A 72,089-nucleotide genomic window follows, 5' to 3' on the forward strand; every position below is an offset into this window, starting at 1 on the left:
CACATTTGATCCCCAAAGCCTGGTTTGTTTGAGAAGTGTGATAGGTTTGTTTCGTGCCTGGGCACGGTTTTTTTTTGGGTTAGGGCACACTCATGTCATACCAGTGGCAGCTTGTGACTGCTCTTCCGAGGATGCGCTAATTCAAAATAAGTGCTCGGATTGTCACGTGTGTGGTTCCCTTTTTCAAAATATGTGTCCTGCGTGTGGAGAGATCCTGTGTCCATCAAGTGTTTTGTCAAAATAAGTGCCACTGAAGAAGTATCAAAACCGTTTATGATAAAAGAGACGCTCATGTTCCCAAAAAACACACTAGACACTTCCTTAACAGTAAACTCTGATTACGCATGAGATTATGCGAGTATCTGGCAAACGCGAGCGCCTCTTTTATCATAAACGGTTTGACGTGTCTGCAGCAGGTACTTATTTTGGCATGACACGTGATGCACACACAATCTCTCAAAGCACAGAAAACATATTTTGAAATGACGAACCACACATATGACAAGCTACATACATGTTGTGACGAACCTCAAATCGTGCGCTTCAAAAAAAAGTCACCAGCCACCACTGTATCATACCTAACCAAACCGTGCCCCAGCACATTTGTCCCCCCTTCCTACTCCCCCAAAGACATGCACTCAGACTGTACTTGGACCGATCCAAGTCTGGACGGTAAGTAAAGCACTCTCTTAACACTGGAACCCATTGTGATGTGTTTTTTATTCCGAATTGTTTGGTGCGCGATGACACACAGCCCTAGTCTGGCTCTGCCCTCCTACGTGTTTCCGCTTAATTTTCATTTCGCTTCAGCAGTACGTCTGGGACTGCTCTGTAGAGTTTCGTTTTCTCCTGCAAAAATCTGCAGGACCAATCAGCGAACAAATGGGGGTGGCTAAGAACGATGACGTTGAGGTCGTGCGTCAGTTTGAGTTGTAGTTCAGTAATGGCAGCGGAGAAAGACGTGAGAAAAGCTATTCGGTCCGTTGTTGCAAAACTGCCGAATATACAGAAGTTAAAGCCGGAGCAAGAACCAGGTTTGCTAAGTTTTGTTTGTCTGATCACTTGGACGTGTTGTTTCCGGCCAGTTTCTTTGCATGATATACGTCACAACCACATGTTAGCGATTGGCTTTGGCAGATCCTGACTGACTCTGGGCAGATCCAATAGTTTTAAACTTCAACGGAGGACCCTCCTTAACGGAAGTAACGCTTTGCAATGGAGCGTGGCCAGACTCTCTGTACAAATGAAATGAATGTACGAGAGTCTGGTTGGACCAGGCTAACACAGTCCTCTCACATGACATCATATTGCTTAGTTGGTTGTCGCATCTGCAACATTCACGTAAACCTGCTGCTCACATCAGAAGGTTGATGAAGATGAAGGTGAGTGGATGCGAAATTGATGTCTCTCTTTTTGAACCGCGCTCTGGCGCAATTTGCAATCACACTATGCGTTCTACACCTGGGATCAAGTGATCCATGTCCAAGCCCATGATCCACACCCAAACCCACTTCTGCAAGTGGGTTTGTTTAATCGTGACCGGGCACAATACGGAGTGATCACACTAGTTAAACGAACCATGTTTTGGGGGTCAAATGCATCTGAGTACGATTTGGTTTGGATATTGTGAGTGTGCCCTTAGATATAATATGAGTGCACCCTAACGCCAGATAACAGTGGAGCGGCTGCAGATCAGCTCCGCTGCATTACGGCTCCGCACTCCGCCGTCCCCCAATACCCACCAGTTCCTTATTTGTTGCAGAGCGGTTGCGTGCTGAAGTGACGAGGACCCATGAGGTCTCACAAATTCACATGATGATCCCGCAATATCTAGTTTTGTCTCCACCCATTATGACGTTAAATTATGACGTTAAATCACAACACGAGATCTTGCGAATTCAGGTATGATCACGCGATAAAGTCATGGCGGATGACCGGAGCTGTGACGGATTCGGAACGCAGTCAGTGGAAATACACACATAGACTTGAATGGAAACCAATTGACTCCGCCGCCGTTCTATTTTGAACAATGATCAAAATAAAGTGAAAATTTAAAACACTAGTTAGACAATTTTGATAAATATTGAATTATTTGTATATTTTTATATCTTTGCAGCTCACTAAGTTTTGGAAGAAAGACAATTTTTCATTTTTCCCAGCCTGAATTTGACCCACTCCATTACACCTTGCAACTTCAACTTTTAATAATTTTTGCAATTTCTAATTATAGAGAGGTAAACAACGATTTATTTTCGTTGAGCCCCCCTTTCATCCTCCCCCATCATTCTCCTGTTATGGCTTTGTTCCACTCAAATATTTATTCATTAGCACAAAAAGAATTTGAACAAAGTGCACGTAAAAAGGATCACAGCAAGATGTTGCTGTATGGCCGTTTTCTGTAAACACAAAGATCTCGCTTCCACCCGTTTCATCCAAGTGTTGTGCAAGGGCCTGTTAGCCGGCTTCCCTCTTTTGTCTGTGACCCTGAAGAATTGTCATACATTGTCCGAAGAGTTACAAACCTCAACTTTTCCCATCTGGCATTGAAAATGATTATCATGTGAAGAGAGCCGAGCATTCAGTGTTTGTGGTCATTAATCAGGCGTCAGTCCACTTGTCCATTCCCATGCAGTCTCAAAAGAGGGTTGCACGATTACGCCCCTTTTCAACAACCAGTCAGAATCCAAAATGGCATTAGGACTTATTCGGAGCAGAAAAGTGAAAGTTTTGGGGTCATACAGTATACTTTCCTTGTTTGCACGACACTCACGGGAACATCAAGAGTTATGTCAATCGAAGTCTCTTTAAGTCATTATGCCGTGACCTTCACAGGTCACTGATGCATCTTCATATTCAAGACCAGCAGCTGCTTATGACTCCTCAGTTTGGTTCACACAGGCCAAATGTCAACATATAACAGCCATAAAGAATAAATAGCTAGTAACTCTTTGTGACAACTACATTTCGAATGGTCTTAATTTGCATTTGTTGTTGTCTCCGCCGTGGCTTTTGTGCTCTTTTAGAAGAATTCATATTGTGCATGCATATTTATATTTTCTGCACTGGTGGACTCATTGAAGTGATCCACTCTTAAACTCATCACCGCTCTTGATCCATGAAGATCTTTCAAATGGAGATGTCACTAAGGCCAGCTGAACGTGACCCAAAATGGGAGCTGCGGAAAGTTAAGCCTACCCACATTGTTTTTGCAAGAGATAGTGGCCACAAAATATAAATACCATTGGATAGGGAAAACCAAGTGGCATTCATAAACAAATTATGCTCTCATAGGTTCACATAGGTGTCCGCTATGTTATATTGGGATGTACTTTTTGCATTTGTTTTAAACAGTACCACGTATTAAGGATTTCACTTATTGATGTCACATTAATAACCTTACTTTATGTAGAAAGACTCTAGCTGGGCTTTCAATCAGGGTGGCATTTGCCAGTCACTGTCACCACAACGTTGCCCTGAGATGTCCACCAAGAACAATCCGAAACAATTATAAGTACACAAACATCAATCCCCACACAATTTACTGCCGTCTCTCTTTTTATAGAGAAACTCCTCTGCTATTATTCGTCTACGTGTTCAGTTCGCCCCCTCTCTAATTCTTTTTTACGCCGGACTCGGAGATGTGTGCTCGGCTCGTACCGGCTGAATGCTAGCTTTAGAGGCATCTGTCGCTTATAGTCCTCACAACATCTGCTGCTATTGCTCCTCTTTCCCAGCATGCCGTGGGATATGGTTTCTCCCAAAGGTGGCCTTTGTATGCACCATTGTGAATTCGATCTTTGTCTTCCACGGGCAGTTCCCACGATGTTGAGGAAGTTATTGCCATGCCTACAGACCTGTTACCACACAACAACTGTCAGAAGTGATCGTCTCATCACAGAGGACCAGTGCGGTATTTGGAAACATCGTGCATAATGTTGCTATTTGTAGGGGGGGATCGGAAGCTGCGATGAGCAAGATTTGGGATGCTGAAAAATAATGTTTGAGTGCACTTGAATTGGACCATGATGCTTGGGAGACACGTGATCAATTTTGTTTTATATCTAACAAGCAATTGAGATCATGAATATCCATCCATGATGAGACTTCCAGAAGTCTCTTATAAGAAAGAGGGACATGGGGGGGCAAAAAGACACTTCGACCTTTATCTCCTAACAATGTCCACAATGCTCAAAGCAAAGCACACCATGGGATTGGTTGTGAAGACACAGCAGATGTTAATAATAAACTTTGCTCACTTTGTCTTTCTTACTTTTGCTCTTTTAGATGTCCTAAATATTTTTTTTATGTTGTTATCATAATCCTGAAGCTGCCTCATTCGACAAATGTATAAGCATTCGGCTGTAGCAAGCATAAGTCCTTCTGTGTGCTTAAAAAAAACAAATAAGCCACACTCTCTACATCAATGACTTTATTTTGGAAAAGGGTTCACATCAGTCAAGAGGTCTTTAGGTCCCTCATCGAGATGGAGAGTGATTGATGATCTGCAGGGCCTGAGGTGCACTGTCTTCTCCTGGCTGGGTGGTCTCTTCTGGCAATGTCAAGGGGCACTTTTGGGACAGAATGGAGAAGGTCACGAGGTGTTCTCTAAACCTACCTGTGTAACATTTAAAACAAACATCAGACTTTGAAAATAAATCATTGTGTGGCCTATGAAAACATAACTGACTTATTTTCGTCTCCATAAATGCTTGACACGTGAAATAGGTCTGCTGATGGTTTAAGTATATATCACAGGTCCATTTGGTGAAGCGCTGTGTCAATGGATAAGTCAGATGTTATGGTCAGGGACCTCCCTATATGTCCACAATGGGACAGCCACATGTTTGAAGTGAACCCATTCCTTGAGATTTGACTTCTACCTTATGTAAGGAATTTTACAGCTTGAATTTTCATGAAGGTTATAATGAACACTGCTTTCATTTACTAATTGTCCAACAATCCCACCACAAATTTAGGTTTATATGGTGGTATGCACTCTTAAAAATAAAGGTTCTTTTAAGAACCTTTGACTAAATGGTTCTCTGAAGAACCAAAAATGGTTCCTCTATGACATTGGTGTGAATAACCTTTTAGGGAACATGTACACCAAGGCGTTTACGGTCGCTGGTGTATGTTTTCAATGGTTTCCAATGAAAGCGCCACCCTCTTCAAAAATGCCACCAGCTGGCGTTTTTTCAGCGCTCCCCACTTTTTCACTTTGGGTGAAACGCTCAGCTGCAATGTCACTTCTCATTTGGCTGTCCAATCACAGTGGAGGAGGGGCGGGACAAATATCAACAACCAACCAGCGCATCGTTCGATGACTGATAAACAAAGCAGAAGTAACGTAGCAACAAAAGCACTAAAAAAACTCTGGCAAGCGCCTACAGTTGGTGTCCCTCTGGCGTTTTCAGTGTTGGAGCCATAACTATATGTTAAGGATTTGTTTTATGTTAGGAGTCATTATATTTTGGATAAATGTATATTTCTGTGTTTTATTTCATATCACGTGACTTTTAAGTGTTTCGTAGGCGGAGCTAATAGGAAGTCGAATTACGAAGAAGATTAGTTGGTGCTTTTGACTGTGAAAAGTGGAATCGAATCATTTGGAACTGAAATAAGTATTTGTTTTTTGAATAAGTTTGTTTTTCATATTTTGTGTTTTGACTACAAGAAAAGTAAACACTAAAAAGCAATGATTCACGTGTCAAATCCTTTGTGCATCAACAATGTGGAAATTGTGAATAAAGAATTATATTATTTGGATCGCCATTACACCCCCTTAAGCACCTTTTTCCATTTGATTTAATGCATATCATTTAGCATTATTACCATCATTTTGAAGTGAAATGTGATTTATTTATGTATAAGTGCGTGCTCACAAAAGCAATACAAATTGTGAATTGCTTAAATAGTCGCATGCAGTTTCCACATGTCAGTTTTACGACATTCAATGTACCAACAGAGGCCTGTACACCCTCTGACTTCTTTTTGTTTGCGTTCAATTGTCCTGGATGAAACAGTTTTGTTCCCTAAAACTTCCCTTGCAGGACTGTGAATCGCTTCTCGGCCCGAGCAAATGAGATCTGAGGGCCCAGGTTGCAAAAGTTGAAAGGGGGCGGCTCTGCATTGTGAGCACTGACAGGTGACCACTACGCCCGAACAAAGGGTGGGTCATTGCTGCGGAGAAATCCCTTTTCTGATGCCCGTGTTCCACTTTCGCCACAATCTGTCAAAATTTAACTCGCCATTGAAGGGACTGGCAGCAGAAAATAGCTTTATAGGGACCTCGCCAAGCAGAAGTAAGATCGGGCACACAAGCCGATTGCGGAGCATGTCATGCACCGGTATCGCTCATCCTTTCCCAGAACCAAAAAGAAAGGCTGCAAAAGACAGAAAGAGGCACTATAATCTGTGACGAGAGCAGCCTGTGAAGTGAAAACAGTTAAACAACCCAACTCAGCGAAAATTCTTCTCTTGTCATGTAAATATTCTTCACCATGAAACGTCTTATCCTGTCACGGTAGCCCCTTCTGATAAAAGACATATTAACCTTAACAGACTGAAACTTATGTATATGTAAACAGAAAGTGGAAGCACGAAACTAAAAATGGTTGCAAAAAAATGGTGACAGGTAATTTGTCCATCCTCACTGAAAGCCAAGTCACGATTTGAATAATAAATATAGCTAGGAAGGTTTGGCAGACAATCACAAGTTTGGCATTAAACGTAATCTTCATATTCAAATATAGGGTGAGATAGAAAAGTAGTTCAAACAAGGAAAACACCACCGTTTTTCAATATTTTACTATGTTTTTACCTCAACTTAGATGAATTAATATGTGCACTTTTAATCTTTGTACAGCGCTTCTTGAATGTGTTAGCATTTATCCTAGCCCCATTCATTCCTATGGCTCCAAACAAAAGTTTTATTTTGTGCCCCCATACTTACTTACTCTTGTAATTACTCATGTAACATGGAAGTGTTTGGTGGCTTCTAAATTCATCCCTGTTTGGATCCTAAGGAATGAATGGGGCTATAGGCTAAATGCTAACATATTCATGACACGCTGTGCAAAGATTAAAAGTGCACGCATTGAAAAAACATAGGTATGTATTAATTTGTGGTAATTAAGTTGAGGTAAGAACATAGTAAAATATTGAAAAATTGTGGTGTTTTCCTTTAAATGGCGCTAATATCTGGATGAATGTTAAGCCTTCAGAGTTTTCAGAGGAAATTATTTTGATTCTAACCCCTATCGTTCCTGAGATAAATGGAAAAAATGTAAATGGCCTTATTAGCGCCACCTAATGTCTGATGGATGTGTGTGAGTGCCTGAGTACACTTTTAAAAATACATGTTTGTCAAAGTAATGTGTCTGAAGAACCCCTATTGTTATCTTATATGGATGTTCAGAATTGTTTTGTTGCTGAGCTCAACAGTGTGTTTTTTTTTCAGAATGTACCAAATTGATTTGTTGTGTTTTTAAAACCTTAATATGGTCTGTATCACTTGCACGGAGATCTCCCTGAACCACATGATGTGAGTTCAGAGCCACAGTGTCCAAATGTAAATGCCACACTTAAAATCAACTCCAGACCTTAACATCTTTTATTTATGAGGAATTATACATTTTATTTTTAAAAATCATATGAATTATTGTTCATGTTCCATAAAGATATTTTGTAAATTTCCCACTGTAAATGTGTAAACAATTATTTTATCATTAGTAATATGTGCTGCTAAGGACCTAATTTGGACAACTTTAAAGGTGATTTTCACAATATTTGGATTTTTTTGCACTCTCAGATTCCAGATTTTCAAATAGTTGCATTAAATATTGTCCTATGGGTACTTGTTGTCATACTTTTAACTCCAGTGAAGATTTCATTTCACTATTTACACAGACTTTTTTATCACTTTTACACTTTTGCAATAGACTATAACAAAAATAACTAAACCATTAGTCTTTATAATGGTAACTACTATCTCTTCTTAAAAAGCGGCACAATTATTCATGCACACGTGACCCTGGATCACAAAACATAAGGGAATCATAATTGAGATATCATATGAAAGCTGAATAAATAAGAAAAACAACTTGGTTTTGCAAGTCAATTCAACTATTTTAAGTTTTAACCTGCGACAAGTTTACCTAACTTATAAAAACAAGTTTAAATGATTTAACTTATATTTTGAGTTACTTTAACTTAACAAATTATGTTGATTTTATAAAAATGTTGCATTTTTTACAGTGTATATTTAATGCTAATGCTAATCTTTAGCAAGCCAGAGGATTTGTATGCAATGCATAGCCTACGCCAGCATTTATTTAGAAATTTTAACATGTCTTATAATGTTATAAAGAACGGCAAATCTAAGTGTATATTATATAATATATATATTATATAATATTGTATAATATTTACACCCCAAGTGTGATGAAACCGACACTATTTAAAGCATTCTGTGCTTTATAATCACCTAAAACAAACCTATAATGGTTTTACATGAGAGAAAACTGTAGCATGTGCATTTTGCCATTTAATCCAAACCGAATGCATTGTTAAGTGGAAAAGTGGAAAAAGATCTAATGAAAGATATTTGCCACCGGCTACACTGAGCAGTGCCACAGGCTGGTCAATGAAGAAACAAAAGAGGTGCTTTAGGCCTGTCTCCTGATATTTTCCAACTCAGCGAAATCCTATTGTGCGAGTGAAAAGTTACGTTAAAAGCTTAGCATGGTATGTGAATGCATCTATCCAACAGTTGGGTCATAGCAGCAAATACTTTTCAAACTATCCTCCCTGAACTCACAACCAAAGATGGATCTGCTTAACAGAGCTCAGGTGATCATGAGCTCACTGCTAACTTTTGCGGTTTTAAAGGACAAGGTTGAATTATAAATTACTTCCTATAAAATAACCATTTAATAAAAAGTAGCGTGTAAAAATGTTGGCTAAGGCTAATGTTCCTATAGCATAAAAGGTTTAAAAAATACAGTGTAGACCAGTTTAGTATTTAAATGAGGTGACTTTGTTTAACTTATAAATTAATGTCTGTTTGGCTTGTTCTGAATATAGAAACAATGTACTGTTAGATGTTTTCCCATGTTTTAATCAAATTAAGATGCTATGGGAGTGTTCCTCTTTGCTCTATTTAAGTCGGTTAATGAGCTTGGCTACAGCCTAAACATCATATGTTTCACCGCCAAACACAAACTTTCACCAAACCATTAACAAAAAGTGGTTTCTTGTCAAATATACCCCCAAATATCCTGCCATCAAAGTGAAGGCTGTAATTTGCAATGACCGGGTGTGTATTTGTCTCACTTAGTGAGGTACGAAAAGGAAAAAAATATTCGTTTCCCATAAAAGTTTGGAGATTGGAACAAATTGAATGGAATTATTATAATATATGGAATTATTTTCCATATTTTTTTTTCAAGTTGGCTACATGACATTACACACATACACACAAATACGCACAGCTGCAGCTAGCTGTTAGAGAACTAATAATAACTAATATATGACCAATTTGATAATATTTCATACAGGATTTATTTGGAAAAAATAGTAAGGTGATTTTCTTCATGGACAACAATCATAAAACCATTCCTGTACGTTTTGACAGCATGTTTAAATACATTTACATTTGAAACCAGTCACATCGACCCGAAGTGCCTTATTTACAATAGACAAATTTGCAAAATGAAAAAAAAAAGATATTAAATTACATCAAACTTCACACACACAAAAACGAAACCACAAACACTTTGATCACAAATAAGTTTTAAATAAAAGAAATACGACTTATTAAAATACAACCAGTTACAAACATATATTTGATGGCAGTGTTTTTCCTCTTCTGACCGACATAATGGATCAGAAAATTTCCAGACACACACTGCAGTCAGTGCATATGCATACACAGTATTCGATTCAATTGTGTGTTAAATACATTACAAAATACAACCCATCATAGTGCAATGAGGTAAAACTGTCCCTACAGGAAGTGCAGCAAGTCCATTTGGCACATTCCTGGGAAACAAACTTTGAGAGTCCGAGCCAGTATGGCCCAACGTCCTTTCCTGCAGTCACTGTGTTTACTTCAGTTGAGAACCAGCTCATTCTGAATATCACCTTCAACGTAAGTTTCACAGCAGCAGTCACATGAAGGAAACTTTCCCTCTGGTTTCAGCAGCATTACTGGAGTAAAACCTCCTGAAGAACGAGATGAGCTACAGCTCTGTTGGTGCGTTACACCTGCGAAACAAGAAAAATTGGCACACGTTTAGATTTCGGAAATCCAGACAAACATGTTTTGACTGCAAGCACTGGAGAAAAAAGATTGTGACTCACCTCGGTTGCAATAATACATTCATCCTTCTCCTCTGATAAAACAAAGACTGACTGGTACTTTGTGTCTTTGCATAAAGATTCTGTACATTTCGATGAATCGCTGAATGACGAATCACTGAAAAGATACGAAGAAAGCGTTAGTACGGCACAAAAACATACCAACATCTTTATTAAGGTCTACTACATCTAACGATTTTTACCTTTTTAAACGTTTTCTGTGTTTCTCCTCTGAATCCGAATCTAGAGCCTCACATCTTGTTGTTTCGCTCTTCTCCAAATCCTCCTTTACCAATTCCTCCTGCTTTAACTCGTGAACAAGATTGTAATCCACTAGCGAGTAACGGGATTTGAATCCATTCTTTTCTCCACCGACGGCATCGCTCTGAAAGTCCACTTTCTTGTTGATGTTCTTCAATTGCGTCGTCCCAATGACGCTTACGCAGGTCAAGTCTTTCTCTCGACTGCGGTTGTTGGTCAGGTTGTTCATGGTCTCGATTTCATTATGGCTGTCGACTGTCTGCCTCCTCTGCTGCAGTTTAAGGCGAATGTAGACGACCAAGACGGCGCCTCCGATCAGGACCAAAAGCACTAAAATAATCCCAGCACAAACCGCTGTCCATGGAAAGGCAACGTCGTCCTCTTCGTAAGAGTACCTTTTTCCGGCTTCTTCTGCGAAGGGGTGTCCCTCTGGCAGCAGGAACTGACAGTTACCTCCTCCGTACCCCGGGACGCAAGCGCAAATATAACGGTTGTCCCTCTCGTGGCAAGTGGCTCCATTGTGGCACGGGTTATGGACGCACTTGTTGACCGGAGAGGTGCAGTTTTTGCCAGTGTATCCAGGTGGGCAGGTGCAGGTATAGTCATTAAGCCCGTCATGGCATGTGCCACCGTTCTGACAGGGATAGGCGGCACACTCATCGATATTGTCTTCGCAGTGAGTCCCAGTGAAACCTTCAGGACACTGACAAAGATAGGAATCCACAAGATCTAGACACTGGGCACCTGGAAAGGAATTCGGTATTAGATAACTGATTCAAATATCCCTTAATTTGCGTTGTATGTCTTCTTGTAAGCATTCAACGTACCATTCGAGCATGGGTTGGAGCTGCAATGATCGATCTTCTTTTCGCAGTTGAAACCGGCGTAGCTCGTCGGACACTGGCAGAAGTACCCTCCATCAGGGTTGTCAGCGCAGCGCCCGCCGTTGAAGCAGGGGCCGTCGGCACAAGTCATGGCGCTCAATTCGCAGTTTCTTCCATAGAAACCAGGGGGACACGTACAGCTGTAGGTGTTTTCAAGATCCTGTCAAATCAAAGCAACGATTGAGATGAGATTCATACTGGACACATTTTATCGTTCATACTAAATTAAACAGAGAATGTTTCCATATTAGTTAATACTTACAGTGCAGCTTCCTCCATTTCTGCAAGGGTTTCCAGAGCATTCGTTGACTTCAATCTCACAGCTGGCCCCAGTGAAACCAGGTCTGCATGAGCAGGTGTAGCTTCCCTGGCCGGTGTTGGTGCAAGTGGCTCCATTCTGACACGGTTTGTGATGTGTGCAGTAATTAAGATCTGTAAAATAAAATAAAAAAATCAATTTAACCACTGATAATTTCATAAATTTAGTACGACAAAAGTCTTCTTTGACAAAGACTCACCTTGGTTACAGAAGAGGCCTCCCCATCCTTCCTGGCAGTTGCATTGCCAAGGCTGTTGGCAGGTACCATGCAGACAGCCAGGATAACGGATGCAGTCATCGCAATACTTTCCACTAAAACCCACTCTGCATCTAAAAAACAATCGCAATGGACCAGTTAGTATTCTGTCAAACTCTACATTAAGGATTAAAACTTCAAAGTAACATGAATCTCTCCAATACACTTACTTGCATTCGCCAGGTTTTTCACAAAATCCGTGGTCTTCATCACATCCCGGAAGACAGATTGCTATAAAGAGAAATATTTGTTTGTTAATGCCAATTCCCACTACTGAACAAACAAAGCTGGTCACCCTTACTTAGTGGGTTACCCAAAAAATCTCTCTTCACTACCATTGGAAGGACACTCTGGTTAACACAGTTGCACTCATACAAAAGACCCCCAAACAAAAGCTCCTTTTTTCCCTAACTGTGGGTCAGAAGTCCCCTTTTTCACTCTGTTCATCCAACCCCCTCTCTATAACGTCCCAGAGTCGGGGTAGATAAGGGTGGACAGCTGGTGTACATGGTGCCAGTGCAGGACAGCTGCTCTATTGTCCACCTTCACTCTGCAGCTGCCCCCTTCCAACAATACCTCGCAGCTCTGAACCAATCAGGAGCGAGCGCTCTGCCAAGTAACCAATCAGGCGACGCATTTAATCTATGGCACGCGTGCCATTATTTGGCCAACGTCCCTCTCATTTGAATCACACAAACGCCTGTTGCAACCATAGTGATGAAATGTGTTGTTGTTGTTTTTCTTGAGAATACCGAGACACGTTTACTCGAAACTCTACACATACACAAAAATGTAATGATAAACATCGCGCGTACTTACGTTCAGTGCAGTAATGTCCTTTCCATCCGGAATTGCAGATGATTTCACCGCGCTCTCCGCAGGTAAAGTGGCCGAAGGTGTCGTCGCGCGGGCGGCAGAAGACCGAGCAGCCCTCGCCATAGTAGTGCTCGTCACAGACGAATCTATACGAGTACTTCAGCTCGGTCCTACCACCAACCTGAAGATCCTGAGACCATTCTTCACCCACGGTTAGATGCCTCTGGGTGGTCATACGACTGATCAGACGCTCCGGATTTTCTGAAAAATTATGAGAATTTAGCGCTGTGTTTTATATTGTATAAGCAGAGAGTTTCTTTTTTTCATGGAGCTTGGCTTACCTGTTGACAGGTCGTCGTTTGAATCCGTGTGCAAAGCTTCGATAATGAGGGAAAATGTGCCCTGAAATAAAAATAGCACGTGTTAAAACCACTTGAACTTAAAGAGCGGTATTCATTGCGCGAGGTGTTCAGGTTCCGCTCTGTATAACGGAAGATGTGAATAGCTTAAGGTGTGATCGCACTTGAGATTCAAGCTTCATTTCTCCAATTTCACACTTACTTATTGCAGTCAAATGAAAGGTTTCGGAATTTCACACTGAGCTGACAATGATATTCCAACCCAGGGGATGTGACTTTTCCCACCCCACCAAGACCGTTAACACGCGTAATTACCCAAATCCAGAGCACTGCTATAATTTTTTGAATCATTTTGTTTTGTCTATGCTTTAAAACCATTTTTCCAGATTACAAAAAGAAAGAAAGAAACTAGGTACTCACCGGCCACGTAAATCCAAATGAGAACGGAATGGGGTTGGTGAATGAACTGTCAGGAAAGTTTTCAGGAACTTGAAAGGAGTTTGATCCGAGCACCGGGGTGACTGCACCACCGTATGTACACGGAGGATCTGGAGACACATTGGTCTGGTAATGTTTAAGGCAAATCCTAAAAAAGGTTTTGCATTCACATTGCTGAATCCCTGCATCGGACGCAGATCCTTTACAGCAGTTTGCGTTGCCTGACACCCCCTTTTTGTTGAGAAACTCCTGAAGTTTTAATTCGAAAACCCCAGAACAAAAACACTGAAATGAAATAAAAACGGAATTAATCACTTATTTTTGCCATTATAGGACTATGCTGACTTATTTTGCATTATAATACTACTATTGTATTAATGCGTAAAATACGCATAATGTAAAAACAAATAATAAATCACATATTGACTTACCTGGCTTATCATGACGCAAAGGAAAGCAGCTATTATAAGTCGTCCCATGGTGGAGAGGATTTGTACTGTGTTGTTTAGCTTCCACGGGCCAGGCAATTGTATGAGACCGTGTCTCAATAAATCATTGAGACTCGGACTTCTCCGCTCAGTGGGAGCGCGCTGGCTGATGCTCTCTAGTGTTCACTTTATCTGCTCGTGCAAGCCCATCAAAGTCCTCCTTCAAAATGTTCAAGCAATTAAATTCCAAATACGAAATAATAAACAGGAACCCAACAGGAGTGATCAGCAAATCCCCAGAAGACGATTACTCCAAATTGTCAAATGTTTGCAGTCCACTTGCTGTTAGGTAAAAATGCAAAAAAAAGCCATACACGGGGTTATCTGAGCATGTATTGCTTATTCTCCGTTTATACACTTGGCGTTGAGATGATCCCAAACTACTGTTCCAAACTTTCCTCTGGTACTCTTGTTTCCATGTGAAAGATTGACTGACTGTGTGTGTGTTTAATGTCCCAGTCCTCTTGCAGCCGGTTATATACAGACTGCGCCTGCTAGGGTAATGAGATGCAAATGAGCTACTCCCCAATCTGGCTCGGGTTGTCACAAAGGGGACACTTTTCAAACCACACCATCCCCAACCCCCCAAGAAAAAAATCGGCAAATGGTCACTGAGCTGTAAAATGTGCAACTCTTGAGAGTGAGAGAGTGCAATAGAGAGAAAAAACTAATTTACATACAGGAAAATAAGAAACTTTAAGAATCATGTACATCCCACTATGACATAAAACCTCAAATTACATCACACATTGCGCACGCCGCATTTCTGATGATAGAGACAAATGTAAAGTTTATGGCACGGCAATTTAGTTAGATTGTTTTGCAGTATTGACAAGATATCCGTTAATCATTAAAATATATGGGTTTGAATAGTTTTTATTTATTTACTTACATTTTAAAAATGTGACATACCAGAGAAAGTTTTATAGAAGAACATACGCAGCATTCCTGCGCGTACCATAATTAGGTCACGTATAGTGAACATTTATAATATTTGAAAAGCTAAAAAAGTTTTTTTGCTTATCCGTCTAGTCACTTTTTCTGCAAAGTTTTAGTTGAAAGTTTGAATAAGTTCGGAATTATCTCTGAGTTGGATTGTAAAAGCTGAACTGGTGTGTGTCGTTCGCGTGGCTGTCATTAAGGCACTTTGTTATTGTGTGGAGGGGAGAATAAGTTTTTTTTCTCTGTGCTCTCAGCTGTATGGTAATTCAGACAGCACCTGCTCCCCTCACAATGTAGCAGGGAGAAAGAGCTCCCCTCTCTACACGTCATCTGCGACAAAAGTACCTACCAGCTTCTGTTGTTTTGGCGTTTTATCAATTATTTTGCGTTTAATTTGACGAGGAAGTTGTGTTATGCTCTTTCCGATGTATTCTTTTAATCATTCATATTGTTAAATGAATCGGGCTCGCGGTTTTGCGCCCTGTCTCCATATGCACGCTCACACGCATGAGATGAGCATTTGTTTGTGTATGTGTATGCATGAGGGTGGTCTTCATTAGCGCGTTCATTAAATCCAGAGGAATGCAGCAATATGAATGCTCAGATTTAATAACAAGCATCTGTGCCACTGACACAGTTACGCGCGGATTCAGATCGTGCTGTATAAATTCATTTTAGTAGGCTATATTCTTTGCAACATTATTAAACCTCAATTTATTGAACTACTTGGTAAATGCACTCTTTATTCAAAAAATTTCCTGATCAAAAGAAAAGACTATAGATGTTATCAGGCGACAGGTGTCATTGCAGCACACTCTGGGAATCGCTCTGCCTATCCACCATGATAGTTATTGAACTGTTGACCATAAATAAGAGTGGAAGCATGTCAGGGAGCTATCATCACACGTCCCCCCAACAATTCTTTATACTGACGTCGCACACATTTCCCGATTATCGCAGCAAAGCGTAACTGAAAAGCCTCAGATTTATGCCCACTTCGCTTATTCTTTGCAGGCATAATTTATGCCACGCGATTCTGTCCTGGTGAAATCAAGCAGAAAGCTCCTTTCTCGCATTCCTCCTCCTTTCTGAAGGTGGACTATGGGGAGACTGTTTAACTTAAGTGTTTCTATAGGGGGCTGTTGTACTTTAACTCCTGCCCACCAGTAGCTGCGACGAACAAAGCCGGGACTCGAGGTCTGACTCTTCATCTTTTCTTTGCGCTTTAATTTTCATTGATTGTGAATACAAGGGGAGCCCTCGGGGATTCTCTCTGAAGACGCGGACAGCCCCCCAAGCCAACCATCTGCTCGCAACCAAATGGCGTTTTTTCACATCACAACTGCATGTCTCCACTGCTTCTCCCGGCAGTGCGCGCACGCAGGCTTCCTCCAAATTACTGGAAGCATGCTAAAGAACGCTACTGGAACATATGGTTAGGGAAGCTGCGTAATAAGTGGCCGTGGGAACAGCTTCAGTGCACATATTTACAATAAAGATTACAGTAACGGCCCATGTGAGTGTCTTGAGAGCAAGTTACGGGAAAAAATCAGGATCTTGGAATTGAAATATTACGAAGTTTTATTGCGGAAATTTTTCTAAATGAGAATGCACATTCCGATACAGAACTTAGAACATATTTGCCACTATATTATGCATAGTATTATAATAATTTTATCTATTTATTTATTTTTACTGAGAGGAAGTAGGTCCCTCAACATGACGCAGCAAAGACTTGCACTGATTAAAATAACAAAGAAAGTGTCGCGTGCATGGCTCGGGTAGCGCACTCGTTAAAAAAGCAACAACACACGCAAGAGCAAAAATGAGACGCAACTGCGCATCTAGGAAATGTAGCCTACGTTTTAAAAATGATGCTATACACATACAAACATGCCAATTGTGTATGTGCTGAGTAAAAGTAAAGAAAATTTTATTTTATCAGTGTTTGTATGTGCGCGTGCGTGTGCGCGAGAATGAGAGAGCAGGAGGGGTGAATTCTTCAACAGGCTTGAGGACTGTCGCGTGCCATCGTCCTTTAGGGAACATCTGCCCCTTTCCCTAGGGTGCTTTTGTTTATGTGAGAAACTCTGGTTCAAAGAAGCAGAAAAATCAATAGTTCACCGTAACAGAAAACCCTGCTTTTACACACTAAACTCGGAATTCCTACATCTACCAAATGTGACAACACATCTGTTTAACAAATCTAATTTTTATTAAAAGTAAGGAAAAATATAAAAACACCCATATTAGTTAAACTAACGGAATTATTTGGTTTATTCTACAACTAATGTAAACATGATGCACCACAATGACTTCAATATTATTTTTAGACATTTCTGGAAATTAAAATTAGCTATTTTCCCCTTATTCTTCATTTTGCACATGGTTTATTGGTTTATTAGTCAGTCATTTTTATATTCAAACTAATTTATACGCGTTATTAAAAATGTTTAAATTAATATATTATTTAAAAAATATTTGATTAAAGTATTTCTGCTGTATACGGACTAGATAGGCAACAGTGCAATATAAATGTTTATTTTTCTTTTAAAACAAAGAATTTTGTTACCGATAAGTAATCAATGAATCATAAAACGCACATAAATCGTATAACAGTGCTTAACCTGTGACATTTTGTGTTCAGAACTGTGATTGTAAAGAAGAACGCCGATTGGCTGTTGAGCGTGTCGCTCCCGGAAGCGGAAGTGAAGGAAACAATGTAAACACAAAGCAGCTTCGGCTGCTGTGCTGCAAGTATGTAGCACAAGTCAGTGGTTAACGCTGACTAATTCTAGTATTTATGTTAAATTGTGCATCTCATCCTATCAAATAGTGAGTCGGTTTTCGTTTCCTTGAAAGCATTACGGTTTTTATTTAAGACATTAACAGATACAAATATCTTTCATTCCTTGTCTGTTAGCAATAAATACGCACTAGTGTGACAATTCCCACACACGTGGTCACAATAAATCAAAACATTAATTTATGTCAACTCATTTTCTAATTTTAAGTAAAGTAAACTAAACGATTCTTACGAGTTAGGTGTTAATATAGCATGTGTTCTTCATTATTATAGCTTTAAATGAATACATGATACACTGTTTATTTCCAACCAATTGCCTCTTTGTTTACTAACTATTTATGTATTTATATGTTTCAGCTCGGTGGCATTTATGTAAATGCACACAACCTCTAAACCTGAACATGGGTGTAAAGGGCTTACAGTACTTTATGGAGACATGCTGTCCAGATACTTGTGTGCCAGTAGATCTGAAACAGATGGCACTGGATCACGCCAAAGCCTATCCTGACAGTAATGCTACAGTTGTAGTGGATGGCATGGCCTGTTTAAGATACTGGTATCGCTGTCAAGCTTGGGTCCACGGCGGTCAGTGGCAGGAGTACATGCATATCCTGCAGGAATTTGTCAGTGCATTTACAGCAGCTGGTATACGGTTAGTGTTTTTCTTTGATGGAACGGTCGAGGAACAGAAACGGGCCGAGTGGGTGAAGAGGCGTTTGAGAGTCAACCGAGATATAGCGAAAATATTTCAGCACATTAAGTGTCACAAACAGCAGCCGAACAGCAGAGACCTTTTCTGCCTTCCTTCAGGACTTGCAACCTTCTCTCGATTTGCCCTTAAAACCCTTGGCCAAGAAACGTGGTGCTCAGTCCGTGAAGGAGATTATGAGATTGCTGACTATGCCCTCTCTCATAACTGCATGGGAATCCTTGGTCAAGATACAGATTTTGTTATCTACAACACAGTCCCGTACTTGTCTATCAGTAAACTCAATTTAGGTGATATGACAACAGTGGTGCTCTCCAGAGAGAGGTTATGCCAGATTTTGAAGCTTCATATGACCGACCTTCCACTCGTGGCCTGTATGTTGGGTAATGACATAGTGTCCGAGCAGCACATGCAGCGTCTCCGCAACATCGCTTTAGCATCGTATCGAAAGAAGCACAGGGAAGTTCAGGGAGACAAGATCTATGCTGTTGCGGACTTCATTAATGCTCATCGTCCCAATAGTGAGGGAACGTTTGGTGTTTCCTCTCTGCCATTACATGATGCTGAGGAAGAGACTTTAATAAAAGGAATACACATGTATCTGCTTCCAGGGCAAAAATCCCCTTGGTTAGACTGCAGTCCCCAATCTCCCGAGACAGTGTGCTTGATGGAGAAGTACATACCACTTGATATATTAAAGGTGAGTAGTGATATTGAAGTGCTGTCCATAAATTCAAAGACAAATAATATATATATATATATATATATATATATATATATTCAGGGTTTCCCGCAGAAAATTTGTTAGTTAAGGTGGTAGGGTTGTGCAGGTGGTTGGGCCAGGGGCGTGGCAATCAAAGGGGCGGGGCGTATGATAAAAATATTTTTATTTAAAACAGTCAAAGCTCAATTTTGAAGAAACTATGACAAATGAACACATACTAGATTATTAATTAATTAAATGTTTTATCAACAGGCTAGTTATCCTTCAGACAGTGACGGACCATGTCTTTCTCTCATTTCGGCCATGTGGCGTTTGGTGGAATTATTTTTTTTTGGACGACCTAGTTAAGGTGGTAGGGTATCCCAGCTTAGGTGGGCCACCCGAACTGAAAAGTGCTGCGGGAAACCCTGTATATTATATGAAAATGTAAAATGAATGAATAATAAAGCAAATTTAACTAAGTTTGAGAGAAGCATGGTAATGTAATCCAACCAGTCAAGATGAAGAGCTCTCTCTCTCTCTCTCTCTCTCTCTCTCTCTCTCTCTCTCTCTCTCTCTCTCTCTCTCTCTCTCTCCTCTGTCCCATGACAGTTTTTGCAACATCCCTTTTTCACCCCATCACCTCTTGACTGGTACCTTTCCCAGTTAAGAAACGGGAGATCTCTGGATTTAAGTTTGATCTATGAGCCCATAATAAATATCCTTTATTATTATATATGATTATTAATGCAAACTCGTGAATGAAATTTTCAATAGTTGGTGCTATTTCCAATCAAAAAGTGACCATACTAACTTTTTATTATTAAGTAAGTTTGAGGCAGTCTGATTGTATGTTGTCATTAACAAAAAAGGGACATATTAAAATTAATGCAAAACTTTAAAATTCATGAGGATTTTTTAATTAAACTTTTTAAAATTAAACTTTTTTTCAGTTTTCAATAATCATATTATTTGCATTGAAAATGTATTAAAGGGCACCTATGGTCTGATTCACGGAATTAAAGGTACAAGCCCAAAGTAAACGATGATGTGAGTTATCGTCTCCAGCATTTTTTTCTTGGACTACAACAAAAACCCACTTCTGACTCGCATTGTAAGTTAACTTCTGTTAGCATTACATTGTGACCGAATCTTTCAAACATAGTAAGGAGCGTCACATTTCCGGCTGACGTCAGAGGAATTCAGGCCAATCACAACGTACAGATTACAGTGTTTCCCATATATTCATTTATCTGTGGCGGGCCGCCACAGAATCAACACTGGCCGCCACAAATAGATTTTTCATGATTCCCATTTACATTTTAATTTTACTATTTAAAACGGCTTAATTCATTGCAGCGAGCACTCAGCGCGCCTCCATCCTCCCTCTCTCGTTGTGTGCAGCGCAACAGCGCGCGCCCCCGGCCCCCTCCCCTCTCTTTGCTGAGCCTGCACGCCTCTCTCACATAACAGTGAAAAGTATTTAACTCCGTGTTCCTCCGTGTACTTTCTCTTTTTCGCGTAAACGTCAACAGTCACGGATGTTATTGACAGAGAAGTCGGTGGCTGATTAAGTTCATCATGAGAGTGACTTAACAAAAGGTTAGCATAGTGTTTCCCACATATACCCGTTCTGATGTGAGTCTGTGTCCGAGCTCTCTCCCTACCTATTATGCGGCATGCCCATGCACGTGTTCTTTAGTAACAACAACTGTGTATTCTCTCATATTTCTGAATTTGAAACAAATTGTCTGCGCTATAAAATAAAATACCACTCGTATTTCTAATAAAAAAGAGCTCATAACACAACAACACTGATGAGAAGAGCAATATCAGTACAGCCTCAATGTAAACGTATGATGATTTTTTCAGATAAGGTCGCGTTTTTAGCAGCAGTTTCAGAAAGAGCTGATTGGATTAAACAAAGAGTTACTGAGTCGTGGGTCGTTACTGGGTCCTGTTCAGTCACTATTTTATAGACAACAGAACAGAAACTATGTAAAAATAGCATCTTAGTTGTGTTAAAATGCAATATAATGTGACGGATCAAAGAGTAAAACACGACGCAATGACGTCACATATAATATGCTAATCAGCCTGTGACGTCATCGGCGCCACAGTATCTCAAAATCCTGTGGGAAACACTGGATTAGCTGACCAATCAGGAACACATCTTTTCAGATCGATGAGTTTTGCACACGAAAAAGTGCGTTTCAGGAAAAAAGTGAAATCTGGAGCTACAAAAATGTACTGTATGTGGAAAATAATGTGTTTTTTTAACCATAAACCATGCAAACACAGTGTATTACTAAATATACACAAAATTTTAGCAATGAAATAGGTGCACTTTAATACAAAATAAGGATTTTTTTTAGTGGTCCTATTAAAAAAAACACCAAAACATTATTTGACATTGTTTTAACACTTACTATAGTTTTTCACGTTGTAGGCCGTTAAAGAGAAACATACCCAGGCCGAGTGTTTCATGATTTATAATTTCATATATGATGGGGTTGTGGAGTGCAGCAACACATTGGAAGATGAGGATGAAGCTGGGTTACCACCACAGGCTGTCTTATATCTGCCTGTGCGAGAGCGTATCTATGGCCTGTTTCTGCCGGTGCAGCCAGGTAAACTTTACTTTTAACATTGAAACATTTTTTTGTGTTGCTTGTCTGTTACTGTTAAATTTTTTATGATTTCTAGACCTAAAAAAAGAGAATGAATGCAATCTTTAGAAACTTCTACAGTAACTATAAAAGTTTAAATCTTTTTAATGTACCTGTAAAAACGTTTTGTGATCTCTATGAAAAATATATATATTTTTAACTTCACAAACAAATTCAAAACTGATTATTTGTTAGTAATGGAAACAATATACCTTACAATTAAATTCGTCAGATGCATTGTCCCATTGCTTTTGTTTCAGTTATTGTGGGGTTGAACAATTTCACATTAGTTATTATTTGCACAAAAACATTGAGTTTAGGTCTCGAAATATACATGGGGAAAGTTTTTACCTGAATTTTTAAGTTTACTGTTTTAAATGTTGGCTAGTGAGGAGTTAACTTATAAAACAAGTCGAAATTGCTTAAATTAATTTGATACGATAAAACATGAAAATCTAAAATCTAATATACATTGTAGGTTGTCCTTTGAGTGTCTTGTTTACAGAAAATAACTCTTCATTGCCTTTTAGTATTCTGAGAATTGCCCCACTTCTGTCCAGTATTTGCGGTGTGGGCAAATATGTGCTGAACATGCCACTGAAAAGTAGGGGCAGACAAACATATCAGATTTCAAACAGTGGGTAGTGTAATTTTGGAAAGACTTACATCTGTCAATCATTATTATAATTATTATTGCATAACATTTAAGTTCATTGCACATTTCTTTTTCGGTTGCTCTATTTTTTGTTTGTTTATCTGTTTATATTTCTTTTTCTACTGCTTGTTTCCTATCTCTGTTATAGATTGTTTCAGTAGCACAGTATCAGTCAATGAATGGTTTGTCTTTCCTGGGAATCCACTTAAGGAGGCAATTAAAGTCAGTCCAAAACCCCTCAACTATAAAGGTACAGAATTAAGTTCAAGGACATTTCAGGTGCTGCTAAGCATTTTTTTTTTTTTTACCTAATTCTGTTCTGTTAATCCTACTATAATCTTAAAAGATCTTTGCTTTGTTAGTAGTGTAAATAATCTCTTTGTTTGCCCTTTTTTATTTCCTTGTACCAGGAAAAGCTTTTTTGTTAAAGTCCACTTGGTTTGATCAGTCCTTTTACTAAACACCCTCTCATTGTATTACTATAAATTGGTAATATTGGTATTTAAAAAAACTCTTGTATTATTATTATTTTTTAATTTAGTACAATGAACTTGCTCAAAATCTAAAAATAATAGTTTACTATATAATTGGTTGTTTGTGAGAAATTTTATTAAACGATTTTTAAGAATCACACATTTATTGGTGACTAGTTGTAGTAACTACGATATTTCAAGCAAGATTTAGTTTTGCATCTTTATTTACCCCCCTTATAAAATGTGTGGTATCCATCAACAGAAGATCCCCCCGATCTAATGGCTCTGTGGTTCAGGACAGACCCAGAGGTTAAAGAAGTCCGAATATCAACACTGTTTGGTGTCTTTGACCTGCACGACTTCACCGAAGAGCTTCACCAGTTTGACAGTCCATTGCTTGCTGTGATTTGTCTTGTAACCTACATCACCATTCAGGTGTGTTTAGCATTTCATCACTAATGGCACAGCAGTCTGAGGTTTTCACTTAAATGTAAACAAATGCTTTATAGCCACCACATATGTTCTGTTAACCTTTATTTATTAATGATGTTGACTCATTGCATGTCAAAAGAGTTCACCTGTGTCTCTTAAACACTGTTTATTGTGTGTAGTCCTTATCAGACAGTTGGTGCGTCTCCAACCACAACTCAGCTATACCATTGCATTGTGCATGAGCGTGTGTTGATGTCTTTGTAAAGGATTGATGCTTGTTTTGTATACTCAAGTGTGATTTTCACGCTGTGCTTTTAAAATAAAAACACTGTTTGCTCTTGGATCCAGGCGAGACACCTTTCTCTGGAAGACATAGATGCTTATCTGAGCCAAGCTGTTTGTGTCAGATACAAATCCTTCACAGAAATGCAACAGATCAGGGTGAGTCATAACACTTTCTCTGTCTTTTCAAATGCATGCGTTTACCCTTTCACCCATTTTTAAGTACAAATTAGAAACAGCAGTGCTCATGAATGTTTGTAACGTAATAAAAAATAAGTAATAACCAAGTTTAATTATTTAATCCAAATTGGATTTGTGACATCAGCGATGTTTTATTTACACATTTTTGAAGATGCAACAAATCGAGGCCTTTTTTCATTTGAGAAATGCATCGGATTCTTTCTGTATTCAAAATAAGAGAGAAAACAGGGAAAGAGACTGAAGGGATATTTTTTGGTTGCTTTGCGACATTCCTCCCAAAAACTACTCTAATTGTGGTCTGAACCTGAGAGCGATGCTCTGGTGACGGGCTCCGCGTCGTCCCCGCCGACGACCACAGGGCTATTTCAGCTCCCACCCTAATTTAAGCCTCCCATGTGTGCTATTTCAGACATGGCCGCCAAGGGCGGTCTGTGGTTACGCAGTCCTCGGATTGAGAGCCCTCCCCGCGACACAGATAATGGATGATAGAGGGACAAATTAGAGCCTCATGGGAGATATCAAGCAAGCCACCTCCTAATTTACGGGTCCTCGTGCGTCCACAACTGGTGTGAATTCCTCTCGTCTGTTCGGGCTCTGAGTTTGTTGTATTTCAATACAGATGCTTATCTGCACCCTGTTGTCAAGCTGTTGACAATACAAATGAACTATTAAGTTGTATTTGTATCTGTTCAGATTGTATGTTTATTTACATTCATTAAAAAGGTTCACAGGGAAAGATTTATCATCACCTGTCACTCCGTACCTAAACTTTGTAAGCTTTTCACAAAATATGTCAGAGATGCCTGCTCTGTCCAAGTCGACAAGTGAAAAACTTCAAACTAACAGCGTGGAACTATACTAAGCATAAAAAAAACCATTTACAACCAAAAAATTACATTTAAGAAAAGAGCTGTATGTGGCAAATTCAAATAACATTTATACCCTGCAATGGCTGTTTATTATGATCTTGTCTGCAGTCTTTATTACATACGTCCCAGTTTGTTTACATTTTGGCTCCGTGAGGTGATACCGCTCAGTTTATGCTGCCCACAGTATGCGGGGCGTTGAATGAGAGCGTGGAGGGATTGTGTGTTTAGAGGGAGCGCGCGCAGCAACAGGTGTCGGATTGCTGGCTGATCCGGAGACGTGTGTGTGCTCAGGGCGCGGCGGCGACAGCCTGCCGCTGGCCAGATGAAAGTGTGTAAAGCTCTCCTGCCTCCCATGTGCCACAGGGTGGCAGGAGCACCTGTTACACGTGCCATTGTTGCCTCCCATCGGGAGTTACACTGTCACATCTGCCTGAAATGTGAAAAGGGCTGGGGGGAAGTGTATTAGAGCCAGACAGATGGCAGAAGAGTCTCCAGGGGCTGCCTGATACCCCCCTCTAATCTCTTTCCCCCTGTGCTGCTTTGTCATAGTAAGGGAATGTAAATGCTAGCTGAGGATGCCACAACACAGCATCTGTAACCGCTAAGGATGAGAATATGTTATTTAATAGTCATTTTAGAAACATCATCATTTTGCCATTCTGGATCTGATTTCATTTTGGAATTGGAATGTCGTTCACCTACACTTCTCTCACCCCTAGCGAGTTTTTTTTTTTTGATGAAATACTTGACTGATTTGATAATTATTAGTCACACTTTTAAAAAGAAAGGTGCTTGAAGAATTTTGGCTAAATGGTTTCATAAATAACATTTAGTTTGCACAAAAGGTTTTTGTAATGAAAAGGTTGTTTAGATTATAAACTTAGTGCTGGGAAAAGATTAATCACGATTAATCACATTCAAAATAAAAGTGATTTTTTTGCATAATATATGTGTGTGTACTGAGTGTAATTATTATGTATATTCAACCACACACACATACATGCATATTCAGATTTTTTTATATATTTCAGATTTTTTAATTTATATATATTTTTTAATTTATAGAATATATAAAAATATACATAAATATATATATATACACATGTAAATGTTTCTTAAATACATATATGAATGTATGTGTATTTATATATACATAATAATTACACACAGCACGCACTTATATATTATGCAAAAAATCACTTTTATTATGAATGCGATTAATCGCGATTAATCTTTTCCTAGCACTAAAAATATTTCAAATAAAAAAATAAATTATTCTTTCAAGGACATTTGACTGAATGGCAATGGTTTGCAATAACTGAAAGATTTTAATACTTCAAAAAGTTAAGTATAGTCAAAGTTTTAGGTCGATGTTGATCGCAGACAGACTTGCGTTACAAACAAAGTTATGATTTCTTTCCCATTTTTTTCTTGTTTTTTATTATATTTCATTAGAATTAGAATTTAAATGGATTTTACAAACTTAAAACATTACTGCATTGCGTACCGTATATCGCAAGTTATCGCACGTTTGTGTTTTCCTTTTATATTGTTCAGCTATACATTCAACAATTTTTTTTTCAATCAGCACAAAATTGAGAAAAGTCTTAAAGATTCTGACTGGACTTGTTTATGAGATTGAGATTGATTTGTGTGGCTTACTGGCATTGACGATAGTGTGATTCTCACAAAATCCGGTGTCCATTCTCACGAAATCCATGTCCAGCATCAGAATAAAATTTTTTTAAAGACAATTTTTTTTGGACATATAAGATTAAGGTCTGAACTTACTATAACCATTATTTTTAGAGGATTTAAAACATATTGCCTATAAAATTACATAAATTGTTTAGATTGCCATTAAAAAACAGATCATAACATGATATTACATTAAATATTAAACTATTTTTTTTTATGTTAGTTCCTGGAGGGCTTAAACAATGATTGAAAATTGTTGCAGAGGATGAGAAAATTTTTCTTGGACACATTTATATTCCTTATTATTGTCTTTACGTTTACCAATGATCACCAAATACCACATGTTTCTTTACAGTAAATGTTTATAGTATAACATGCACTGAAGCTTTTTATTTTTTAGATTTTTTAATTATAAATATTTCCATGTCAAAGAACCCAAATCCAGTCATGGTTGCGGTAATACAATTTTTCCCCTTAAATGTGGAAAAAACAACAAAATTGGTTTGTATGATGTCATTTGAAATTATGTGCAAAATAGTACATGAAGAGATGTTTGTAACTGTATGCTTCTTATTTTAATACTCTTACTTTGCATTTACTTTTTTTATCAAAATGTTTTATGACACCACATAAGTCTAATTTCGCGAGAATCACCCGATAGGGTTAGTGTGCACTCTGCGAGGATTACAACAAATAAAGACAGGTTGTGCTTTCTTTCTCTACATAAGTTAGTCTAAAAATTATTTAGTTCCTAAATTAAACAAAATTGTTATAAAAACGAACCTGTTCTTTTTTCCCAACCATGATAAAACTAAGGGTTCACATACAGCCCCCCATGTTTATTTGGAAAATCTAAAAATGAAAGTTCATCCAAACTTTAAGCACCACACAATATTCGGACAAGTCCTATCATGTCATGAATGAATGTTTACAGTAGTAACATTCAGCAGATGTGTATTAAGGTACGGCACAGGTGCAGAAGCCGATCGCAAGGCCATGGATTGCCATTAGCATTGAGCTGCGTGTCCTCAGGGGTCCAGGAGTCCTTCTGGCATCTGGCAGGAGCAGCTTTCATTGTTCACTGTTGAAATGCTTCAGAGCAGCTGCTGTTCTGGTTTGTTGTCCCGCTCTATACCTTTACAGCAGCAGGGTGGCATCAGCATTGTCCTGAGCTCTATTGACTTCAACGCCGAGCAATTAGCGGCTTTAAAGGTGCTTAGCATTTTACGTGTCGTCTTAACCGTTATATCAAAGCCAACACTCGTTTCAAAACCTAATGCGTGAAAGTGAAATGAAAAATTTCAATGAGGAAGTCGTCTGCGCAAACAGCGCAATATTTCAAACGGCGGCCCAGGTTTCAATCTGGCGCGGTCAGCGGGCTGCTGCTGTCACCTCGGCTTTATCTCCAGCCTCCCTTTTGTTTGCTTTAGTCTAAGCTGTGTTTGAGAGCAGAGCAGGTGGCAGGCCAATTTTACGTTTTGATGTCACAGAAGCTAATCAGTCCCTCTCTTATCTCATGTGGGTGGGGGTGGGGGACCAGGTGACCAGCGGACAGTTAGGTGGGGGCGTGGGGGGATAAACATCCCATTATCCGAACCGCCACTTCAGGTGAGCTCTACAGGGTCACACCCGGCCTCCCACCCAACCTGGGTGAAAACACAATGGGTATTAAAAGCGTTATGACTTTGAAACAAGTTGACAGTAAAATTATAGTGATTTAAAGATAAATAAAAAAACTTGAATTTTTTTAAACTTGAAAAACAGAATTGCCATGATTTGGAGAAGACACAGATGGAAACTACTCACCTTTTTAGATAGATTTATTTGTACTGAAGCTAATTTGCTTATTTAATTATTCTTTTCAATTAAATTGGAAACTTTTAAAGTTTTCAGAAGTGTTCATCTCTGAAAAATTATCAATTTAAAAAACTTTTGAAAGAAATGGTCAAAAAAAGTATCCTAGCTTACACTGCTTCAACTTAAGCTACATTTAAACAAAAAAGATTAGTAAAGTAAAATAAAATAAAAAACTTTTGTTTAAATATAGCTTAAATACATTTATTGCAACCACTTACCTTAAAAAAAATTGTAAATTGAATGAATATTTTTTTTCAGTGCAAATACATATCTGTAGCTAATGGTACATATTATCACCATTTTAAGCGTGATGGATTGAAGTTTTGTTTAATACGTAGGTGCTAAACCGTCTGTCTATACTATCAAACTGTCTTTACAATTTAGTATTAGTGCGTGCCATCATTTATGTCAATAAAATGCGTCTTTATGTGCTGTATTTTAAAGGGTTAGATTACCCCAAAATTACAAATTTTTCATAAATCACTTACCGCTGGGTCATTTGATTTGTCTTCAGAATACATTTTAAGATATTTTGATGAAAACCAGGAGGCTTGTGACTGTCCCATAGACTGCAATTTAATTTTCCCAGAAAAGAATGAAAGACAAGACCAAAAAGTAGTTGCAAGTATTGCGCTGGCAAATTAATTTGTGAATTTATATGGACTGTTTTAAGTAGTGTTTACAATGTTTGCATAATGGCTTGAATAAAAAGAATAAAAAAACGTTGTCAACTGCGTCAACAGGTGACATCAGTAGCATGCGCCGTAGTCTGCTCATGAACGTGCACTGAAAGACCTAGAAGGAGAACAAATTCTTGTTGAATAAAATCGTTAGTTTGGTGTTCTCGTCGCTTCATAATATTATTATTGAACTACTGATGAAACATGGACCTTTTTGGTGATGTCTTTCATTCTTTTCTGGGCTTGATTGAAAAAAAAAAATGAAACTGCAGGACAGTCACAAGCCTCCCGGTTTTCATAAAAAAAAAACTAAAAATGTGTTCTGACGACAATTGAAGGGGCTAAGTGATTTATGATAAAATTATAACTTTTGGTGAACTAACCCTTTAATATACATATTATAAATAGAAAATAGTTTAATGTGAATAATGGCATTTAATTTGGCTATTTAAGACCTTAAGTATAGCACGTCATACAGTATGAGCTACTTTTATATGGCTCTATTTCATTGGGAAGCTTGGTGGCATCCATAGTTTTTTACAGAGCACCCAGGACTTTCTGATGAAGTGAAAGAAAGTTTTTTATGGTTTTAAAATGAAGTGAGTGTTATAATATAAACCCTTCACATGCTCAGTCTATCTGTTATCAATGTTTTTTTTGTTGTTCTTTCCTACATTGTCATGCCCAAGTTTTTAGTTTTTTTTTATATGAGTTTGAGCTGTTACTTGAATTTTGGGAATATCATGACCTGGTAATGTATGATGGTTATCTTGAAAGGTGTCATAAATTGTTATGCTTTCTTCTTTATTTCTTAAATCATGCTGTATTGTATCTCCCAATGCAGATTCCTGTTGTGGACCCCAGAGCGGTCCAGCTGGGTTCTCTCTTTGTGCGTGGTCTGACCTACCTCATCGCAGCAAACAGCGCTTGCGGTTTCCCTTTTCCAATGGCCGAGCTCATGCCATGGAGAACCTTTGATGGCTTGCTCTTCCATTCTAAATATCTGCAGGCTCACTCCGGCTGTCCAAATGAGAAACTTCTAGAAGACCAAGTAAGGAAAGACGAATGTTTCAGGTTTTGTTACGATGTAGATGATCCAAACACGATGGTCAAATGTGATTTCAGTACTTCTGTTTTAACTGAACTTTATATAAACATGCTTCACGTTATCTGTGTTAATGAAGCCACATGTAGTTTACAATCCCTGTTTTACAACCTTAACCCCCTCCACTAATATGGTGGTTACATCCGTCTTTAAATGTCAGGACCAGAAAACGTTATGCGCCCTGAATTTGAAGCTTTTAAAAGAAAAGAGTATTAACACGCTAAATTAAAATCAGGTCATTGTTCGGCCCACACATATTTTGTTTACTAGATTTCGTTTTACTTTTGTTTACTAGCCCTTCGATTACTGGAAAACGTTTACAGAATCTCTTTGGTTTTTGTTTGCTGTGATGTTTTGGCAGATTTCAAGGACCACAACGTCTAAATACATTTTCTTTTAATCCATGCATATAAACATGGATTCGCTATAATAAATGCGCAAACAGGAACTAGTTCTCAAGGTCTCTGTTCAGACAGTGTAAATAAGCCTTGATTTTTTATTTATACCAGAAAGTATTAAAACACTATAAACTAGCCACACTAAAAAATGTATATGTCATTGTATTAGATAAAACTAATTCTGCTAGAGCTTTTCTCAGAACTTTTTTTTTGTGATTTACTGTTTGCTACATCAGTAGTTCTCAAACTGGCGGCTCTGAGATGGTGCCAGGGGGGCCACAGTTTAATGACATTTTATAAAATACATTAAATTCTATGTTATTAAACCATAGAAAACAAGGCTACTAACCAACAGCACTACATTGTATAATTTAATATGTTTGGTTTATTTATGTTTTATGTCATAATTTTTTGGGGGTGGGCTATGAAGGGATGCAGCATACACAAGGGGGGCAGCATGCCGAAAAAGTTTGAGAACCACTGTGCTACATAAAATCCTCCTACATAATGTAAAGAATATTGTGTGAAATTATAATTAATCTATATCTTTAATACTGAGTAAGATCTCCTAATCTTAAAATAAGATGAAGCCAACATGTTGTACTTGAAAGTGTATAAATAGCTTTACATCTTGAGATTTATGTTATAATCTTTTGTCATGTTTATGAATTATATGTACACAGTGCACAATACAAACTGCTGCATGTCGAATTGACACTATATGAATCGTCTACTTATTTTCTTTGTGTTTTTTGTCTTTTTCAGCCCACCTGGATGTCTTTGTTTGTGTCCATTAGAGCTGTGGTGTTGGAAGCTTGTAGGAGGCGCGGCACATCCGTCCACAGCCGACCGCGCAGACTTCACTACGGCGAGGGTGCGGTCACAATAAATCACACAAAGCCTTCTTTACTCTCACTTCATTGTAATGAATTCTTATTGTCAATCACAAACCGTGAAATCTATATTTTTTGCGCCACTATAGCGTTATCAAATGGAAACTTTAAATTGCTGTTATCAAACAAGTTTCGTAAATATTTTCTGCCATAATAAATAGTATATTTTGCACATCTGTGGTGATTGAACAGGTGAGGATATGTGACTTAAACTGTATAGTTAATAAACAAACACAAGCCGCGGGTAAAAAAGTGTGTTAAACTCGCATTCGAATTCTGTGTAAATCTGCTGAGTCTTTTGTGGGCACAGTTTCTGTGTGGCCCCCGCTTATGACTCAAACAAATGGATTACGTGCCGAGACGTCTAGGTTACTTGCGCATAAACCAAATACCCAGCAGTCTTCATCTGCTCTGTACCAGTGCAAACAGTCTGTCTAGCACACTACTATAGATAGATGGGATGTGCTTTGTTATAACAAGAATAATTCTGGGTTGCTTTTTATAGGATGTGATCTATATTAAGTAACATAACAAGACAACACAATTATAACGTGGTGGCTGGTACAAACTTTTGAGCCCCTTTTGCTTTTTACTACCATCCAGAGTTTTGTGGTTCTGTTCTAAGATGAAAAGAGACCTTATGGTGAAATTGTCTCCATCTGGTTTCCCCCCCTTGATGTTGAACAGCTTATGAACTGCTTATGTTGTGTCTTGGAGGCAAATGGAGTGTTCAGATTATGGGCCACTGCTTATGTTTTGAATCTCAATGTATTCACAGAAAAATACATTTTCTTTGTCATATGCTGTCAAAGTATTTAACTTCAAAAAGATCTGAAGAATTTGGTATGAACTGCTTGTGCTTTTCAAGACCGCGTCTCCCTTGAAAAGGGAGTGTTAAATCTGTTATTCTCTTCACATATCTTTTCTACTTACTAATCTTACTCCTTTTAATTGGTCCTGTTATTCCTCTAAGAGGACTGTTTTGAATCTGGAATAATCCAAAGTGTCAACTGCACGATCCTGTCGGGGTGGACGGCACATAAAAAGGTCTGGTTTTAATTTATGTCTGCATACGAGGCAGTAATCATTGCCTCAGTATTCTGGGGACGCGGCGGTGACGCTCCGGCTTCAGAGAATTGCACGTTTTGTGTTTCCAGTGATGCTCCGCTGCAAATACTAATTCTGAGAGAGTCGAACCCTCAATTAAAACCGCTTTAAACATTTCTTCTGTTCCCACAGTGAGGCCCGTCGATGTTGATGATCTGCATGGAGAAAGACGACCCCAACCTCACCATACCGCACGTCTGGAGTTCAGCCAACAGCCCAGAGATCCCACACGCTACCAGCAAGGTACATCACATTGCACAGGACAAACATCACATAATAAAGATTATAAGGGACGAACAGTGAGAATCATATGAAAACAAACATTTGTTATAAATTTAAATGCAATTGTTAATGGGATATTTACTTTTAACCATAGGTTATAGGCCAAGACATTCAAATAGAGGAAGGTATCAGCTTGCACCAAGGTGAGTCTAAATAAACTTCATATTTATTTAATCCTTTTTTTAAAGGAATAGTTCTTCCAAAAATGTGACCATGCCATGACTTTTAAACCAAAAGGATTATCTTCACAATAAACTTGTCCATACATTGACAGTAATGAGCTGTATTGGGAGGCATGAAAAATCCATGTATCTCATGCTCTAAATCTCCTGAAGTCGTATGACAACTTCAAGGAAAATATAGAAATTTATTAATTGTTCATCCAGTTACAGATGAAGAGCTTGGATGCAAAAACCGCTGAATGCCACCTCAGTCAAAAATGAGAATGATGATTCAAATCCACTTAATCCTGGCCCCAGGTCATTCAGAAATAACACTTTGTTGGCAGAATCAATTAAGAGTCTGAAAAAAATGCTAATTTACCAGAAGATATGCCACACACTTAAAGGGTTGTGCATCTTGAACTATTCATATATATTAAAGCTTGGCACACCATGGTTGGTCATGTGACATGTAAGAATCAATCCTCTTTGGCATTTGTGAGTGACACCAAACCTTAAAGGATTACTCCACTTTCATAAAAAAGAATTCTGATAATTTACTCACCCCTGTGTCATCCAAGATGTTGATGTTTTTCTTTGTTCATTCGAGAAGAAATTACGTTTTTTGAGGAACACATTCCAGGAATTTTTCTCCATTTATGATGCTTTTCCATTGCGTAGTACCCCACAGTTTGGTTTGGTTTGGGTCGGGGTCAGCTTACTTTTGAGGGCTTTTCCACTGGGTGCAGTATGTAGTATCCAATTCTTTTTTTGGGGTTCCAAGCGACCCGAGTTGATACCAAAACATGAGGTGAAAACACAGTAGATCACTGATTGGTCTGAGAGAATCGTCACTACCAGCATCATCACTATAATGTAAAAGATTAGCTTTACCTTCATGCTAGCTTGCGCTGTCTCGTGTAAACCTGTTGTCATCTGTGCTCTTCTATAAGTTTCCAAACACCCTTTTAGCGATGAAAAACATCCATAGGTTGAGAATCAGGAACATCATAACACTGTAACACCTAATTTCCCCAATGGGGATTAATAAAGTTATCATCATAACCAGTTTCCAGATTACATTTCCAGACTTGCAGTTGTGGCGGCACATTCACGATGCACACGTCCACATATATGCTTAAATGCAACTTAAATGAGACGCAGCGGAGCACGCCAACCAACACCAGGGGTGTTTGTACAGAAACTGTCATGTGACACAGAGGTAGTGAGAAACGTTATGTGCAAACATCTATGTGTGGTGGTCAATTTAAATTTTGTGGCAATTTGAGAAATAAATAAATGTATGGGAATGTACAACGACGCTCTCACTTGTATGATGTCACAGCAGTAGACAGCGCAAATATCATTTCTATTATTCCTCAAAATACTTAAATTCTTTTCGACTGAACAAATACAGACAACCATCTTGGATGACATGGGGGTGACTAAATGATCAGGATTTTATTTTTATGAAAGCGGAATAATCCTTTAAATATAATAGCATTATTATAGCATACAATATATTTATATATTGACCAACCAGGACCTGGATCATGTTTTAAAAATGTCATTATAAATGATCAACATTTTGCTTATAATCCGTGAAATTATTTGACATTTGTTGACGGCTTTAACTTTGCTTTATTTTGCTATAGATGGCCTCAGTCTCAAAACTAACTGATTTCCACTGACTGATGAAAATGAATTTCACGTGAAGACAGCTGTCATCTGTGGCTTAAATAAAACCATGCAGCACTTGTTGTTCAAGTTACAGCATTCACTATTATTTAGATATCTCCACTATTTCACTGACAGTTCACACCTAAACACTGCTTATGTAAAAACATATTTAGTTAAGAAAGCAGATCTCATTTTGTTTCCTGTTTCAGTGCCGTCCCATTTTAGTCCCTGAATTATATTCTACAGTCTTTTTTCCTCTATGTGGATGATATGAATCAGTGACCAAAATGGAAGCTTCCTAAAATTGTGTGCCAAACCCATTCATGATGAATTTTCAGCTCAGACCCTGATTGGTCTCAGATGATCTCCAACCTTTTAGCTGCTGGTTTGGCAAAGATTGTTTGTCCAACTCGACACATAATGGGATAGTGAATAAAGCATGTTGATAATGAATATGTGTTATAGCATCAGAACTGTTGAGATCCAGTGAACCCTGGCAATGAGGGATGATTGGATAGTATTGTAGTTTTGGCTTCTTGGGATGAAAATGTTCCCACTTAGTAATCCACATTGTTGTATTGATGCTCAGTTTGATGTCTGTCTTCCATACAAACGTTACATAAACAACTTCATGCTTAATCTTGTATGTAATGTCATATAACATAAGGCACCTTGATCTGCTAAGATCTCTTATCATTGTAAGGTCACATTTTCCTGAACTGAAAACATTTTTGTGATGTTTGTAATTTATGCATCTGATTACAAAGGCACAAAAAATCCTGACTTATTCCTAACACATTTACACCTGGTATTAAGATGCATTTTGGTCGATCGTATCACAAGTGGACGAGAGAGGGCATTTCCGTTCCACCTGGTGTTTTAATACCTCTCTTTTGTCCACTTTCGATCCACTTTCGCTTTTGTCCAGATTACTTTGAGAGGATGGTCTTAAAGTTAGAGAAATTCATAAAATAAGCTCATCCAACTTTCAAATGCTTGCAAAATACAATCCAAATAAGAGGCGAAGAGCAATCGCTTCAGTTTAATCAGGGAAAGCCTAAAGAGCTTAGAACATTAGCGTCTACACCCCATAAGCAATCTGGTTGAATGTGTTTTTGACTAACTTTTAATGTGGTCAGAAGTGGACATGCTTAAAACATTTACCCCCCTGTTTATGCCTGTATTTAGCTTCGTCCACTTGTGATCCGAGCGATCAAAACACAAACTAATACCAGGTGTAAACAGGGCCTTTATCAATAAGGCCATAAGTTCTCCTGCTAGGTATTGTTAAACAGGGGATGCAGGATATGGAGAGAGGTCCTCAGCTTAAGTGGTCAAAGCACAGCTCTTCCCTTTATCTAAAGAGAACGAAACCCACAGGAATGAAAAACACTGCTAGATAAACACATGATTTGGCTTGGCATGCCTACAGCGTATAAGCATGGCAGAAAATAAAGCCAAAAGCAAAAAAGGGTGAAACCTGTAGGAATCAGATTAACAAGACTTTCAACACACTTACTTAAATGGTACACATTTTCAAACTTTTTAAAATATAAAGCATGTTATATAAAAAATCTAAACGGCGTGTAATTCAAATCAGCTTGTGTACGTTATGACTGGCTATTTTATGTTTAATTAAAATAAAAATATTATTAAAGAATATTCTAACAATAAAATAAATAATACTCGTTTTATAATTGTTTAAAGAACTCTAGCAGAACGATTGCATATACCTAAAACAAAACAAAACACATGTGCCTTAATAGATGACAGAAAATGTTTACTGTGCTTACAATTTAACAAGCTGTGAAATGATCAAAGCATAAAAACATATCTCTGAATAGTCTTCAATTTTATCACATTTATAAAAGACAGTTCAGCTCTACTACGTTTCCAGACAAACCTGAGCTCTTTAAAGGCGTTCAGTGGGAGGAGCGAGTCACAAGCAAGCAACCAGTGATGTGCGGGTCAATATATAAACAACCCGCACCCGACCAACGTTTTCAAATAACCCGACCTGCATCCTCGCTTGCATTTTTTAAAAGTAGTAATTGTTTAAATAGTTAATAGGGATGGGACGATAACCGGTTTCACGATTAACCGCGATAAAATGTCCTGACGGTTAGTTTTATCGTTTAAAATTTAATTATCATTACAACCGTGTTTGATTACCGTGATTTTGAAAACTCTCTGTATATCCTGTCCAGCCAGAATCTGCACATGCAACATAGTTTTTTGCACAAGAAGGCATTTAAGGGATAATGTATTTGTATTAATTCACTATAAACTTATTAGACAGATTTATTTATTTTTTTTACCACAGAAATAATTTCAGGGACATGAAATATTAAATTGTGATTTTCAAAAATAAAACTTGTTCAAATGTTTTCAGTGTGTGTATCAGTTCTTTTTGAACATTTCCCTTCTCATTTTAACAAAACCATGATAATATTGATAACCGTGATAACTTTTGTCACTATAATCATGATATGAAATTTTCATACCGTCCCATCCCTAATAGTTAATTGGCATCTTTATTTCAAACGACCCGACCAACCGCGACCCTAATATCATAAACAATATTTTTGGATGAGTCGTAACTGCGGGTGACCATAGGCACCCACTTATTTTGGATCAACCTGTGCATCACTGCAAACAACACACACAAAACATTATCCCACTATTTATATATGCGATGATAAATGCCGATATACACTAATAATTCCTTGCTGATAACGACTCTGAATCGCACAGGCGATGTTATTCACAGCTATGTACTACGACATTTGATCAGTAAGTCCTTATCAATCTGAAATCACTGTTAGTTTGAATCGTTTATAACATGCATTTGAAAAAACAACACTTGTCAAACATAAATATTATACACTTATTCTTTATTACCTGAAAAGGTTTGAAGAACAGCAATATAAATATATCCTTAAGCCATTTCCTGCAGCTATTGTTTTTTTCTGCGGCCCATATAGAGTTTCTGCATCAGTGCACCCCTACTATTTCTGGATAGCGTATGATTAGCATATTTGCGTTGTTTACATTATATGCACATAATGTTATTTTACTTAGTGACTGCGACTCATGACCCGGTTGGGACCGCCCCATTTCAACAAAATCCAATGTTAAACGAACACACACAACTCCGCTGCTAGCCCGGATAAACAAACTATATCTATTGTTTCCATAATGCTGGGTTTATTGGGAAGCTGAACAGGCTTCAATGTCTCTCACAAACAAAAACACTTTGATTTCGTGTCAGCTCTTGGTTGGTTTGTGCATGCTCTATTTCAGTTAAAGTGCCCATATACTTCCTGCACTGAAATTGCCCATAAAAAAAACTTTCCAAAACTCCGTCATACGTCCAACTGCTTTTTTGACACTTTGCCTAACGCCATTCACAGCACTTTGGTCCCAGAACATTTCTGTAAAATTTGCAGAGAGGCTTCTGTAAATGTCCTGTACACATTGTGGGATCAATACCGTGAAGAGGACCCAGTAACATATCCGTAACGTACAAGGAAAACATTCTGTGTGAACAAGACGCAGAAACAATGCCGTAAGGGGCGTGCCTAGTGAAGTGCCGTCATGTCATCAGCACTAGAAGTCAAAGTTCAGCAGGGATCAACATTCACGTCGAGAAATGTCTGCAAACTGGACTGAAGCAGAGATCAGGGAGCCCGTCATTATCATCGCTGAAGCTGAGATCATTCACCAGCATGACAGAACAGCGCATCATTATCATCTTATCTTAAACAAAAATGCATGTGCATGGTTTCACCCAAGAGAAATCACGGATAATTACCAAACTTCAGACGCTGTGGGAAAAATATGCCATGTGTCTTTACATCTTTACTTGCACAGATTCCAGAAATTTATTGGCAGTGTTAGGGCGCACTCACACTATCCAAACCAAACCGCGCTCGGGCGCATTTGACCCCCAAAGCCTGGTTTGTTTGACTAGTGTGATCGCTCTGTTACACGCCTGGGCGCAGATTGGTTAATCGCGCCGCGGCCGGGTTGCAGAGGTCGGCCGGAGCGCGGTTCACTTGGGCTAAGGTGCGGAAGGCTGTGGTGTGAGCGCAATCGCGCCTGAGCGCGATTCAAATGGTGAAGACGTCAGTTGCGCGACCACTCACGTTCATCTGCCTCCGTAAAAACCTTTTGATGCGCGCAGCGGGGTTACGTGAATGTCTGAGCTGCGCACGTGACAGATCAAATAAGCAATATGATGACGTGAGAGGGCTGTCTGTAATCGCGCACCGAACAGACTTATCATTACGGTGGGTTCCAGTGTTAAGAGAGCGCTTTACTTCCTGCTTTTTCAAAACAATCGCATCTTAATGACGAAAGCGCGCCCGGACTCGGATCGATAAAAAGTACAGTGCGAGTGCGTGCACCTGGGGGAGTAGGGAGGGGTGACAATCGCCCTGGGGCATGGTTTGGTTTGGTTTGGATAATGTGAGTGCGCCCTTAATGAACCAAAAATCAAACGGCTGGACAGAATTTGGACTAAAAACTCCTCATCCTAAATCAGTTACACAGAGGTTTCTTATGCAAATGTTAAGTTATTTATAAATGTACAAAAATCATTTCCGCAGCAGTGTTATTCTTCACTTCTAAATCTGTTTGTTCAGAGACAGCTCAGTTTTGGCACAGGCCACATGCTGATTGTGTATCCCGGTCCTTTTTATAACTAAATAAATAAAAGCACCAGATTAGTAACACTTCAACGCATTGTCCTTTTCATCTGTTTAATTATAGCTTATGTTTGAATGTGTGTATGTGAGCGTGCTCTAATGGTAAATATAGACTCTATTCTGATGGCCCCGTGCGGTCACAGCTCGGAGTTTGCGTGCCGGCCCGTAAAGGTTTGGGAGGCGCTCGTCTCTACAGCCTCAGTGGGGAATGCAGCGCTTGTTGCAGCAGGCGCTGTGTGGTGGAGGTTGAGACGCACGCTGCCACAAGAAGCCAGACTTTGGCACCCTGTCATCGCTGTTTCCTTCACAGAGAGCTGAATGGAGAAACAGCAGGCACGACGGAGCCAACGATTATCTGTAACTCTCTCTCACACACACACATATTCATTTTCTCTGCTTTGCTGCTTTGGGTTCGGGGTCTGTTTTGGGGACAGAGGGTCTGGACTGTAATGAAGAATTGAGATTGTGGGTGAGGAGTTTTCTCCCCCATGTGGGTGTGACATACTAGTTTCTGTAAGCTAAAATAGTTTAGGTGTCTTGCTCAGTGTGTTCAGACATGATGTCGTTTGTACCCCAAAACAACAGTACCAAATGTGCCGTCCCACACGCAGAAAGTACTTCGGTAACCTCAGGGCGAACGTGATTTGACTTTGTTGTGTTTCTGATGAATGCTTGGTGCCAGTGATAATCTATGGTTTTGGAAATGTAACTTATAATCTAATCGTTGTGGTTGTTGAAATGTTGTTTGTAATACGTAGAATTAAAACTTTGTAGTGCAAGTACTTCTTTAAGACGCCTCCAGTCTTTTGTTTTGACTTTCTTTGGTGCGCTTGAAACAGTTAATAGGGCTGGCCATAACCCCTCCAGTAATTCACATTCTGGTTTTGCTACTTTTAATCCCAAAACAAACTTGCTGTGTTTTCACGATAATAATAATGTAATCAGACACCACGAGGACATGAAGATATTTGCTTGATAATGATGGTGGTAATGATGATAATTATAGTCTGGATGTATTTTCTGTAATAACCACCCTCCTATGACATGACTACAGTTTCTTGAGTCAAAACAACGTGGTTCTGCAGTTAAAAATTACCCACGGTCACTGTCTCAAAGATATGTAATTGCTTCCTGAGTTAAAAACTAAACAAGCGTCTAATATTACAGTAACATCAGGTATGATTTGCCACTGGGACTTGTCTCTCTTTTGAGACCCCTGCTTTAAATTAGCATGATTCTAAAAATAGTCAAGTTTAATGACTACATATATAGCCACTGATATTCAGGAGCTATGAATAGTGAACGATAAAAGACAGGAACCACCCAGATTTGCTTTTGCCGTAATTGTATATGGACTCGCACAGAGATGCAAACCAACAAAAGAAAAATAAACAACTGCTGGGAGAAAAAAACTGTTGTATAGAGCTGTTGATAGTGAGGAAACTGATTGCATAAAAATGTCTAAAGTAGTGTATTTATTTTTAGTGGACAAAAACTTAACATTTGTAGAGTAAACTTGTTCATTAAGTAAAATTAAAGGAGTAGTTCACCCCCAAATAGAAATCAGCCCATATTTTATGTACCTTTAACCCATCCTAGATGTATATGACGACTTCTTCCAGGCAACCACAGTCAGTTTTCTTAAATAATATCCTGGCTTTTTTCAGCTTAACAATAGAATTGATTAACCTGATTAACCATGAGTTCATTTCCTTTAAGTGGATTAAACATGATAAAATAAAGTTGAATTAACTCAATAATGTGTTCATTTAGAATTACTCAAATTACTCACACTTTTATGTTATTTTAAATCAAAATTTGGTTAAAAAACAAGAATTCAAATTAATTATTAAATTTTATTTCTTAAATCTACTAAGGCACATAATCTTTTTATAGTATAGACCAGGGGTCTCCATCCTTTTTGTGAGCAAGGGCTATCACAATACACTGAAAAAAAATGATTCATTGAATTTAATAAAAAAATTTAAGGTAAGTGGCTGCAATCAATTTATTTAAGCTACATTTAAACAAAAAAGATTAGTAAAGTAAAATAAAATATAAAACTTTTGTTTAAATGTAGCTTAAATAAATTGATTGCAACCACTTACCTTAAATTTTTTTATTAAATTCAATGAATATGTTTTTTCAGTGTAGAAAAAACAAATCTGGTGGCCACTTTTTGATATAGTCTCCTCAAAACATTTTTGTCTTTACTTCTTTTATTTTACTTGTTGATATGTTTTATCATTGTTTAGACATTATTGTTAACATACATAAAAGAAGCAAAGCTCATATAAAAAATAAATAAATATTACAATTGACACTATTTATAGAATGTGCTTTGGCAGGCACCTCACAGACTCCGACGGGCACCATGTTGGAGACCACTGGTGTAGACTGTACTTTGTTTAGTTCACTTACTTTGGGGTTCGTGGTGTACTTAAAAGATATTTTAACACAGGAAATCATTGAATTAACTTTATTCTTCACAGAAATACTCAAAAAACTGTATTTTTGACATCTACTTTTTATATTACAGAGAAATCTCTTACACCTAAAAAATAAAGGTGCTATGAACGTTTTTTTTTCACAGCAATACTATTGACATACTGTTTTTGGTTCTTCTTGGAGTGGCTTCATGGAGCCATACTGCCAAAAATAGTTCTTCTATGGGTTTGTGTTGGCCAATCTCCCCCTTCCAACAATCCTAGATATGTCCCGATTATCTTGATGGTTCTACAGATTATCTTATCAGATTTTCCCTTGGTGTGAGGTGTGTTAAGAGTTTAAGAACCTGACTGGAAGAACGTCGAAGCCGCCCCGATCGCGAATCGTAAATATTAAACATTTTAAACGTTTAATATTTATCATCAGAAATCCTGATGTGTGTGGGGAACCCCCATGAAAACCACATGCACGCTTTTGAGATTATCACTTGAAATGAAACAATATCCAATCAGAAAGCGAGATGATGGAAGACTGAAGCAGTCATGGGACAGTACAAAGTGAAGTTGATGCAAAGTGAACTTGTACAGACCATGTTCCCGCTGTCTCCATGACTTCACCCAAACCCTTTTCTTTTTTTCCCTTGAATTTTCTGTAAAAATTATTCCAAACACTATCATTGAAATTTCTTCCTGCATATCGTCCGCCTTGCTTATTCTGAAGTCTCGCAAGATTGTGCTAGATTTCCTGTGTTCACAGTCGAGTCTCTGGATGAAAATTTGTTCGTGTGGTGTGCTGTATTTGACACATCATGGCACACCACACACTATAGGAGCAAAACATTAAATCTAGGATTTTTTATCCTCATGTTTGTGATTTATCACAGTTTGAAAATCTTATAAGATGTAAAAAATCTTTTAGTGTGTACCTAGCATTAAGCAAACACTAGTTACCTAAACAAAGATTTCACAGAAAACTAACAAAACAACATTGGTAATGATAAAGGGATACTGCAGCCAAATATCAAGCTAGTTAAGCTAGTTAATTATAGTTTATAACGTTTTAAATATGGATATTTTTCGTACAAATTTGCATTGATTACCCTCAGAAGTCCTTTATTAACCCACTGGAGCCGTGTGCATTACGTCTATGAAGGATGGATGCACTTTTTTGGGGATTTAAACTCAGAAGTTAAGGGCTCATTATAGTTGTGCGTATGTCCTACGGCGTAGGCTACTCGTCGGTTTTCATATATACTTCGATGTGCAAACACACATGCAGCTCAACCACCAAAGAAGAAGCAGCTTTGGAAGAAAACCAGAAATGAAGCAGCAGCTTGTTGTGTGTGATTTTAGTAAACCAGCAGGGATGGAAGTTTGAATCACTCCTCAACTTGGCCAGAGCTGGCGCCAGACCATAACTAACAGGGGGGCACGTGGCTTCCAACGGGGGGCACGCAATAGCAACAATAACTTGCAAAAACAAGACATTAAAACAACAAATACAGTGCAAGCACACACTCATACAACTGGTACAGACTGTCAGCTCATTTCCCGTATAAAGTGCAAAAGACCACAAACTATACGCAAAACTATTTTGAACTTCGACCGCGGCGTGAGCGCAAATGAATGGGTTTCATAGCGCAGGGGACACCGCGTCCTAGCTTTAAAAAAGCTGCTTTACCATAATCACGTCGTAATGCTGTTAACAACGGTCTATAGCCAAACTTCACATTTAAGCTTACGTAATTTAAAACAACGCTAACTTACCTTTAAAATAGCTGAAGACGGCGTGTACGAACATAAACTTCCTTAAAACAGTGTCCTGTAGATTTGAAAATTCCACCTCGACCTCTAATCTCTGAGTTTGAGCCAGTCTGTGTTTGCATGAAGTCAGATGAAGCAGGCGGTGCTGGTTCGTTCTAAATGTTCTAATATCCATATTTTACACGATCCATAAAATGCTGCGAAAAAACACGTTGCTAGTATCAAGTCACAAATATGCTAAAGACGTAAGACTGATGAGACGCGGCAATACATCCAATCAGAGAAACTGGTCTATTTTAATTAAAGAAAACATATATTAACTATATTTTCCTCATTTGATTACATTATAAGTCATGAAACATTCAATGTTTAATTTATTTTAATTATTCTTGATATATATTAAATTAATAAAAAACTTTGTGGGGGGGACACGGCCCGCGAATGCCCCCCCTTGACGCCGGCCCTGAACTTGGCCCATCTTTGTTCTCACTGTCGCAAAAAAAGGCAATACCTATGATGCAGGTTCTAGTGGACCAATCGCAGCAATTGCAGTCCGCAAAGAACGGACGCAATGTTAAAATTTTGCCGAGGTGCACTTCAGGCTACGCAGAGCTACGCACGACTATAACTTGGGCTTTATTCACTGATCCCCTATGACTATTGTTATAAAGCTTGAAAAAGCAAGGATATTTTTTATATAACTTTTATTGTGCTTGTCTGAAAGATGATGGTCATATTCCTCGAGGGTGAGTAAATCATGGTATTTGGCTGGAATTTCCCTTTAAGAGCTTAAACTACTATGACCTTATATTAACAATGAATAAAATGTGACTTAAGTGTGTAAAGGTTCTTCAAAAGAGCTTACAAGTTTGGAACAACATGAAGTTGATTAAATGGAGATGTTTTGGGGAGAATTGTCCCATTAAGAAAGTCATTTATGTTGACAAAGTTCAATCCTGCACAACATTGCTGAAGTGACCTGTTGATGAACGTGAAGGCATTTTAATCCGAGTCTTGTAAAACAAGCTCCGCCTTCTCAAAAATGGCATAAAATCTCACCAAGACAGCTGTATATCTGTCGGAGTGAACAGTTCGACCCTCCTCTGTCCCGGCCCACCGCATGAAATACGGCCCGTCCACCTAAAGGCCTGGTTAAGTAAAGTGTGTAGAGAAATGCGAGGGACTATTTGCCTTTAAAGAGATTTTGCGCTGCTATTCACTGCTTCGGGCTAATCTCTCTTTGTGATACGTAACAATGCGGTGCCAAATGAGGAGGAAATGTCAGGTTATGTTTCAGAGCCTGCCTCCTTCCCACCCTCCATCTGTAGTAATGGCCTCGGCTCATTGGAACATATGTTGCCTGTTGCACACCCACCATCTGTTCACTTCAACTGATGGAGTGATCCCGTTGCCACGGCAATCGGGCCATTCAGCGACCGGGCCCTGGAAACGTTTCCCGCAAGAGTTTCCTTTTCCAGCCTACATGCGTGTGCAGAGGAACGTGTTTCACAGAAGGTCACGAGAAGGTTTGTTGTTGTTGACCTGTGTATGCCGCTCTCATTTAGTTGACCCCTCTTGAGCCATAGGGACTCTGAGCAACACATGGTGCTCCCAAACTGACATTCCCTTAAACTGATTAGATTTTGTGTCATTCTTTTATGCATGAGTTGAAGCACTTCTATAATAATATAAGGATGCACATTAAATTTATTTTCAATGACCATGTTGCAGTTGCGTTGATGATTTTTGTGTCATCTTAGGCGTGCTGTTTTGAATAAAATGGCAATGTAAACAAAAATGTGTGTTGAGATTCATAGCTATGTTTAACTGTTGAGGCTAATTCACAGCGATCTGATAAACATCAACAACACCGACAAACTTGTTTATTCATAAGTTAGAATGTCAGTGTTGATTGGAGTTTGCCGAACGGTGTGAATTAGACTTTACGTGACATTAAGAGACAAAAGTTTAAGCTTTCATGAAATTTCACCTAGAAATGAATAATTCACAAGCCTAAAAATGAAAATTTGCCCACATTTTATTTACTCCCAAGCCATCCTAGCTGAATATGACTTTCTTATTTCTGCCGAACTCAGTCAAAGTTATATTAAATAAAAGCCTGGCTCTTTTTATAGCTTTACAATGGCATTGGATAGTGCCCCATTTGTAATGCTCTGAAAAGCAAATCCATCAAAACTAATCCATACAGTTATTAAATGTAAGGTGAAGTGATGGGTTCATGTAATGTTGGATTAGAGATCAGCCATCCACCTGACCTCAACTCTCTTCTGAACACACGTACAGTCATAGTTTAAAAGGGCCATGGCATGAAAATCTGACTTAAGTGCTATGATTGGGTCTCCAGTGCTTCTATCAACCTAGAAAATGTGAAAAAGATTGACCCAGTAACTTAGTAAAACCTTGGTAAACCGTTCTCTGCAAGCACATGAAAAAATAGGTTGTTGAATTTTGTCTTTCCTTATGATGTCATAAGGAGCTCTTATTATAATAATACCGCCCCTTAATCTGCACTATCCAATCACAGCACTGCCATTAAGTGCAGAGAGAAAGAGAGCGAGAGAAAATAATTCACACCACAATTGAGTTTCAATTTCATCAAACCACCATCATTGCGATCAGTGTTTGCACTTCATCCACTCATTTGCATTTTAAAATTGGGGCACTATCCAATGCCATTAGAAAGCTGACAAGAGCCATTTTATATAACTTATAACTGTGTTTGGCTGAAAGAAGCAAGTCATATACATCTAGGGTGAGTAATATATGGGCTTATTTTCATTTTGGGCTGAACATTTGAGTATTTTTGCTAGAGGCCAAGCTGACATGACATGAGCAAAGCCTTAAAATACTCTTCTGATTGTTAGTTTAAATGACACTTAAATATGGCACCCGATTTCTTAGCTGTGCTTTTCCGCTTACCCGCTTCCTATCCCTACCGTGTCTATATATATAAATATATATTAATTTCTCCCAAGGGTTTTTGTCCTTCTAGGAGTTTTTCCCACCGGGTTTTCTCCTAGGGGTTTTTTTCGTCCCAGGGAGAGTCAGCCAACTTTGGCTTAACTTAGCACTTTACTGTATACGTTACATTATTAATACGCTCGCTTGTACGGTTTAACCTTAGCCGCTATATTCTACTTCTTATATTATCTATTGATTTTCTGTGTTCTCCTCTACATCTACTCATGTAAAGCTGCTTTGCAACAATTAACAATTGTGAAAAGCGCTATATAAATAAAATTGAATTGAATTGTAATGTATTTGTAATGTTCCCCTGTGATAAGCAGCAGAACGGACAGTTAAGCAGTCGCCGTTCTGCATCTGTGGTGCTACTGACTGCATTTTATGACATCACTTGCCACGACTCCCAGGTGGATGGACCAACAGCCTGCTATTGAAAAGAAATCTCTCCTCAATGAGGGTCTCTTTGTATTGCTACAGTCTACAGCAGACACTGAAAGCGTCTGATGACGCTACGCACAACCGCCACCACCCGACAAGGAGGAGCAGAAGAAAGCAGCACAAAAGGATGAAGTTAAAGAAACCGAACTTCAGTGCAGGCTGCAACCTTTCTGTTGCTTTACAGGTTGACTGTATCTGATACAACACATCAAGCCCACACACACACACATACAGAGAAGACTGTTGGTGGATCTGTTACAGACTATAATTGTAACAGTAAGTGAATGAGAGTGCCTAGAGAAATGCTTTCAAAGGTTTACCTGTAGACTCAACGGCAGAGCTTCAACGGCTTATAGCAGCTGTGCTGGCAAATGAAAGTGGTTGTGTGCTACACCCACTTTAAAAAAATGATGTAGTTATGCAGCTGTTTGCCAGAAAATTACTGTATAGTAAAATTGGTGTTATTAACTAGCAACAGTTTGTTCAAAGTTAAATGAACGTTAAACATGATCTAGTCTTTGTCTTTACAGCTACTTATAGTCAACTGAATGCTTACTTTAAGTCTGTTGATACATGGGTTAATAACTAAACACTGAGGATTTGTTGCGTGTCTGTTAATACACTGTTGAACATGTTCATCTTTAATTGACAGCACATTAGTAACAGTTTCCTGACAAAATGTTTATTAGCTGTTTACATGTTACAGACAGTTTAATTATTGTTACAGAACATGTAATAAACCATCTACAGGAGTAAGTAGATAATTGAAAAGTAACTGATAGCCAACAGATTATCTATAGGGGGGCCATCAAAATAAAGTGTTAGCAACAAAACTATAAAATAACAGGAAAAAACGGCTTAAGCACAATCCAATCGGTTCAGGTATATTTCCACCCATTACCCCAGTTTCACGTTGAATGAAAAAGCCTTAACAGGCTTTCTCGCATTTTTGTTCATGTGCACATGTCTTTGCATGTAAAAGATAAACATCACAAATGGAAGTGTTCAGTAACGCATAAAAGTCTGCTTTTGACAGTTGATGGAGAAACTGCAAAATTAAAAACTCGTCTTATATTTTACAGGTTCTGTATACATGAGAAGAGATTTAACACACTGTAAAAATGGTTTTGCAAGTCAGTTTTGGCCTGTGATACCTTGACAAGTTGAAATTCTTTTAACTTAATTTTTAAGGTAAAGTAACATAAAAAGATATGTTGATTTGACAAAAATGCAGCTTATTTTTTTGCTTTTCACAGATTTCCTCTTTCTTTTTAAGACTAGGCAGACTATAGGCGGTGACTTCACTGCCTGTGAGAAACCTGACAAATCTCCAAATAGAGTCGGTTTATTGACAGGTTTCTATAATAAGTGTTTTATTGAGTTGCAGTTTTAAATCATTTGATTGAAATAAGTTGTAACATATTTTCAGGACTGAATTCAGCTATTGCAATTATTGCTACTGTATTTTAAATGTCCAGTGTGTGATTTTTTTGCACCAGTACTGCTAGTTTTACATTAAGGTGCATGCACACCAAAGCTTTTATGTTTTCAAATGTTTCCAATGAAAGCTCTGCATTTTTTCAAAAAAGCTAGCAGCTACCGGTTTTTTTTTTCACGCTGAGCGCCGGCACTCTGCGGTTTTTCTACGCTCAGCACTGAGAGTTGAAAAATATTTAACTTTGGGTGAAAAGCTCATTTCGTCAAAGTCAGTTCTCACACGGCCGTCCAATCACAGTGGAGGAGGGGCGGGACAAATATCACAACAACTAAACGGCGCATTATAGACGGTTTGCCGGTTTACAAACATTACAGGGTGCACGCGCATCCAGAAGGCAGAAAGCCGGATTGGTGAGCTGGTCTGCTACTGCGACAACCTTAAGTATTGAAGCTTTCTTTATTGTTTGTATATAAATAAAACTTGATTTTAGTTGGATCTGTTATTCTGTCTTTATTTTTGCAGTGTTACTGTGATGCACATATGAATTATAATGTTAGGCTAGTAACGTAATAGTCGCATCTACTGGTATGTTAACATCAGGCACCCAGCACTGGCTCTGTTGGTACTATTATCCACGCAACAACTCCTTGGCATTTTGACTTACAGACACCGCTACTAGCCTACAACACAAGGCACACCTCTTCTTTCTGCCTCTCGGTTGCGCGCGCAAGCAGTGATATAGCGTCATTCGCATCACCCCACGCGAGGACTCATCTGATCGCATCTTTGCATTGACTTTGTATGTAATCTACTCCCGCAAATCGTTTAACTCGCGCCTGGTGTGAACCCACAGTTAGAGTGAAGGCTTTCAGTGCGAAAAAACGCAGCGTTTCCATTGGAAAAAATTTAAAACATACGTAAAAAGCTTTGGTGTGCACACCCCCAAAACCTGAAGTGTTCACTCTTATGAAAATTAACCATGTTTTTGTGGTAAAAGTGTGGTAACCATGTTTTTTTCGGTGTATTGATTACTATAAGCAAAACCATAGTTATTTTTCGTCTTGAGTGTATTGATATATACCCTGTGACTTTACAAACTAAAACAAGGTCTGCAGTATTTACAGATGACTCCGTTTATGAGGGTTGAAAAACCTGGAGTAGTTTGGATGAAAGGAGTAAACTTGGCAAAAGTAATGCTTTTTTAAAACGTAAACACATTAATGTAAACAGGGCCTTATTTTGACCTCTAAAACTTTGAGTTTGGTCTGATTTGATGTGTTGACCAATACAGTTTTAAAAATACCACACATCGGGCAGTCCCCCTGTTAGGTTGAGAGGTGGATGGAGGGAACAAGTGGAAGTGTAAAGGAAGGGTGGGCACTTCCTCTTCCTCCATTCTTACTGGGTGCCACAGTGAAAAGCTCAGTACTGAATGAATGACAGTTTCTGTACAAAATGTATCTTTTTGATTCATTGATTCAAACCAAAAATTAAAAATACTTTAGTGCTATCCAATCTGTTTGTCCAGTGTGAAGAAGAGAAAGTCTTAAAATATAAACTGTAAGGCTTTTTTATTATTAATAATAACCATGTTTTTTTTTTAATTCTTCAGAATCTGTCCCAGATCTCTGCAGTACACATAAACAGTATGTATTCAGTTAACTACAAACAGTAGTGCATGACAACTCCGTTTTAATACTCCCGGGACACTTTTTTTCTCTGGTTTTATTTTTCCCTTCAGTCTTACATTCTTACTCCTTTCTAAAAAAAAAAAAATGCTGCCTAAACTGCACACAAGCTGAGAATTAAATTTAGCTCAGTTGTGATTTAGTGGAGCCTGTGCGTCCCGTCGTTTCTAAAACCTCATCTCACAAAACAAAGGAAGAGAGATTGCATGTGGTGGTTAGCCCTTCCCCAGCATCCACAAGACCTTAACAAACACATCTAGAGCACTTTGATTTAAGCAACGTTGTCGGTGACGAGCCAAAGACATTTCAATGTGAGACTGGCTGTGTAACCAGTAGTGCAATAAAGTAAGTAAGAACAAAACAGCGGGCAGCCTCTTATTATCGTTTTTCAGTAACACCCCTCTTGACATTTGGGATGGCTTTGTTGCTAAAGACACTGAAAAAAGACTCAAACCCTGTTGCTTTAAATAAGCATTACTGTTTAAAGATTGTTTTGTTTACAGAGTGGCTTTATTTAACAAACAGGCGCTCTTGCATATGATTTGTTGATGCAAGAACTGTGAATTGTAATGCATGATAAGCATATGCTAGCATAGTGTTTTCAAAACACTACATTTAGTTTTTCTTTTTTAGAAACAGTTTTTGGACGATGGGGGATGAAATAAAGCTCAAATGGAAATATTTTTACTTTTGCACAAACAGCGTTGCCAGGTCTGTGTGTCAAAAACTATCCCACTAAACACACAAAATATACCACTTTCCAAATAAATATAGACCTTTAACAATCCTTTCATTCATAGACAAATATAAAAGGTCCTGACCAAATAAGAATAGTAGTTACTTTTACACATTTGTATGTCAATTTAAATGCTTATATCTTCTGTATGCGAATGTTGATTCATACCAAAATTCAACCAATGGTGAGGCTTAACGACAAAGACAGGGTGACGCGGGAGCCAGGAAATATATTGCTATCTGAAATATTGCCAAAAATGGAGTTACAGGGACGCAGGAAGTATGCCAAGGGAGACGCAGCGTCTCGTTCCCTTCTCAGGGAACAACAGTTACATACGTAACCCGGTGTAGTTAAAATCGAATGTGGTCTTTTCTTTTTAGCTACCAGAGATCAGTTTGGTAGGTTAGAAATGGTGTAAAAAATATTATTTAAATTACTCACCTCATAGGTCATGGGTGCGGGGTTACGTTCCAGGGTTCCCACGAGTCTTTGGATTCCTTGGAAGTTTGTGAATCTGGGGAAAAAAATTCAAGGCCCTGGGATGTTTTTGAAAATATAAATACGTAGATACAGGTCATTGAAAGTGCTTGAATCTATTTTATGCAAGAAGTTTTCTGAAAAAAAAACTTATTATTCCCTGTGTAGTGTAGGATAATATCATAACATTTCTAGGCTTTTTAAGCACACATGGTAAACTGTTCGCTTTAAATGCTTATATCTTCTGTATCTTCTGTATGGGAATGTTGATTCATACCAAAATGCTTTTTTGCATACTTGTGTTTGACACATGAAAACATCTCGGGTTACATATGTAACTGTTGTTCCCTGAGAAGGGAACGAGACGCTGCGTCTCCCATGCCATACTTCTTACGTCCCTGTAACGCCATCTTTGGCAATATTTCAGACAACAATATACTTCCTAGTTCCCGCGTCACCCTGTCTTTGTCGTTAAGCCTCACCATTGGTTGAATTTGATATACACATTCAGACGCATTTACCCCTGGAGGCGTCCCCAAACTGTCACCGCAGTGACGCAGCGCAAGTTCCCTCAAATGGAAACTGTAACAATGTAACTTAAAAAATGTAACCTTGCTCTCACTTGAAATGTGTCCCCACATTTAGTCCTTGAATTTGAGGGTTTTGGACCTGGAAAGTCCTTGAATTTGAAGTTATCTAAGGTGTGGGAACCCTGAGGTTCAAACCCCATTAGTATATCATTTGTATATTACAAAGCTGTATTTGTTCTTTTGGTCATGGTCATACATATTAGGTTTTATAAATACAGTCCATTTTAAGTCATTTCAGCCAATTGTTTCTAAACTCATTATAAATACACTTTACAAAGACTGTGAACTATGTAGTACTGAATTACGAAGTAACACCATTTAACAGTTTTTCCACATTTTTATGTTCTACATTATTTGTGCGATGCTAAAAGCATGGCCCAGCCCCTAACATAACGACGAGCATCCATTCAGGTTGTAGCGATATTTGAATGTTAAGAGATGCGGCAGCTTTCTTGCGAGTGGGCGTGGTTTCAGTGCCGACAGCGGACACGCCCCAGCATTCTTCTGATTTTTATAACATTTTCACATCATTCAAATTTGGTTGGGTGGTTAATAACACATTTTTTCTATGGTGTGACAAACTGAGAACATATTTAATATTTGATTTTACACAGGTTTGCCTGCACCAAAAACTAAAAAGCAGAAAAACTGTAGACTTGGCAACTGTACCCACATAAACATAAGTACAAAGGGAACTCATCTCTAGCGCCACAATTATATTTTGCAAAAAGCTTTGACTAGGAATGTGACCTCTTCTACCCCGAAGCCCCAATTACCCATAATGACATGGGGCGCATGATAAAATCCCATTGCTTTCATCTGCCAAAGATTTATGCAATTCAAAATAAGGATTGGTGGTCTTTTCCTCAGCCGTTACCCCTTATTATGTTTCTAACAAGAAAGTTTTGGAGACTGATAGGAAGTCGTATTTGCGCACCGTATACCGGGTTCACTGCGACATCATTTAGCAGGTCTTAAGAGGGGCTGCATCCATAGCATCTGGCTTTGTAGTTTGTTCAGGAGTCACCCCCTCCTGGGCTGAGTCATGCTCGTACTAGTGGAGTTCAGTAACTGCAAATTACATGTGTCTTTTAAAAGTCGGCAGGATAAACTGGCTTCTTAATGCCCTAAACTTGTTTTCCCACCCTCTTCATGGCCCTACGGCCCCCCTCCCAATGGAAACTTCTCTCCGCAGTCGGCTTAGTGACACTTAGCTGTGAAGGCTTTAATTCCTCACAGATGGCAGCTTGAACTATCATGCTCTTACTCTGATGTTATGTCAATCACATGCATGAAGGCCGGGGTCAAAGCGGAGGACCGGGGTCACGTTCCTTGCCTGTCTCTGCGTGACCTCCTCAGCCGATCACCGAAGACGTTGAGCGGTGAGGCGTCTGGATCTCAGGTGATGCTCTTGCGTCCATTATGATAATTCATGGTGGAAGTCACGGCTGTTATACCGCCGTGCTGCCCTTTGATCCTCTGCTTGGTTGTAGTAAATAGCTTTGATGCCACATTAGCATTGTCCATGCTTCACGTGGTGGGCTTCTACGGCTCTGGGTTGAATAAAAAGTGTTACCTTGATCTAGAGAGACAGTGGTGCGGAGAGGAACGAGGTGTGAGTCTAGAGATTTTCCTTGAACAGTCATGCTAATTTCAATTGCACATTTTTTGGCCTTCTGTAACAAAACAAAGGCAGACGCATGTGGGCCTTCAAAAGATCCTTTCTTTTATCTGTATTACTGCATTTTGGCACGTTTAAGGACAGTTTGTGATGAAGGGTGAAGAGGACGGGGCTAGTTGTCACATGAGGAAACTGTCATGGAGGCTACATTATGTTTTGCAGCCAAAAGCCAGTCATGCTAATGTATGTTTTCGCTAGCCGTGGTTTTGTATGTTTGTTTCAAAAACCCTCTTAAAACCCATGTTTTATGCCAAACTAACTTCCAGTAACTTTTTACTTTTGCAGCAGCTTTTGGGTAAAAACTGAACAAAATCAAAACCATATTGGGTTACATTCAAGCAAAGTATATCCTATATAATTATGGTGTTTTTTAACAGAACTCATTTGTGAGTAATATCTGTTTACATATAGCTGAAAACAGTGCAAGAAGCGATTTAATAGCAGGCAACCATTATGAAAATTTTCCTCTATAGTGACGACACACATGAGATTCGATAGAATAAAAAATTTTTAATCGGAAATAAATAAATGTTTGTTAATAACAATGTTTGGTCATTTCTATACCAGCTAAGACTTTAAGGTATGCGTCCAAACAAAAATTCAGGTCTCCCAGAGATGCCTCATAAAATACTACATGCCACTCTAACACTAGACATCTGACAGGAAGAGGTGCTGATTTTCCGTGCCGTGACCCAGGATGTTCTGATCTTTTACAGAGCGTAACTGTCTCAGCGGGCTTAAAATATTGGAACCAGGTTAGTTCTGCCAAATTCCCCACCCCTTCCCAAGTGCCATAACTAATGTCTTTCTCAGATAGAACGAGACAGGCCCTGGAGGATTAAAAAAAGGTGTACCGTTGTACCACGGTGGGTAATTGAGCAGTAAAATAGGCTTCCCGCTCTGTAGACAGGTACGTGAAATGATGCCATTGGCTTTGATATGTGACACAACTTCCTTTTCACAGAAGTGTGTTAAACAGTGGCCTGCACATTCGGGTTTAACAGGGAGGTGCCCCAGAGCCGTGTGTTAAGCCCCCTCTAATTCTATCTAATATAGGCTCTTATTAAACAGACAGGTGATAATAGAGCCACAGCATTCAAAAGGTGAGAGCGTTTTGAGAGCAGTGTTTTCTTTTGTCTCTTATCATGGCAATTGTGGACATTTAACAGTAAACACACAGATCAGTAACTGACCACAGGCTTTAATATGTACTTATTAGTGTGGGTGAACCTCACTGAAACATGTCCGGCTCACATTTCACCCCGAATTCAAAAATATACTACAGTGCATAAATTAAATTAAGTTGTTTTTAGTGCGGTAATGAAAATGTGTTTTTGCTTCATTTTTATGAAACCTAAACAAAATATCGAAACTCGAGTACTACTAAAATGAGCATAATGCTTTTTACACAAAATGTAATTTTTTGGATTTCGGAGTGAAATAGGACCCAGGCAGTTTTGGTTTAGATGGCAGAGGGGTTTAGGGTGTAGACGCTAGGCCATAATGTTTCATTAACCCTTAGGGGGTGAGTTGGGGAAATGTTCTCAGAGCCCCTGCGGCCCACAAGGTGTGAATGAGCTCCATTCTCACCTTACTCTGTACTTAAATACAAATGGCCCATCACCTCACAAGGACTTGGGAAAGAGCCGGTGATATGTCATACAGACAGGAACCCGAGCATTCCTCTCTCAATGACATAACATCACATTTCACACAGTCAGAGTCAGATGGCTAATGGAGACTATAGCTTTCATCTTTCCTGGCTTTCTTGCTTCCTGGTTATCATATGTAAACCAACCTTACCAACAAGGAGTGGCACTACTGTGATACTGTAATGTATTTCTTTGTACCACAAAGAGAAAAATCACTTGTTTTCCTTGCTTTGAATTAAACTGTTTGCTAAATACCTAAATGCATAAATATATTCGTGTTAGATGATAACTAACTAAAAGAAGTGATGGTAATGTAACAGTAGCAATGACAGTAGCGTCCAACAAGTAATGACTAAGCGTGTTAAAAGATAGGGCTATATTGTGCACAGAAATACAATTGAAAGGTTTACAAATTACTGTATTTACATATATTGACTGCACTGTAAGAAAGGATTTGTTGGTTACCAGGTTTCCTTAAAAATTGGAGTTCATTCAAATATAAATAAGTTGAACCAACAAATTATTTTGTACAGTGTGTTGTGAAATATTTATTTTAAACACCGACATCTTTAACTTCTTTTTTGACTATAGGTTATATCAGTTTAGTTGTGTTTATGTTTTTATCAATTGTTTGTTTATCCGTTAAAGTTTAATGCTACCTAATTGATATTCCTATTGTTTTTGCCATGTAAATAAAAGTTTTGGATAGAATTATATGGAATCCTTCCAACAGGATATTCATTAACATGATCTCAGAAGTAGAAAGTTTAGGTGATGGAATGAAGACAGGTTTTTATTTTCAGGTGAACTTTCCCTTTAACTGCCAGAGGTTTACAATAAACAAATCCTTGAACTGAAACATCACAGGCATGGCCAAACAGATAGCACAGTCTGAGATGTTGTCAAAGAGGAAGCATTAGCACAGAGTTATCTGAAATCACTTGATTATCGGCTGCTTTTAGAAACTGGACCATCCCGACTCCTGGACTCCACCTTTTCCCTTGCTGATAATTCTGTCAATCAGACTGTGACGGCATAGCTGCGCCTAATAATGAGCTAATAATTAGCCATGTAAGCATCTGATAAGAGCAGAAGCCGATGGTGAGAAGAAGGACAGATGAGATGTTTTCCTAACAAGGGCTTTTGTCTCTCACAGCCCCTGCTGTGTCATATCTGTCATATTCTCTCTCTCTCTCTCTCTCTCTCTCTCTCTCTCTCTCTCTCTCTCTCTCTCTCTCTCTCTCTCTCTCTCTCTCTCTCTCTCTCTCTCTCTCTCTCTCTCTTCTTGAGATTCGCATAGCTTTATTTATAAGGGTCTTTACATTGCCAAAGCATTGAAATATTAAATGTATATATACAGTACTGTGCAAAAGTCTTAGGCCACCATGCTACCATTAGATGTTTTGTGTTTTGCAATGTTATAGTGATCATATATAATTATTTTTTAGTCTCTTTATTGGAATACAACCAGAAATACAGAAAATGTGTATATAGTATTAAGAACATTATAAACGTATAAGCTGAAGTGTCAAGTATTTAGGGTAAACTCCCCTTCCACTTGAGCAATAGCAGGCAACTGCAGGATCTCTTAAACCTAAATGAAATTAAATCCTAATTTCTAAATGTAATTGAATGACTTCAGGACTTCAGTCTCTTTAAAAAAGCTCAAGATGTGTTTTGTGCCAAGAGAGGTCATACTAAATACTGACTGATGCCTGAAGAAGACGTTTAGTTCTGAAAATTGTTTTGTTTTTCATTTTGTGCATATTTCCTGTGTTTTCTGTTTGTATCTTTATTAAAAGAGTGAAAAACAACAAAGCTGTTGATGGTGGCCTAATGCTACGTACACACCAAACGCGGGGCATCGCGTTACTCGCACTAGATAACTCGCGGGATTTAACTTCATGTTTTGCGAATTTTTCGCTTGAGTTGAATATTTTTAACTTGGGCAAAGACGCGTTTGAGGCAAATAGCGCATGTTTTCACGGCAAACGCACCGCCCAACTCGCGTATATATATTCAGACAGATAGGCCTACAATGAAGATGCTAATAAGTTGACTGAACTAATTTGATTGAGTAACTCGTTCCCTCAATTCAATTGAGTAATGGGTCTCCCAAAAACTTGTATGTTTTAGTTTACTAAACTTGGTGGTCATGTAAATTGAACTTAAATAGTTAAGGTTACCAAACTTGAAGTTTGTACGACAATTAAGGTCACTTGGTGTTCATAAAGACTGAACCTAAATTGTCATTTACATTGTATAACAAGATGAAATAAAATAAATTCATGACTGACTTTGTGTTAATGAATGAATGAATGAACTTAATTCACACAATATTGTTCACACAGATCCTTCCCTGCTGAAAAAACCAGCATCAAACCAGCATGGGCCAGCATGAGAATTATGCTGGTCTATGCTGGTTTAGCTGGTGGTCACAGCATACCAGCACCAAAACACAACATATGCTGGTCTTGCTGGTATGCTGGTTTTTTCAGCAGGGTTATTATAGTGGAAAGAAATACAATGAGTTGAACATAGTCCAAAGTAAACAATGATCACCTGAACGGTGACTTAAATTACTATAATTTATAATTTACTTAAAAAACTATAATTTATGACAAACTGCATCAATAATACTACAAAGAGTTTAAAATTTGAAGAAATCTTATTAACAACTATTTATATGTCCCATCAGTTGTTATTTTTCAAACAAGCGTAAATGATTAAAACATTTTCATGTGCAAAGGCTTATGGGTATTTATTATGAGAACCGGGACGAAAGTAACAAAGTGATTGTCTCAGAGTTCTGACTACATTTGCATTTCAAACTATGACAGCATCTTTAGCACACAACCCTTGAAAGAGCTGATAAATATTGCATTATTTCGTCATGTTTTCTTGCATGTAGGTCCAGAAAGCTGTTTTCAACCATGATAAGTAAATTTTTCTAAAGCGGTCGTTTTTTTTCTTATAACACATTGTGTTATGGTTTCATTGACATATTCTTAGTGAATATTAAAGATATCAAGGTTATATTCACAGAATGTTCTTTAAATTATGATTTTATGTAGAATTTTACTAACTGCATCCCATATTTATGCATCCACCTATTGGAGAAGTATTGCCTTGATGTATATTTGATTTCATTCTGTCTTTTACAGCAGAAGTGCCGGGTGCTATTGTGTAATCGATGTGAATTTGTTAACTTGAACTTGGTAAGAGTGTGCTAACCTAATGAGTGTATCCAGCTGCCCTCTTCTTCTTTTTAACCAACACACCAGCTACTTTGAATTCAACGCAGCACTCCATGACTGAATAAAACGGGTCTTGCCCATTTTGTGATCTGATTGAATTATATCTCTTTCCCACAAGCTGGTGTCTGCTTTCTACCCTTGACACCCCTCCCCATGCCATGCTGTGGGAATAGAAAGCCATCATGATTGCAGTGTATAGCGTGCATTGTAACAGGTAATTCAATTTTACACCGTAGCCGGCGGCTACATAATGCAAAGCCTCGCGGCATGTAAAGACACAGAGCGGTTCGCTAAACAGCCCTTCATGGCTCATGTATCTTTATGTGTGTGTTAAAGTCATGTGGATGAGTGGATGAATCAATCGAAGAGGTAATCAGTAAGATTCAGACTGGGGCCAAACACGATGCGCCCTCTATTGGTGATATGGATCTCTAAAGCAAACTGCTTTGTCACCTAAAATTTAGTCCTGATCATCACGGCACACTGTCAGATAAAAATGGTGCCAAGCTCACACCGGAACAGAACTTTTCAAAAGGGTCCTAATATGTACCATTTGGTACCAATATGTACCTTTGAGGTACTAATTTGAACTCTTTAGGTGCGAAGGTGTACTTTTTGAAAGGGTAACGCCCAAGTGACAGCTCGGCACTTTTTTAACATTTTTATTTCTGACAATGAAATGCAATGTATTTAGTTTTCTCATATTTGCTTCATTGCGTCTGTCCTGCTAAAGTTCAAATTAAATCAGTTAAGAAAGTCAATCACAGACTTTATTGCTGATTCTGTCAGAAAATATGTTTAAAACTTTTCGGTCACTGCCTAAACTATTAATTTTGTACATATACAATGCATTGAAATGTTGTACCTTTGGGGTACAATATTATACCCTAAGGACATATTGTTAACATTAAAGGACCAATTTTGAACAAGTTACAAACTTTTAACTGTATCCTGTAAAGGAACAGTATGTAGGATTGTGGCCAAACCTGGTATTGCAATCACAAATCTTGTGACTAAAACTGGTACTGCAATCACACAACTGGTGGCCAATACACAAAATGACAACATAAACATCAGTTGAGGGCTGCAACTCCACTTTTTAAATGACAATATCCTGGCCAGACCACTGTTGTTAGTGATATAAGTATTTGAAATGAAAATGATTTCTTAATGTCTAGTGACATATCAGCGCCATTTTATGATTAATTGATATAAATTTCTTACATACTGTTCCTTTAAAGGTACACAATAGATCCTATAATGTACCCAAAAATGTACAACATTGTATTATGTTTTGTATACCTGTCCAGGTACAAACTGGAACATAAGGGTACCACCACAGTGATAGATAAGGTACAGTTTTGTACCTTTTTACTGACAGTGGTTACAGGCAGAGGAATGTTTTAATTCAAGTTGAAAACATCAGACTTGTGACTAATATTTTCCAATAAGATCTGTTAATCTGTCTTTTTGAAACATGCCACACTGCAGATGCCTTATCACTACTAAAACAACAAGTTATTTACATTTAAGTAAAATGCTTATACTGATTTTTTTTAAACTTTCGTATTCATGTGACCAAAGGAATAAAGATTTGCTAAAAGATAAAGATTGCTGTTGATTTCATCTCGTCCATATTCACATGATTTCTCACATTCTTGTGGATCTTTGAGAGGGAGTCAAAAAACCAAGACTTAAATTTGTGAGCTGCATAATATCCTGTAATTAAGTGCATTTTTTGGCTCACAAGAAGCAGTGAGAAGTTTAGTTGGTTTGTAAATATCCTCCTTGATCTCAGAGTCTTTGTCAGTTCTGTTATATTTGCATCATTAAAGGATAGAGAGCACTGTCACATTTATCTGTTATTTCTGAAAATTCATGGCAGAGTCAAAAATCAGAAAGTCACAATAATCACCCAGATGCTTAAAATGTAGTGGCAGGAAACGATTTCCCTAAATTAATTCCTTTGTTAGTCAACATCTGATGTGTAGCCCAAACGTGACCCTGAACTACAAAACAAATGAAAGCGTATATTTTTAGGATACACGTTTTTGAAAATCGGAGGGTGCAAAAAAATGTAAATATTGAGAAAGTCCTGCAACACTTATTACTACCTTTTTTTTAATACGTTGGTCAGGCATCGGCTGGGCATCATGTTGAAGGACGGACAGCGGTGTGTTGACCTTCATGGCAGCCGGAACTGGGTCTGTTTGTCTCAATGTCCTCGGGATCGAGGATGAGACCGGGAGAGAGAAACAAAATTCTATTAGCGTAAGGGCCGTTCGCATGTCATGCACCTGTTACACAGTGTTGTGGTTTAGTATATGCTTGGTTCCGGACAGGCTAACTATTGCGGCATTAGTATATTACCCAGACGAGTTATGTGAATTCTTTGTTCTGTACAGGTTAACTTTTGCGAGATAAGTACATTTACTAGACAAATATTGTGAATGCTTCTTTAAAGAGAAAAGTCTTAAGCTTAGACTTAAATTGATCGACTGTGTCTGATTCTCGGACATCAGTTGGCAAATCATTCCAGAGCTTAGGGGCTAAGTAGGAAAAAGATCTACCACCTTTAGACACTTTTGATATTCTAGGGATAGTTAAGAGACCAGAATTTTGCGATCGCATTGTACGTGATGGATTGTACAATGTCAGCAAAAATGGTCCCTAGCTGTTACTGGAGCGGTACCCTTACCTAAAGAGTACATATTAGTACCTCAAGGTTACATATTGGTGCCAAATGTATAATGTAAAATTACAGAAAAAATTATTTTTGTATTACGGAAAAATTTTGTAATTTATTGTGCCGTATTTTACAGCATTTTTCCGGCACCCCAGCTGCCAGATTTGTACAATTTTTTACTGATGTTTTTTTTTTTTTGCAGTGCATATCTGTACCTAGATATGGTGCAAATTATGATCTTTTGTACCTGTGACAGGTTGGGATCATTTTTTTCTGACCAAAAGATAACATGACAGCATTTTAATATAAAATGTATCTGTATACTACTGAAGAAAGGCCCTTTGGGATGACGTGAGGGTGAATGAGTGAATGTTCATATTTGGATGAGCTACTCCTTAAAATAATGCTCCAAAAAGGAATTCCAAAATTGGAAAACTAATTTCAATCGATTCGAAAACCAGTTTGCCTGACACTGATTCATGGACTCAACAGTTCCGTCATGGCTTATTGATGTTGTTATACAGAAAGAGATCGAGTCAGTCAGATATTAAAGCAGTAGCTGAGAGAGATGGCACCATAGTGTTAACATGAACGCTTCTCTGCTCCATACTCTCTACTGAAGGTCTGATAACAGCACATTGGTGAGATTTGCCAGTAGTACAGACGGCTCAGAGCTGTATTTTCACACTATACCAACACTTTATACCTCCGTGTCACGCAGACTGTGTGTAGACTCATACCTACTGTGTCTCTTCAATAAGCCAAAGCGTTAAATAGACATGACAAATAGGAAGTAGCTCAGTACAGATGCAGATGAAGACAAGAAGAAGGTGTCTGTGTGTTTACTGAATGACTGCACATCAAAGACACTTCTTCAAATGTTTGAATAGAATTAGCAGCTAACTGTTACTATTGTTTACAAGACATACGAGTGCTGGAAAAGCACCAACCTCTTGATCTTTATACACGTTTTGCTATTTCTAACAGGATGGTTTCATTGTACATTGATTTTTTTGCAATCAATTTGTAAATTAAAATCGCCATGAACTGTACAGCCTGATCTCACTAGAATTTTGACACATTTATGCATATGTAGTTAATCTTGCAAAAACATACGATTATCATAAAAACAATAATAAAACCCCACCCCTAACTCCAACGTCACATGGGACAAGGCAAATCGTATAAAAATGTACGAATGTGGTCGTACAAATTAATATGAATTAGTTCGTAAAATATAGCATTGGAAACAGAAGTAGCGATTGTCTTATTTTCCCCGTGGTGACATATATCCGAGTGAAATAGCTTCTGAAATGAAAAATGGTCTGGACTTGAACTCGTTCACTGAGAATTAATTGAAATGTTTTAAGTTATTGGGTTATGTTTGCTATTCGCTATTCTCTGCAATGTTTTTCCAAGCCACGTCTCCCTGCCATGACCGGAAGTAAAGAGAAATTGTTTCGAGGAGGTCATTTTCCTTTTTGTTTAAAAATTGTGAGTGGCACATTATTATTATTTTTTTTTAAATAATGAAATTTACAGAAGTCAATTGTAAAAAAATACAACAATATAAAAAAAAAATAAGTTTTTAATTTCATTGTGACTTTAATATTTGAAAATAACATCTTAAAATTATTATGAAGAATTATTTGAATACGAATTATGAGCAATTGACAGCATTTGTAGCATTATTTTCATTACCACAAAATAAGTTATCTTTGAAATTGTAGAGAGATACATCAAAATTAGTTTTGGTAACACTTTACAGTAATGTTGTATTTGTCAACATAGGTTAATGTGAACTAATAATGAGCAATAGTTTATCCACATTTATTACACTTTACCCATAGTTGGGTACACTTTTAAAAATAAAGGTACAAAAGGTTCTTCACAGCGATGCGAAAGATAAACCATTTTTGGTTCCCCAAAGATTGAAGCACTTTAAGTGTAACAACAACCCAAAGGGTTATATAACTCAACGATTTGACCCAACTGCATTAAAACAACCCAGCATTTTTTATATATCATTTTTTTTTATGCTAAACTTAATCATGTTTGAATTTTAAAGTTTGGATTTTTGGGGGGGTTTACTGTATATGGTCCAAAAGCATATTATCCACTGCAGATCTACTCTCACCACTGCATATTATTACTTCTTATTTTCCACAAACCCTAATAGTAGATAAATCTGTGGTAGATGTACCATGAATTGAATTATCACCTCTTTAACTCTTTGCAAATGCATTCGAGATATGTAGTTGTAAACATCTCCCCAGACGGCTGAAGTTCTGAATCTCATTGCTTGTGTTTTACTAAATCAGCCCTTTTCATGATTCTGTGGTTTGATGTGGTTTGGCGTGAGCGATGTTTGCGGTTATTAGCAGTGTAATAAAGCTCTCGCAGTGACATACAGGCACACTCTGAACACCAGCGGTGGTTTCTTGTCTTTTATTGAATCTGCTCATATTTGATTTAACAACAGTTTTAAGTTACATGGAGTAATCTTATGTCTGAATAATATTCTGTTCAGAATCCCTCTGGTGTTCATCATCTTCATTTAGATTAAGTTTTTGTGGCAATTTTTCAAAATTATAACATAATATTATGTAGGCTTGACACAGTCAAGATATTGTTACTTTACAAACATTGGTTTGGATTTAAGAAAAAAGAAAAATGAGGCACTCCTGATAAATGTATAAAAAGCCTTTAATGAAACAATGGCTACATGCCTACGCGTTTCAACTACACAGTTTTCATCAGGGCATCTGATGAAAACTGTGTAGTTGAAACGCGTAGGCATGTAGCCATTGTTTCATTAAAGGCTTTTTATACATTTATCAGGAGTGCCTCATTTTTCTTTTTTCTTAATGCCATTATATTATAGGCCCATTTTTGAAGAGCACCCTGGATTGTTTATACATTATTTATATTTTTTGACCCAGAGAAGCATTCCTTTTTCTTTTTTCTAAATTGGTTTGGATTTGTTTGAAACTTGTTTAAAACACGCTTCTTCTGGAGTTTTCAATCTACATCCACTGCTTCTTAAATTGGTGTCTTTTCATCTGATTCACAGTTTTCCTAGATTACATCGGACGCATGTGTGGTAACAGATTACGCGTCTAGTCGGAACTTTACTTACGATTTCTGTTTTTTTTTTAACAGTCTGACTAGTTGCTAAACTGAACTCTTGAACAAATAACAAATTGAAAATAACAAATGTTTTGGTGTCCTTAGGTAATCTACGGGTTGTTTATTTTGCTTGTTATTTAAATAAACTACTTTAAAAGGACTTTGTTGTTATTTATTCTTCACAGAGTTTACCAGAAGTAACATATTTTCCACAAAAGCTGTTTGTTTATGTTGTTACCGCTGAAACTGTCTATAGCAGTGTTTCTCAAACTTTTGCAGCCCAAGGACCACTTTATCTTACAATTTTTTTCTGAGGACCACCTAACAGAATCCCACTCTAACACGCCCCCAAAAAACAACAAAATAGGAAGGATAAGCTAAATTTAAGTTTAATATGCAACTGTTTCAAGTCAAAAACTAATTTTTTTAAACACAAATGCAATGCTATGTTCAGAAATTATTATATGAATTTTATTTCATTTGAACAAATGTGAAATGAGTTACAGCTTAATATGAACAACAAACTGCACATATGAAAAAAACTGCAATTAAACATACTGTAACAGCCTAGGTCCCACTTAATGTCATTCCAAAGAGCCATTAGTTTAAAACTGAGGTGGTTGGTATAGGAAGTTTATGGTCGTATCTATGGTAACAATAAAATGCTGAAAAAAATTCCTTAATGTCCAAAATCACTGAAATTACAGGGATTTTACACATGAAACAAAAACTAGTACATTACAAAACTAATAGATCTGTGGATTTTAGCTGCTTTCAGTTGACGCTTGATCCTTCTTGTGACTCCTCTTTGGTTTAGCCACCGATCCATTTTTACGTTATTAAAACAGAATGGCAAGAACTGATATCACAGTTTTGCAAGTGCATTAAAAATCTGCTTAAATAAGTGACGATTGTATAAACACTTGCCTAGTTTAGGTCATCTTTTGGCGGACCACTGGGGGGGTTTGGCGGACCACACTTTGAGAATTACTGGTCTATTGTGATCAAACTAAACATCCAATAGACTTAAGTATTTATCAGGCTTTGCACAAAGTCTTGTTAAAGGATTACTCAACTTTCATAAAAAATACAGATAATTTACTCACCCCCATGTCATCCAAGATGTTTATGTCTTTTTTTGTTCATTCAAGAAGTTTTTTAAGTAAAACATTCCCGGATTGTTCTCAATTTAATAGACTTTAACAGCTCACATGCAGTTTTAATTCAGTTATAAATTGCAACAATCCCAACCGAGGCAAGGGGTCTTATCTAACGAAATGATGTTAAAAACATCTAGCCATGTGACGCGCCAGCGCGGCCTACGTATTACGTAATTTCATCGAAAGATCACATTTTTTAAAATTCTTTGTTGAAAAAATGAAATTTTACCAATTGAATAATTTTTTAATAGTTTATAAAACAATTTGAATACTGAATTTTAAATACAGGCAGTTCATTATTCAGAGCCAGTTCATCCTAAACCTTGAATGAGTAATTTAATACCAGCACATTGTGAAGGGTCAGACAGTCTTCTTGAATAGCAAAAGGAAGATGGATGGAGTTTATTTAATTTCATTTTCAATTCTTTGAGTCCTTCAGACCAATGGTCTCAGCTGGGCGAAAAATGGGTCACAGGTTTGTTCTGACAGGGTGTGAAATAAATAATAAAATGCAACGAACCAAGTAATGGAGCATTAGGGCTGCAGAACTTTAAAAGTGATGAGAAAATGTGTGCCGTATCTTTTGTTGTTGAAATCAAAAGCGGTGAGTTTGATCAATAATCTATCTATATTTAGGTTTAGCCAGGTCGTAAACACTATATTGTTCAAAAGTTTACTTCTTTATTAATATTCTGTTTCACATTTTAACATAATAGTAAACTCAGCAAACTATGGAATAACACAGATGGAACCATGGGAATTATGTTGTAACTAAAATCATATAAAATAAATCAAAACTATGTTGTTTTAGCATATTCAAAGTATTTGCCTCAAATTTGCAGAAATGTTCACTTTTAGTTATTTGAAGTCTAAAGATGTATTCTTTTATTTTTTTATTTTATTTTTTTAAAAATTAAAAAATTTGTTTTGTAATCAAATTAAATATTATGTTGCCACAGTTAAACATTTTTACATAACTAATTTAAACATGAGACATATTAGTTATGATGCAAACATTTCAGTCAAGACACCCCGATTTTTTTAACTGTGACATTTTAAAAGAAAATATGACAGGTTTGGTTCTGTGTTAAGCACCTTTAATCAAACACACACACTTTTTTAAGGAAAACGGAGGGGAAAAAGAAAACAATAACAAGACGAATGGAAATAAGTGAAAGATTTCTCACAAAAGCTCACGACTTTAAAATGATGTCCCTCCCCATTTGAACTGCTCCTGTTACCCCTGCTGTTTGCAGAAAGTGAGCAACCGACCAACAATTCAATATTTTTATTTCAACAAATCTATTTCAATTTTTTTATTCATTATGAATGCATTATTCAGTAGTGTTTAATTAAAACGTAATCTTGTTGTGTAAGCACGCTCTGATGTGGATTTGTGTTACGGGTGCTGACGGTGTCTGTGACAGATGGTTTACTCCTGGAATGTTGTTTTGTGTCACTTTCACCAGCACTTCTTCCCACACTAACACAAACTGAGGAGGTGACAAAGCATATATTGGGACAAACTCCTGGCCACTATACTGACTGAGGAAATTCATATAAACTGCTTTCATTTTGGCCCATATGGTGATCGCACCTCTTGAGCGCTCTGCTCATTTGGCACTGTGGAAGAACAAATACAGCTGAAGATGAGCTTTAGACGGGCGTCACCTCTGAATCACATGGCTTAGATGGAATCTGCAGACATTTTGCACATTTGGCGGAAAATCTGCAGAATAGATCTGAAAGTGAGGTGTTATGTTTTTTTTTTGTACTACTGCTAGCATCAACTAAACAGAATTAAGCAAATAATGACTTTCAAAGTGTTGTTTTTGACTATACACAATAACATATATATGTAATTTGTTTAATATATATTTATTAGTGCTGGGCAAAGATTAATCGTGATTAATCGCATACAAAATAAAAGTGATTTTGTGCATAATATATCTGTGTGTAATTATTATGTATATTTAACCACAAACACATACATATATTCATTTTAGAATTTGTTTATTTATATATAATTTTTTTAAATATATATAAAAGTATAAATAAATATATATGCACATGTAAATGTTTCTTAAATATATACATGAATGTGAGTGTATTTTTATATACATAATAATTACACACAGCACGCATTCATATATTTAGCCAAAAATCACTTTTATTTTGTATGCGATTAATCGTGATTAATCTTTGCCCAGCACTATATTAATAGATTTATATGTTATACATATAGGGGAGATCATTTTATCATCCTCATGTTGTTGTAAACCTGTATGAACTATCCCTTTAATATTTTATAACCAAGCATCTCTAGATAAATTTATTTATAAAAGGCGTTTTGATTTTGCAACGCTGTCGTTGTAGTTTTCTGGGTACAGATGTGGGCCTGGCCATCGCCCCTCTTACCATGTTACCATTTCTAAAGGAGGTGCAACCCGACAGCAAACCATTTTGGCCTGTCACTATTTAATCCCCTTAAAGACGCATCTCACACAACACCCTTCGAAGCAAGAGCATTATCACAAGTCTCTTTCCACTGAATAAGACTCACACTGATTCTAGAACAGAATGTCAAACGTCATTGTGAACGAAAGATGAAGACAGAGCCAAACCGTGTGTTTTTGACCCCTATCTTTTAATAAAGTTGAAATGAAAACAGTATAGTTGTCATATTAGAGCAAGTGACAGGACAGCTAGCCTATAATAAATGAAACAGTGCCGAGTAAAGAGATGAAACTGTACAAAGGTCAGGTGTCAAACTGATTCTTCTCCTGTTGTTGAGTGTGTCACGATAGCAAAGTGTTTAGCAACCTTCTGGATTATCAGCACACATCAACACGCTGAGGTTTCAAAACATCTCATTCATGTGAGGCATCTAATGCATGTCTGTCAGAGCTTTAAATGATATTGTTGGGGTCTATTGTTTGTATTGGTTTTAAAATATAACAAGTATAGTTTGAGTAGTGTACACTGTTAAAAATTGTCAAAATATTTACCCCAGCAAAAAGGTCCTAATATAAGGTACAGATATGTATGTATTTGGCACAAATGGCTGTGTCCGAAACCGAAGGCAGCTGACTTATTGCCTCGAAACCTCATAAGGCAATGGCTGTTTCTCAATTTCAAGAACGCAAAGAACGGACTTGCGTTCTCGTGGAGACTGGTCTTGCCAGGCGTCCTTGGAAGAACGAACTCAGAAGGTCGCGAGAACACAGAACGCACTTGTGACAATTGATCTTCCTGTTGGTCACCTGACCTCCGCCATTGTTTTGCCGCAATGACTTCTGGGGTGTAAAGCGATTTCAGCACGCAAGTCTGCACTCGATGCATCCTCGAGATCAAAAACACATCCGAGTATTTTCATGCGTCCTCTGTACTTGCCTTCTTGAGAATTGGAAATGAACTTCAACAGTTAATGATGACGTAGAGCGAGGACACAAGGACGCAAGATCACTGAAGAACGCATATTGAGAAATAGCCAATGACTTCGGCGGCATGAAGGCAGCTCTGGAAACACATTTTAACAGCCTTCATAGGCAGTGTAATGGAATTTTGTTTGAAATATAAACAGAGAGTGCCTTCGTAATAACTAATAATCCCATATTTGAAAACTGCAATACTGGAAATGCAATACAAAGGTGTTAAAAGTGAAAATATTTACACTAAATGTGTGATTCAGCCACTTTCTTGGCCGCCATTTTATTTTTCCCAACTCGACCAGGCTCGACCAATCACATTCCCCGCACAAACACACCCAAAGTATTGTGGGACAATACAATAGCTGGGTTTTCATTTCCCTTCAGGAAATTAGCTGAAATTATGCAGCTGGTTCCCAATAACTTACTGCATTAGAGCATTAGAGATTTCAGAAGCAGCCCATATGTACCTCTGAAGTACTAATATGAACTCTTTAGGTCCAAAGGTGTACTTTTTGAAAAGGTACGGCCGGCTTGACAGCTGGGTTACATATTTTGACCATGTTATCTGATAGTGTAGGTAAAGATTGCAAGTATGAATCATCTTGAGGAAGCTGCTTTGAAACGGGGTACTTAAAAGATTCTTTGTCAAGATGTATGGTTCTGTAAAAATATACATTAAACCTGTCTCTTCTTCTAATTTTTTTTTTTGTTTGTTTTTTTAGTAAAAAAGTTTCTACAATCCATTAAATTTGTAAAAAAAAGAAATGCTGATGCTTTGACGAAAAAGTGTGTTGAAAAAACTGAAAAAAAATGTCTCTTGTATGGCATCACTGTGAAAGAACTTTTCTTCAGCCCTGTTTACACCTGGTATGTTTGAGTGCCTAATTTCATATCAGTTCTTTCTTATTCGACACCCAAAGCAGCAGCTGTAACCCAGGAAAAGTGTAGCACCAAAACATTGCTAGTCTAGAATTAAGAACCGATTGCGTCAGGGCCTGGGGGCGGTGTTACTGGGACACAATACAAGAAGTGTAGTTACATGCTAAAGGGGGGTCGCACACCGGACACGCAGCTCAGCGCCGCGCCGTTCTAAAAAAATCAAACACATTGTTTTCTATGAGTGTACGCACACCGGCGCCGACAGGTGGCGCCTGTCCGCCACGCCCAGCTACAACTCAGGAAGTTGCTCAAATCCCTGTCGCGCCACAGAGCGCCACTCACATAGTTTAACATTAAATAACATCATATTTGTCCCAAATCATTAACGATTAACATTAGCTGCTAACGTATATTTAGCATTTTGAAGTAGACGCTATCTGACCAAGCTCACACTATTTAATGTGCACTTCCAGTTGAGCTACGCGTCTGGTGTGCGACCCCGTTAAGGCTAATGTTGTTCTGTGTAAATGATCAAATATGTTATGCCTGTATCGTTATTCTCAATTGCAACCTCCATTAATATAAATTACGTTGACCTGCATGTACACATTGGATTCATCACTTTTGGATGCCAATGTAGGTACGCAAAACCATAGACTAGGGTGACATACGTGCCATTCTTCCCGGACGCGTCCTGGCCAGGATTTCGGTGCATCTTCCAGAAGTCGTATTTGTTGACCGCATATGCAATTCAGTTAAAAACATAACACATACAATCGTAGTTCATTCTTACCTTAAAATGTAACGGTTGCTTTTCTGTAATAATAATAATAATAATCCTCTATGACGTATGCGGTCCACAAATACATCTTCCGGAAGACGCACCCGAAATCCTGGCCAGGACGCGTCCGGGAAGAATGGCACATATGGTCACCCTACCGTAGACCATTAATAATAATGCAACATCCAAAATTGTTGATGGTATGTTTGAAGCCTCCGCGTAAACATTGCTGGGAAAGATGAGACAGTGACGTAAGACTTGGCTCTGTGGTGGCTCTCTAGCCCATGGAAAGGCAAACCGGTACTAAGAAGGCTCACCAATCATACCAACTTCGAACCAGCAACAGCACTAGCTCTGAACCAGCACCCAGTTCTTTCTGGTGGAAAGGGGGCGGTATTGAGATGTGGACGACGCTAAAGACGTAAAAGAGATGTGAAACGTTTTGAGGTTTTCCACTTTCGAACACATTCAGAGGTAGTCGAATCCGACCGGATCGCTTATGTGGTCGAATGTGTTCGAACGGTGTTTTTACATCGGACCTGACTTCTAGCGTGAACCCACAGTGTACAGCGCTAAAGCAATTCACTAAAGCACATGGTGATAAATGAATAGTTGAATTGCACATTAAAGTCACAGCGTGTAATAAATTTTTTTATTTTTAAGTGTGCAAAAAAGAAACATTGTACAGAGTACTTTTATTTATAGACTTTAATACATTTTAAAGTAAGGCTACAATCTCAGTAAATTCATTGCTGTAGCATTTTGTCACACCGCAGGGCTAACAACCAGAAAAGCAGCGTGTTAGCATAAAATCTACTTACACGGCATTGAGAAGGATTATACTTTTAGTTAGGTACTTCTCCCATAACAATCCTGGTAACTCTGATAATGGCTATATTTAAATCAGTTATTCGGACACATTATACATTTAGCTTCGGCATTCAGCCTATAATGGTCTAAGGAACCTCCCTTGCATCTGGCGAAACAATGCGAAAAGCCTGACTTTGTGTCTGAAGCTAGGTGCTGCACGAAAACCGACAGCCCCAACGATGCTATTTCAATGCAAGTCGACCAATCGGCTGCTGAGATGCTCCCACACCCTCCGAATCCCACCGCGGCCACAGACACACTGCCATATTGTGAAGAGCAGATCCATCATCATGCGGTTACGAGAATCCCATCAAATAAGCCTCATTCTTCTGGCCGGCCCGCTCGCTCGCAGACAGTATTGCACGGGAGGTGGGGTGTTAGGGTCATACTGTCCTGGGAAAGTTAAGTTCTCCATTTAAATCAACAAACGATGTGGCCTTATGCCGAGTATATGAATGTGCCCGGTGGCAGATGGCAGTGTTTCATACCCATAGACTCAAGCAAACCCT

At 38.2% G+C, this 72,089-nt stretch overlaps 2 protein-coding genes across 3 annotated transcripts; one reads left to right on the forward strand and one right to left on the reverse strand.

The window, feature by feature from the left end:
• Window positions 1-9,548: 9,548 nt before the first annotated feature.
• Window positions 9,549-14,611, reverse strand: dldh (dihydrolipoamide dehydrogenase). The gene is made up of 11 exons (XM_065250884.1): window positions 14,124-14,611; window positions 13,675-13,977; window positions 13,237-13,297; window positions 12,899-13,156; window positions 12,250-12,310; window positions 12,023-12,153; window positions 11,767-11,936; window positions 11,448-11,664; window positions 10,563-11,364; window positions 10,363-10,477; window positions 9,549-10,266 (listed from the first exon to the last, which is right to left on the reverse strand). The coding sequence occupies exons 1-11, from the start codon at window positions 14,169-14,171 to the stop codon at window positions 10,261-10,263; spliced, it is 2,172 nt and encodes a 723-aa protein (XP_065106956.1). The 5' UTR covers window positions 14,172-14,611; the 3' UTR covers window positions 9,549-10,260.
• A 3,215-nt stretch (window positions 14,612-17,826) lies between these two features.
• fam120b (family with sequence similarity 120 member B) lies at window positions 17,827-35,231 on the forward strand. Of its 2 annotated transcripts, none has more exons than XM_065250862.1 (11): window positions 17,827-17,957; window positions 18,286-19,337; window positions 21,790-21,970; window positions 22,813-22,914; window positions 23,400-23,572; window positions 23,918-24,010; window positions 30,001-30,207; window positions 31,425-31,533; window positions 32,792-32,902; window positions 33,036-33,084; window positions 34,758-35,231. In XM_065250862.1, the coding sequence occupies exons 2-11, from the start codon at window positions 18,330-18,332 to the stop codon at window positions 34,777-34,779; spliced, it is 2,055 nt and encodes a 684-aa protein (XP_065106934.1). In that variant the 5' UTR covers window positions 17,827-17,957; window positions 18,286-18,329; the 3' UTR covers window positions 34,780-35,231. The 2 variants fall into 2 exon arrangements, with proteins under 2 accessions (XP_065106934.1, XP_065106942.1); XM_065250870.1 differs by having other exon boundaries at window positions 23,403-23,572.
• Window positions 35,232-72,089: the final 36,858 nt, after the last annotated feature.

This window comes from Paramisgurnus dabryanus, chromosome 20 (assembly GCF_030506205.2).
Source record: "Paramisgurnus dabryanus chromosome 20, PD_genome_1.1, whole genome shotgun sequence".
Classification (NCBI taxonomy): Eukaryota; Metazoa; Chordata; class Actinopteri; order Cypriniformes; family Cobitidae; genus Paramisgurnus; species Paramisgurnus dabryanus.

Coding starts and splice junctions, on each gene's coding strand:
- dldh (XM_065250884.1), bottom strand. CDS start 14,171: ATGGGACGACTTATAATAGCTGCTTTCCTTTGCGTCATGATAAGCCAG. Junction 13,298..13,674: donor CATTTGGATTTACGTGGCCG/GTGAGTACCTAG, acceptor TTTTTATTTCAG/GGCACATTTTCCCTCATTAT. Junction 10,478..10,562: donor CACAGAAAACGTTTAAAAAG/GTAAAAATCGTT, acceptor GTATCTTTTCAG/TGATTCGTCATTCAGCGATT.
- fam120b (XM_065250862.1), top strand. CDS start 18,330: ATGGGTGTAAAGGGCTTACAGTACTTTATGGAGACATGCTGTCCAGAT. Junction 24,011..30,000: donor CAGAAATGCAACAGATCAGG/GTGAGTCATAAC, acceptor CTCCCAATGCAG/ATTCCTGTTGTGGACCCCAG. Junction 30,208..31,424: donor AGAAACTTCTAGAAGACCAA/GTAAGGAAAGAC, acceptor TGTCTTTTTCAG/CCCACCTGGATGTCTTTGTT.